This window comes from Macrobrachium rosenbergii, chromosome 12 (assembly GCF_040412425.1).
Source record: "Macrobrachium rosenbergii isolate ZJJX-2024 chromosome 12, ASM4041242v1, whole genome shotgun sequence".
NCBI lineage: Eukaryota > Metazoa > Arthropoda > Malacostraca > Decapoda > Palaemonidae > Macrobrachium > Macrobrachium rosenbergii.
Genome location: NC_089752.1, coordinates 28,053,887 through 28,125,975, shown reverse-complemented (window position 1 = coordinate 28,125,975; position 72,089 = coordinate 28,053,887). Strand labels below are relative to the sequence as shown.

At 38.9% G+C, this 72,089-nt stretch overlaps 2 protein-coding genes across 7 annotated transcripts in view; both read left to right on the top strand.

Moving 5' to 3' along the window:
- The window catches only part of LOC136844468 (uncharacterized), a 28,053-nt gene extending 23,097 nt beyond the window's left edge, over positions 1-4,956 (top strand). The window contains exon 2 of the mRNA XM_067113734.1: positions 1-4,956. This exon is cut by the window's left edge and continues 13,359 nt beyond it. Coding sequence (XP_066969835.1) covers positions 1-4,359 — 4,359 coding nt within the window. The 3' untranslated portion in view covers positions 4,360-4,956.
- A 23,771-nt stretch (positions 4,957-28,727) lies between these two features.
- LOC136844469 (uncharacterized) lies at positions 28,728-70,221 on the top strand. 6 transcript variants are annotated; one of them, XM_067113735.1, is made up of 6 exons: positions 28,728-29,043; positions 31,846-31,979; positions 42,431-42,659; positions 57,377-57,459; positions 60,038-60,211; positions 68,180-70,221. In XM_067113735.1, exons 2-6 carry the CDS (start codon positions 31,890-31,892, stop codon positions 68,552-68,554), a joined length of 951 nt encoding a protein of 316 aa, XP_066969836.1. In that variant the 5' UTR covers positions 28,728-29,043; positions 31,846-31,889; the 3' UTR covers positions 68,555-70,221. The 6 variants fall into 6 exon arrangements, with proteins under 6 accessions (XP_066969836.1, XP_066969840.1, XP_066969837.1 ...); XM_067113739.1 differs by having other exon boundaries at positions 28,953-29,012; XM_067113736.1 differs by lacking the exon at positions 28,728-29,043 and adding an exon at positions 30,482-30,702.
- The last annotated feature ends 1,868 nt before the right edge of the window (positions 70,222-72,089 follow it).

Here is a 72,089-nt window from a genome sequence, read left to right as displayed (position 1 = left end):
TTACCTAATATTCCTGGCTTTACACCAGCAAATATACCTGGCGTACAATTTCCCAGTATGTCCAACAGCAGTTCTTTTACTTTCCCACATTCATGGCTTTCCCAAATACCTCAATCAGAGTGGCATAAATATTTTAACGTAACTTTACCTGATATTCCTGGCTTTACACCAGCAAATTTAACTGGCTTACAATTTCCTAATATGTCCAACAACAGATCTTTTACTCTTCCACTTTCATGGATTTCCCAAATACCTCAAGCAGAATGGGATAAATATTTTAACTTAACTTTACCTAATATTCCTGGCTTTACACCATCAAATGTATCTGGCTTACAGTTTCCCAATATGTCCAACAACAGTTCTTTTACTTTTCCACTTTCATGGCTTTCCCAAATACCTCAATCAGAATGGCATAAATATTTTAACATAACTTTGCCTAATATTCCTGGCTTTACACCAGCAAATATACCTGTCTTACAATTTCCCAGTATATCCAACAACAGTTCTTTTACTTTCTCACATTCATGGCTTTCCCAAATACCTCAATCAGAATGGTATAAATATTTTAACGTAACTTTACCTAATATTCCTGGCTTTATACCACTAAATATACCTGGCTTACAGTTTCCAAATATATATAACGACAGTTCTTTTACTTTACCACATTCATGGCTTTCCCATATACCTCAATCAGAATGGTATAAATATCTTAACTTAACTTTACCTAATATTCCTGGCTTTACACTATCAAATGTATCTGGCTTACAGTTTCCCAATATGTCCAACAACAGTTCTTTTACTTTTCCACTTTCATGGCTTTCCCAAATACCTCAATCAGAATGGCATAAATATTTTAACCTAACTTTACCTGATATTCGTGGCTTTACACCAGCAAATATACCTGTCTTACAATTTCCCAGTATGTCCAACAACAGTTCTTTTACTTTCCCACATTCATGGCGTTCCCAAATACCTCAATCAGAATGGTATAAGTATTTTAACATAACTTTACCTAATATTCTTGGCTTTACACCACCAAATATGCCTGGCTTACAATTTCCCAATATGTCCAGCAACAGTCCTTTTACTTTTCCACATTCATGGCTTTCCCAAATACCTCAATCACAATGGTATAAATATTTTAACTTAACTTTACCTAATACTCCAGGCTTTACAACACCAAATATGCCTGGCTTACAATTTCCAAATATGTCCAACAACAGTTCTTTTACTTTCCCACCTTCATGGCTTTCTCAGATACCTCAATCAGAATGGTATAAATATTTTAACTTAACTTTACCTAATATTCCTGGCTTTATACCACCAAATTTACCTGGCTTACAATTTCCCAATATGTCCAACAACAGTTCTTTTATTTTACCATATTCATGGCTTTCCCAAATACCTCAATCACAATGGCATAAATATTTTAACTTAACTTTACCTAATATTTCTGGTTTTACACCACCAAATTTACCCATCTTACAATTTCCCAATATGTCCAACAACAGTTCTTTTACTTTACCACAATCATGGCTTTCCCAAATACCTCAATCAGAATGGTATAAATATTTTAACTTAACTTTACCTAATATTCCTGGCTTTACACCATCAAATATACCTGGCTTACAATTTCCCAATATGTCCAACAGCAGTTTTTTAAATTTCCCACATTCATGGCTTTCCCAAATACCTCAATCAGAATGGCATAAATATTTTAACTTAACTTTACCTAATATTCCTGGCTTTACACTACCAAATATACCTGGCTTACAATTTCCCAATCTGTCCAACAACAGCTCTTTTATTTTACCACATTCATGGCTTTCCCAAATACCTCAATCAGAATGGTATAAATATTTTAACTTAACTTTAACTAATATTCCTGGCTTTACACCACCAAATGTACCTACCTTACTATTTCCCAATATGTCCAACAGCAGTTTTTTAAATTTCCCACATTCATGGCTTTCCCAGATACCTCAATCAGAATGGCATAAATATTTTAATTTAACTTTACCTAATATTCCAGGCTTTACACTACCAAATATACCTGGCTTACAATTTCCCAATCTGTCCAACAACAGTTCTTTTACTTTACCACATTCATGGCTTTCCCAAATACCTCGATCAGAATGGTATAAATATTTTAACTTAACTTTAACTAATATTTCTGGCTTTACACCACCAAATATACCTGGCTTACAATTTAACAATATATCCAACAACAGTTCTTTTACTTTCCCATACTCATGGCTTTCCCAGATTCCTCAATCAGAATGGTATAAATATTTTAACTTAACTTTACCTAATATTCCTGGCTTTATACCATCAAATTTACCTGGCTTACAATTTCCCAATATGTCCAACAACAGTTCTTTTATTTTACCATATTCATGGCTTTCCCAAATGCCTCAATCAGAATGGCATAAATATTTTAACTTAACTTCACCTAATATTTCTGGTTTTGCACCACCAAATTTACCTATCTTACAATTTCCCAATCTGTCCAACGACAGTTCTTTTACTTTACCACAATCATGGCTTTCCCAAATACCTCAATCAGAATGGTATAAATATTTTAACCTAACTTTACCTAATATTCCTGGCTTTATACCATCAAATATACCTGGCTTACAATTTCCCAATCTGTCCAACAGCAGTTCTTTTACTTTCCCACATTCATGGCTATCCCAGATACCTCAATCAGAATGGTATAAATATTTTAACTTAACTTTAACTAATATTCCTGGCTTTGCACCACCAAATGTACCTACCTTACAATTTCCCACTATGTCCAACAACAGTTCTTTTACTTTACGACATTCATGGCTTTCCCAAATACCTCAAGCAGAATGGCATAGATATTTTAACTTAACTTTACCTAATATTCCTGGCTTTACACTGCCAAATATACCTGGCTTACAATCTCCCAATATGTCCAACAACAGTTCTTTTACTTTACCACATTCATGGCTTTCCCAAATACCTCAGTCAGAATGGTATAAATATTTTAACTTAACTTTAACTAACATTCCTGGCTTTACACCACCAAATATACCTGGCTTACAATTTAACAATATGTCCAACAACAGTTCTTTTACTTTCCCACATTCATGGCTTTCCCAAATTCCTCAATCAGAATGGTATAAATATTTTAACTCAACTTTACCTAATAATCCTGGCTTTACACCACCAAATTTACCTACCTTACAATTTCCAAATATGTCCAACAACAGTTCTTTTACTTTCCCATATTCATGGCTTTCTCAAATACCTCAATCAGAATGGTATAAATATTTTAACTCAACTTTACCTAATAATCCTGGCTTTACACCACCAAATTTACCTACCTTACAATTTCCCAATATGTCCAACAACAGTTCTTTTACTTTCCCACCTTCATGGCTTTCTCAGATACCTCAATCAGAATGGTATAAATATTTTAACTTAACTTTACCTAATATTCCTGGCTTTATACCACCAAATTTACCTGGCTTACAATTTCCCAATATGTCCAACGACAGTTCTTTTATTTTACCATATTCATGGCTTTCCCAAATACCTCAGTCAGAATGGCATAAATATTTTAACTTAACTTTACCTAATATTTCTGGTTTTACACCACCAAATTTACCTGGCTTACAATTTCCCAATATGTCCAACAACAGTTCTTTTACTTTCCCACATTCATGGCTTTCCCAAATACCTCAATCAGAATGGTATAAATATTTTAACTTAACTTTACCTAATATTCCTGGCTTTACACCACCAAATTTGCCTAGCTTACAATTTCCCAATATGTCCAACAACAGTTCTTTTACTTCACCACATTCATGGCTTTCCCAAATACCTCAATCAGAATGGTATAAGTATTTTAACTTAACTTTACCTAATATTCCTGGCTTGACACCACCAAATTTACATGGCTCACAATTTCTTGATACGTTACCACATTTATCGCTTTCCCAAATACCTCAATCAGAATGGTATAAATATTTTAACTTAACTTTACTTAAAAATCCTGGATTTGCACCACCAAATTTACAAGACTTGAAATTCCCTTATATGTATAACAACAGTCCGTCGTCTTTCCCATATTCATGGATATCTCAAATACCACAAGGAGACGCGTATAGAAATGTCCACATTACCTTTCCTAACATTAATGAATTTAGACAATCAAATTTGTCAGGCCTAGAAATTCCAAATATATCAGAATTTAGTCCATTGTCTTTTACAAATTCATCGCGTCCTCAGATACCTGCAGGTGAAAAGCACAAAAATTTTCCTACTAACCTTCCTGAACCTAAACCACTAAATTTAAGGCTTAGAAATTCCGAACGTATCAGGCTTTAGTTCATTATCTTATCCATATTCATCGCTTCCTCAAATGCCAAAAGGAGAAAGTTATAAACATTCCAATGCTAACCTTCCCAATCATCCCGAATTTAAACCAACAAATTTACCTGGTTTAAAATTTCCGAACATATCAGACTTCAGTTCATTATCTCTCCCTCACTGATGGCTTTTTCCGACACCAGAATCAGACAAGTATAAACATTTTAACATTAACTTTTCAAAAATTCCTGAATTCAGACCACGAAATTTACCAAATACTTTAACCTTTAGTGCAGCAACGTTTTCATATTAATGATTTCTTAAACACCAGAAACAAAATATGGAAACTAATAAACATTACTTTTCTTACCATTTTGTAAAATTAATCCCTCTTCATTTATCAGACATACAAATTCCTGACATAATATCAAGGCAGTTCTATTCCTTTCCCACATTCGTGGTTTTTAAATAAAAGAATCTACGAAATCTAAATACTAACATATTCTCCCTAAATATTCCTGAATTTAGGGAACCAAATTTATGAAGGAAACTTCCAAAATATATACATATGTATGTATATATATATATATATATATATATATATATATATATATATATATATATATATATATCATTCTAGACGCTATATCGCCAAATCGCCAAACTGACGAAGTTTAGGTATTTCTTATATATGCAATATCGGTGCTTGTCAGTTCCCTTATTCGTAGTTCATTACAAAAGGAGCTGCGTGTCAATTTAACTTTCCTTAACTTACCAGGATTTTGACCACCATTCTCAAAAAATTTAATTTATCAGTTTTAAATGATCATTCCTCCTCTCCTTCGTGGCTTTCTGAGTTACCGGAATCAGAAACAAATGAATGCTTTAACCTATATTTTCCTACTTTTCCAGAATTTAGACCAAATTCGCGACTCTGGATTTCCATACTCTCCAAATTTCACATCAAATTTTTGCCTCCTGAAATGAATGTTTAAATGCTAATCTTTTCTTCATACAGACACCCTAAGATTTTTTCCCCTTATGCAGAAAAAATAAGTTTTCCCTTCCACTCATGCGCTATCATCCAAGGTGCAAAACCATAAAAACCCTAATTTGACACTCAAATATTAATTTTATGTTTCCGAAACAATCAAATTTAGCATCTCTTGTATTCCGTCAGCAGCCAACCCTTACATGAAAATGGTGCCTGCTTTAAGTATCCCTATGCCATTTATATACATTTCTTAATCTAGTCTGACAAATCTTCCTGGTTTGTCAAGTAGATACTTTTAATTGCACTTCTGCTTCCGATAATTGAATTTTTATAACAATCGACAGCAATGCATTCTCATAACATCAAAAAATTTAGATCTTTACATGTTCTTATTTTTGTTTCCTAATACATCACATTCTCCAAAACATACTTCTTATCGACTTGCCTTTCGTAATCCAAGAATTTCCACACGTAATTCACCATGAAATATCTATTCCTAAAATTCTTTAACCCAGACATGATACAATAAATTCCTCATTTGTGCTTGGACACAGTTCACAGACCTGAAATTCCCTGATTCAATTCGTGAAATAATAAAAGTAGGACTTTTTAGCATGATTTTTCCAGGCACTATTGTTGAAGTAACTCCGCAATCACCTTTTATTCCAACTTGTTCTCATAAACTTCCTCTACCAGTGGGATCATCACACAATATATCAAAATTTACTAATCAGCAACGCCACAAACACTCGAAACTGCAGTTTACATCCCAATGTAAACTTCCAAGCCATTTCTGTTGGATAAATTGCAAACATACATTCCCTGCTGTACAAAGCATTATGAACCAAATACAGTGAAAAATATTACTGACAGATACAGAAACCTGTTGCAGCAACATTCTACCCACATACCCCAATGAAACTTCCACTGAAATTCCAATACTGAGGCAAGCTTGAAAATTTCATTTTTCTTTCAAGATGTTCAGACCAATTTGTAGCGTGATGTGGAAAAAAAGGTAGCCATATTTTAGTCGTCTACTCTTTACGGGAACCTTTATTAAACAGATTACACCTATTCTGTGTCTCTGACAACACCCACCGCGCCCCCCCCCCCCCAACTCATTATGAAATGTACGTTTACTATAACTTCAACGTCAATTTCAGAGTCCCTTTTATACAGAAGCAATCCTAATCCATTGCAAATTTTGTTAACATTATTTAGTAATAAAAGATATCCTGTGATGCCCGGATTTGTGGAACTTTCATTTATCAGTCCTTATCCTAACAGTCAAAACCTGATTTGAAAACGTTTCTACGGTTTCAGTTTTATACGGAAGTAAGGTAAGGTTCCTGCGTAGTTTTCCTAAAATCAATAACATTCACAAAATTCACAGACACTTCTTGACATCACCAGTTCTTGCCAGGACATCGTCTTTTCCTGTGATGTCAGTACATTATTAGTTGTAAACTAAAGCAACATGGCTTTTGCTGACCTTTATTTATGAAGCTTGGAACTACCAAAATCATTAAACGGCTGGTTTGGAACGTATTTGCTGTATCAAAGAAAAAAATGTAACACTCAGAACGGTAAGTGTAATTCGTTTCAGACAATCAATACTTTGGCAGATATCACCCAAGAGGATACGCCCAGTTTGCTCTTCCACGAGGACATCGACGGAAGGGAGACTTTTCATGTTGTTACCAAGGGCAGACCTCTCTCAGGAAAAAATACAAGGCCCTAAAGCAACTGATCATCCTTAATGGTGATGAATATATCATCAATGCGTAGGGCCGTGCACTGAAGGCATGTTTGGGATGGAGAGAATATCCACTGAGCTACAAATACAAATTTTCCAGCAGACAAAACACCAAGAGGTGATACCACTACTACTTCAACTTACATAAAAATTCAATTTGCTGCGACAGATCGAGTGCTTCTTCAGATCAAAAGAATGATGCATATTTAACCAAACTTTCATAGCTGTTAATGCGTTCAGCACCTCATCGACATACCTTTAGCAGATGCCTGTCAGTGGTACCAGTTACAGGGATGTTCGTTGATGAGCTCTCAACATCCATCCTTGAAACGCCGTGGATTCGTTGTCATCAGGATGCCGATGATCTGGGCGCAGGACCTGAGGGAATGAGTATTTTAATGTCATTTATATAAACATTATATAAGGAAATCAAACTAGGCTTAAATAGTTGGTCTCTGGAAAAGCATATGAATCAGGCAAGCAGGCAAACGACCTTGTGCTTATCAATACTGTTATTATTTGTAATCATCATTTAGTACTATAGAAAAACCAAAAGATCACAAAGCTACTCAGCATGCTTCCGCAGAATGAAATTTCCAAATAAGAAAAACTAATTTTAAATTGTGTTCATATCCATAAAGACTCCTTGATTTAATCATTATTATTATTATTATTATTATTATTATTATTATTATTATTATTATTATTATTATTATTATTATTATTATTATTATCCAAAGTGTCCATGCATTCAAGAACCGGCAAGAGAAGAGAGGTCAAGTCAAAATAACGATGAAAACAGCAAAAATATGGCGTCGACCGACCAACAAATCAATCTCACAGGGAGATCAGGACTCACTTTTTTGCCGTTGCAGGATTCTTCTTCTTCCGAGTTCTAGTGGTCAAGGAATTCCCCCCATGATATCTATATAGCCCTGGAATGCGCCAAGAGCTGGGCAGATGGTCGGATCTTCCATTTCTACCAAAATAATATGGATTGTGGGAGGAATACCTGAAATAGTTCCTTAACCCGACCTTTGAGTCATTCCTCTTTTTGTTCTTTTTTTTATTTCATCATTTTCCAATATTTTCGGGGAAAGGGAAAGGGCATATCTGCCTTCGTATGATGGCCTCTAACATTGGTAATTGTTTCCAATAGAATTCTTTTTGTTATAGGAAACGATGTCTTTTGCGGCTTTTCAAGAGCGTGCAAATGATTCATGAAGCAATGAGGAACGAAAAGAATTGCACGTTCTGGAAGTGACTGGTAGGAAACCCTGGTCAGAAAGTTTATCATTATTTTGTGTTTGTATCTAAAGTACACGTATTACATCCATAAATGAACAAAGAATACATGAATGCGCTCATATTTGCATACATTCATTTAAGCTAATGTGTTTGTACATATTACATTTTAAACATGTATGTATACGTGCATATAATTTGTCACTGCAGAGCTGAGTTGTTTGTTGATATAAAACCTTGAGTACTGTAAGCTACGACCCTTTGTTGAACTAAGATTAATGAAGATGAAAAACGATGTTATTTTCTCTTTGTCCAACGCTCCATCTCCAAGGCTCCTATAAAGAAACTTGTTTACATCCTTAATAATCTTTCAATATCTCCCTTCTGCTGTTCAACCGCGATAAGTGCTGATAAGACATTCCTTTATCTTATCACTGATGACGATTCATTGAAAAGTACGAAATAAAATACGAATAAATCGACTCAAAAAAACTGAACTGTCAGTTATCTCGACAAAAATAGAAGCCCTTGAAATACTCTTCAGCCTTCCAGACACCAGCCTAGTCGGACACTGTTTCACAGGGTTAACAAGAACTGCCGAGGGAGGCTGGGCGTTAGTGGGTAGGGGGATTTGGGTGCTCCTGCCTTCCATAAGGGTAAGGGGGGAATGGGACAGAGGGTAGATACTGAGAATTTGAAAAGGGAGGAGGAACATGAGGAAGGAATGCGGACAGAGCGAGAAGGACAGTCAGTCCTCTTTAGCTTATCTTGGAGATCCTTCTACTCACCCTCCTAGTTCCAATTAAGAAGTGTCTAGGCACAAATATGGGGATGGCGCGACCTTACGCTTCATCATATCCATTTCGTAAATGTGGCAGTTTAATTATTCGTTGCTTTAGATTATGTTAAATGGAAGTATTGTATGCACTTTTGGGAACTATATATTTATATACCTCTATAATATATATATGTGTGCGTGTGTGTGTGATTATCCGCTAAGTAAGTACAAAAAGACTAAAATCTAGTTCTGACAAAGATTTATGAAACATATCGCTTGGATTTCAATCTCCAGCCATTTACCGTCCTATTTATTATTAACTACTGCTTAAGAGTTTTGCCCTAATAGTAGATTTTTTCAAGTTCTTCTACAAAGGACAAGCAGGCACAATTATACACTGTTACCTACTTCCAATTTTGTGAATTGTCGGAGGGTTTAGCAACTGGTGACCACTAATTTAGTATCGTCTAATGGTAAACAGTTCAACTGCTGTGGGTGTCATACGGAAGAGCAATTGACTGATACCCACTTCCCTAAACATGGGTGGTGGAACCATTATTGGCCGTTTAATGAAAACAAATAATGATGTCCATTCCCCTTTAAGGGAGAGGTTAAGAGAACGGGTAGGGTTTGGACAAAAATCACGCCCAGCTCCCTAATTGTAGGTTGATGATATAGCAATTAGCGTCTGAAAATCATGTTTTTAAATCCTCAAAAACACCGTAAGTGATGACTTCTCCAGCAAACGTCGCCAACCCATCCGAAAAAAAAAAAAAAAAACAGTAAGTAATTTTTGAAAGTACCCTAAGAGAATATACCTTCAACGTAACATCAGTCATTTACATAAATAAATTAATAAATAAAACTCGATTGCGCCGAGAAAAATAAGTCTCAAAAGAGCCCAAACAGAATAAAAACTAGGAACATCTCGAATCCTTAAATAAATATATATACTTAAAACACACACACACACACACACACACACACACACACATATATATATATATATATATATATATATATATATATATATATATATATATATATATATATATATATATATATAAATGTGTGTGTGTGTGTATATGTATGTGTAATATATATATATATATATATATATATATATATATATATATATATATATATATATATATATATATATATATATATATATATATATATATATTTATATATATATACTGTATATATATAAAGTTTAAAAAATGTAAAGCCACCAGAGAGAATATACTCCATCAACATCTCCAGTTCTCCAAAACTAAGTAATTTCTTTAATCTAGACAGAACCCAAAGAGAATGTATTTCCTGCAATGCCTTCACCCCTTAAAAAGAATCAAGAATAAAATCCAGGAAGCATCAGTATAGAATGTGCCTCCAAACCTTCCCAAAAATAAATAACAGAAAATATTCGATATCCCAAATTTCTCCCAAGTAACATCTCAAATACCTAGAATTCCATAGCTTAACCTCCCGGATACATGTGTCCCTCGATTCAAAACTGAAACCTCTTAAATTATCTGAACCCAAAAAAATAAAGTAAATGGGAAAAAAGATTAAAAACCACACGAACGGTTTCCATTCCCTAGATTCCCTAGAACGTCTTACAACACCCACCCCACAGTATATATATATATATATATATATATATATATATATATATATATATATATATATATATATATATATATATATATATATCAAAAGCAGTTTCTAACTCCTTGAGCATTCCTTATACCAGCAAAAAAGGATTAAAAATTATTTTTTTTTTAAATACAGAGGTCCCACCTAAAACGTTCCTTACGCCTGATATTAAGAATCCATTACACCACAAACATTATCTCAGAGAAAATGTTTCTAATTCACAGAATGTCCCCTTCGTCAAAAACTTTTCTCTAAACCTGAAATAAGCAGACAATAAGTCCACCACTACAAACCGCACCAAAAATAAAAAATTAAAATAAAATAAAAAGTTGGTGTGAATAGCAAAGAGATTTTCTACCTCATGCAACGTTTACCGCAGGCTCCCCATCCCCACAAAATAAATGTGTATATATATATATATATATATATATATATATATATATATATATATATATATATATATATATATATATATATATATATATATATATATATACATATATATATATACTGAATAAATCTGAAAAAATCTCATACATCATCCAGAGAATCTACCTCCTGGAAGGACCATTATACCCAAAAAATTAATATTACATAAAAAATTCCAGCAATCAAATGGTTTCTCCCTCTAGAAAGATGGAGAAAATAAAAGACTAACATATAAAAACAACGATCCGAGATATTCTACTTTCAACAAAAAAAGGACAAATTTTTACAAATCCAAGTATCCTACAACGTCCCAATCGCCTCGGAAAATAGATAAAAACAAAATGGAAAAAGCCCAGAAAATTCTCACAGAGGATATACCTCCACAAGCCACTCTTTTTAAAATATTCAAGAAAATACCCTGAGAGAATATACTTCCGGCAAGGTTCAAAAACCACTACAAATAAAGTAAAATAAAAAAATATGCAAAGTCACAGAAATGTTATGCCTCTCGAAGAATTTTACAAAAATAATAATAAAAATACAGACAGCTGCTGATGAGAACATCACTTAAAAATATATACAAACATAAAAGAGTGAAAAAAGGCAGCCAATATATAGGCTACCTCCAGCAACATATTCAACCGCTCCAAAAATCATGCAAAAGAAAAAAAAAAAGAATGATACTAGAACACATAGATTGCACAGGAATAGAAAGGAAAATATCAAACAAACATACAAGCAGATGTAAAAAAAAATATGGAATAAGTGGAATAGGAAGTCTTTAGAATAATGGAGAATTTCAATGACTACTTGGGATTCTTGTGATACCAAGAAGAAATGAAAATTGAAGGAAGGAATTAGAACTGGCAGATAATAGATACTTAACATTATTACATAATAATGAAAAGCGTAAAGGCACATAGACCTGGAAGAGATGGAATAAATCCCATTCACTTAGGCTTACAAAATGGAGATATGTATAAACGCTTTGTATACTATGAGGGCCCTGGGAAGAACATAATTTTATCCCATAAAACAAATGGGGAACCACAGCAAAACACAGAGAACAGATAAAAAAAAATATTAAGTGGCAGAGGTTGAACTATTTAGCGATGCTGAAGAAAGCGAGGCAAAAGGGAAGTTCTAAACAAAATACGGAACAGCGAATAAATGTCAGACAAATAGGGAGCCAGAAGGGATGATAAAATCAAAGAATTCAAAGGTGAAAATTCGCAACAAGTCAAAACGATACATACAGACGGAAAAAAATTAAAAGCCGTTCCAACTATACCTAAAGTAAAAAGCTTTGGCAACAATAATAGATGTAATGTAAGAACGTGAATTGAAGAAGACGGTAACGGAACAGAAACAAATTGTTTTCGAGTCAAGATAAATTAAGGCTAAAGACGAAAGAAATACGATTATTCAATGACAACAGTGAAGATGAAACAAAGGGACGCGGGAAAGCAAAACGAAAAATTCTAGGGGAAATATATACAAAAGCATGGGAATAAGATGAAACTAGTATGAAATAATAGAAAAAACATAAACTTCAGGAGAAGAGAAAAGGAGAGCAAGAACGACAAGGTCTGGGAAATGGACAATAAAGGATGAAAGGAAGAGACAATAGAAAACCGAAGCTTACAAGCACATGCTGAAGAGAACGGAGATAAAATATGAAGCATTTGATGATAATACAGCAGCGTCCACAATAATGCACACGACAAGGACCAATCGTCTTGTGCTAAATGGCAGAAATGATCATCGAGGAGGGGAAGGGGGGATAAGTTAAGTATATCTTAGTTGAACCAGACCACTGAGCTGATTAACAACTCTCCTAGAGAGGGCTGGCCCGAAGGATTAGATTCATTTTACATGGCTAAGAACCAACTGGTTACCCAGCAACGGGACCTACAGCTTATTGTGGAATCCGAACCACATTATGACGAGAAATGAATTTCTATCGCCAGAAATAAATTCCTCTAATTCTTCATTGGCCGGTCGGAGAGTCGAACGCTGGGCCAACAGCGTGCTAGCTGAGAGCTCTACCCATCCCTCCAATGAAGAACTAGGGAAGGCCATGTGGTCCAGAGGTCGTCGACCATTATACCCCATTTCCCCCGAGTCAGCAGTAAGTAAGAACATAAGAAAAATAAGAGAATTGCAGCAAGCATATGGAGAAATAAATAAATAATTGGGAGTGTTCACGGACGAGGATATAGAGACAAAAAAGAAAATTTTGTATCAGATTTGAAAGAAAAAAAGAAAGAAAATTACACTGTAAGAGATAATAAGCATAAGGAAGTGCTGCTGATAGGATAAAACCTCAGCCTATCAAATAAATTATCATCTGAGCTGAACCGAAGTATACAAAACACTGACATAACACACCTTGGACAACGTTCCCAACTATGAAAAAAAATCCATTTTCAAAAGCCTAGAAAACACAGTGTGAGAATAAATCCAGAACTTAGAAAACCATCTACAAAAAATAAAGAATTAATCAAGCAGCGTCTGCAACTCCTCCATTATATAAAATTGGGTAAAAACAAAAACTAATCGAGGAAGCAGACCAGAACGAGTGCCTTCAGAGACGTTTCAAACCTTACAAGTAAATAAAAGTAGATTTTAAAAAAAGCATTCGGAGATCTTATGCAACCATAACGGCCCCATCGCCTCCAAATCCAAAATAATTTTTTTTTAATATTAGAGAGCCACCAGAAAAACACTTTAAACAACGTCCCAAACTCCTCATATAATCCTGTAATTTATATAAATAAAGAAGCTAGAAAGCACCCATAATTATACCTGTAACAACATCCCTAACAGCTCAAAAAAATAAAAATGAATACAAAATGCTACGAAGATCCAACAGGTCATTCGCTCAGCAGCGTTCCCAACCCTACCCCACCCCCAGATAAAATCTATTTTTTTTTTTTTTGTAATCTAGAAAACACGCAGGGAGATTACACCTTTAGAGAGAATAATACCTTAGGCAATAATCCGGCCAACTACCCCTTACTAATTAAAAAAATAAAAAGTAAGCACTAAGAAAAATTCTATATAGGCCACAGTGAGAACATATGCAGTAAGTCCCGAACAACTTCTCTAGAAAATAATTTTAACAAATTTTAGAAAACACCCAGACAACACGTTCCTCGACCAACGTCCCAAACCGCTGAAACAAATAAATAAGAAAACGGAAATCACCCAGGAATTAAATGCATCATCCCAACCGCCCCTCGAAAAAGAAATAAAGTTGTAAGAAAAAAAAAAAAAAAACTCCTCGTGCCGCGTCGGACTTTATCTCCAAATCTAACAGGTTCCTACTTGACTCATACCGACCTTTTCCCTTCGCAACATTTCAGTGACATCCAACAATGACTTTCTGAGATTTCCTGCGTAAAAACTGAAAACAGTTGCAAACAAGTCTTGGGTGGTGCATGTAATAGAACTACACTTCTGTAGCAAGAGCATGCGCCTTCGAATCCTCGACGAGAAGAAGGCAAACTGAACAATATCCATCGACTCATTGTTTTCCTGCTGACATAAGCCATATATCATGCCCCTGGTAGTCAGGGGACTGTAATGGGTCGCAGCCAGGAGTAGAGAGAGGCAGTGAAAGAGAAAGGCATAACAGACGTGGGTGGTCAGTGTATTGTTAATATATATACTATATCTGATTCATCCCACAGGTGAGCTATCAGTCACCAGTTTATTAGAGTGTGACACACCAGTATGAACTGTCCAGTGAAGGTTACCTCTTAAACCGGCATTAGTTCATATTTCTATCTCCTTTAAATGTTTTTCTTATCGGTAGTTTGACATAATTTTTTTATAATTAATAGCCAAAACTTTCTCCTTCATCATTTTTGTGTGACTCATCCATTAAAATCTATTGGCTTGGTTCTTCCTAACTGAAAAATTCTAGAAATAAGAAACTACCTATATATATATATATATATATATATATATATATATATATATATATATATATATATATATATATATATATATATATAAATAAATTTCTCACTCACGTCGGGATCGAACCCAGGTCTCTCAGGTGGAAAGCAAGGGCGTTATCCACTGGGCCACACAAGTCTAAAAGAAGTTGGAACCTGAGAGCAACTGCACCCAAGGAATTACCTGGGCAAGCTAACTGCTTGCATACCAGCGAGTTTTCCCCAACTTCCCGGCTCAGCAATGACCCAATAGACAACATTTCATTCGAATTATCCCTTCTGAGTGAATAAGATAGAAATCATCAACACACAATCACGTGTGGAACAGAAATAAATTTCTGACTCACGTCGGGATCGAACCCAGGTCTCTCAGGTGGAAAGCAAGGGCGTTATCCACTGGGCCACACAAGTCTAAAAGAAGTTGGAACCTGAGAGCAACTGCACCCAAGGAATTACCTGGGCAAGCTAACTGCTTGCATACCAGCGAGTTTTCCCCAACTTCCCGAATCAGCAATGACCCAGTAGACAACATTTCATTCGAATTATCCCTTCTGAGTGAATAAGATAGAAATCATCAACACACAATCATGTGTGGAACAGAAATAAATTTCTGACTCACGTCGGGATCGAACCCAGGTCTCTCAGGTGGAAAGCAAGGGCGTTATCCACTGGGCCACACAAGTCTAAAAGAAGTTGGAACCTGAGAGCAACTGCACCCAAGGAATTACCTGGGCAAGCTAACTGCTTGCATACCAGCGAAGTTTTCCCCAACTTCCCGACTCAGCAATGACCCAATAGACAACATTTCATTCGAATTATCCCTTCTGAGTGAATAAGATAGAAATCATCAACACACAATCATGTGTGGAACAGAAATAAATTTCTGACTCACGTCGGGATCGAACCCAGGTCTCTCAGGTGGAAAGCAAGGGCATTATCCACTGGGCCACACAAGTCTAAAAGAAGTTGGAACCTGAGAGCAACTGCACCCAAGGAATTACCTGGGCAAGCTAACTGCTTGCATACCAGCGAGTTTTCCCCAACTTCCCGACTCAGCAATGACCCAATAGACAACATTTCATTCGAATTATCCCTTCTGAGTGAATAAGATAGAAATCATCAACACACAATCACATGTGGAACAGAAATAAATTTCTGACTCACGTCGGGATCGAACCCAGGTCTCTCAGGTGGAAAGCAAGGGCGTTATCCACTGGGCCACACAAGTCTAAAAGAAGTTGGAACCTGAGAGCAACTGCACCCAAGGAATTACCTGGGCAAGCTAACTGCTTGCATACCAGCGAGTTTTCCCCAACTTCCCGACTCAGCAATGACCCAATAGACAACATTTCATTCGAATTATCCCTTCTGAGTGAATAAGATAGAAATCATCAACACACAATCACGTGTGGAACAGAAATAAATTTCTGACTCACGTCGGGATCGAACCCAGGTCTCTCAGGTGGAAAGCAAGGGCGTTATCCACTGGGCCACACAAGTCTAAAAGAAGTTGGAACCTGAGAGCAACTGCACCCAGGAATTACCTGGGCAAGCTAACTGCTTGCATACCAGCGAGTTTTCCCCAACTTCCCGACTCAGCAATGACCCAATAGACAACATTTCATTCGAATTATCCCTTCTGAGTGAATAAGATAGAAATCATCAACACACAATCACGTGTGGAACAGAAATAAATTTCTGACTCACGTCGGGATCGAACCCAGGTCTCTCAGGTAGAAAGCAAGGGCGTTATCCACTGGGCCACACAAGTCTAAAAGTTGGAACCTGAGCAACTGCACCCGAGGAATTACCTGGGCAAGCTAACTGCTTGCATATCAGCGAAGTTTTCCCCAACTTCCCGACTCAGCAATGACCCAATAAACAACATTTCATTCGAATTATCCCTTCTGAGTGAATAAGATAGAAATCATCAACACACAATCACGTGTGGAACAGAAATAAATTTCTGACTCACGTCGGGATCGAACCCAGGTCTCTCAGGTGGAAAGCAAGGGTGTTATCCACTGGGCCACACAAGTCTAAAGAAGTTGGAACCTGAGAGCAACTGCACCCAAGGAATTACCTGGGCAAGCTAACTGCTTGCATACCAGCGAGTTTTCCCCAACTTCCCGACTCAGCAATGACCCAATAGACAACATTTCCAACTTCTTTTAGACTTGTGTGGCCCAGTGGATAACGCCCTTGCTTTCCACCTGAGAGACCTGGGTTCGATCCCGACGTGAGTCAGAAATTTATTTCTGTTCCACACGTGATTGTGTGTTGATGATTTCTATCTTATTCACTCCAGAAGGGATAATTCGAATGAAATGTTGTCTATTGGGTCATTGCTGAGTCGGGAAGTTGGGGAAAACTCGCTGGTATGCAAGCAGTTAGCTTGCCCAGGTAATTCCTTGGTGCAGTTGCTCTCAGGTTCCAACTTCTCTTAGACTTGTGTGGCCCAGTGGATAACGCCCTTGCTTTCCACCTGAGAGACCTGGGTTCGATCCCGACGTGAGTCAGAAATTTATTTCTGTTCCACACGTGATTGTGTGTTGATGATTTCTATCTTATTCACTCAGAAGGGATAATTCGAATGAAATGTTGTCTATTGGGTCATTGCAGAGTCGGGAAGTTGGGAAAACTCGCTGGTATGCAAGCAGTTAGCTTGCCCAGGTAATTCCTTGGGTGCAGTTGCTCTCAGGTTCCAACTTCTTTTAGACTTTGTGGCCCAGTGGATAATGCCCTTGCTTTCCACCTGAGAGACCTGGGTTCGATCCCGACGTGAGTCAGAAATTTATTTCTGTTCCACACGTGATTGTGTGTTGATGATTTCTATCTTATTCACTCCAGAAGGGATAATTCGAATGAAATGTTGTCTATTGGGTCATTGCTGAGTCGGGAAGTTGGGGAAAACTCGCTGGTATGCAAGCAGTTAGCTTGCCCAGGTAATTCCTTGGGTGCAGTTGCTCTCAGGTTCCAACTTCTTTTAGACTTGTGTGGCCCAGTGGATAACGCCCTTGCTTTCCACCTGAGAGACCTGGGTTCGATCCCGACGTGAGTCAGAAATTTATTTCTGTTCCACACGTGATTGTGTGTTGATGATTTCTATATATATATATATATATATATATATATATATATATATATATATATATATATATATATATATATATATATATATATATATATATATATATATATATATATATATATATATATATATATATATATATATCACACATATATAGTGTATATATATATATATATATGTTAAGTATATCTTAGTTTAACCAGACCACTGAGCTGATTAGCAGCTCTCTTAGGGCTGGCCTGAAGGATTAGACTTAATTTACGTGGCTAAGAACCAATTGGTTACCTAGCAACGGGACCTATAGCTTATTGTGGAATTCGAGCCACATTATAGCAAGAAATGAATTTCTATCACCAGAAACAAATTCCTCTTATTCTTCATTGGCCGGTCGGAGATTCGAACTCGCATGGCCAACAGAGTGGTAGCTGAGAACGGAACCCGCTCTCCCAACGAAGAACTTATATATATATATATATATATATATATATATATATATATATATATATATATATATATATATATATTCAGTATATATATATATATATATATATGTTATATATATATATATATATATATATATATATATATATATGTTATATATATACATACATATATATATATATATATATATATATATATATATATATATATATATATATAGTGGGTGAGTGCAATGACAGGCATGAGTTACTGAAAAGACGAAAATATGATCAGACCGCTGACAAATATATGGCCTCATTATCCCACATCAGACTCTTCCACAAAAAAAAAAAAGTTCGATATCTTCAATCTTAAAAAGAGGCGTCCTAAAGAACTAACCACCTGACCCTTACTCCATCCGCTCCTCTCAAAAAAAAAAAAAAAAAAATTAAGCGCCTAACATTTGTAGTGAAGTCTAAGTACGTTTGCATTATCATTTTCGCTGCCAAAGCTTCTGAGAAGGGGATATCACCGCTCCCGCATATCCCACAATTAATCAATCAATCAGAGGGTTATTTGGAAGATGTGTGTTCTCAGGTATACAACCTGTAACTGTTCGGCTTCATTTAGGCTTTAAAACAAATTCTGCAAAGCAAAACAGTTTTTAATATAATCGCTCCAGCTGAACAGCGAGTTATTCAGATGCTCAAAACTGGCGTTATAAAAACTACGGTCACCAAACGCTGGAATGATGTTAATTGTGGCTTAATATTCACTTCGTTTATAAGAAATTATTATGATTATTCACCATCAACAGTATCTTCCTTAGCAACCCTCCATGAAAAGATTTTCTATGCGCCAGAAAAATAGAAAAAAATTCCCAAATTAAAGCTAAACAAACAACACATCAAAAGAAGACGGATATAAATATACATAAAATTGCTGACCAGGCAATGGTGTACGGTATTTAAAATGGAATTAGAGTCTACGGCATCACTTTAATTGTTGAAGTACCGTATCAAGTTCAAAATAATGATGAAAGGAGGTAAACAATAACAAAACCGACCCACAATGCAAGAAAGGCTGAGATGCTTCCAAGAAAAAGAGATTCTCGATAACCTGTACAGTGTCAGATTGATTAAAAGTATAGAAAAGGGTTCCCTTTCTCTATATACAAATATTTTTTTCAGCGACTCAGCGTTAACCCGTTTCCCTTAAAGGAGAAGGGCTTGAAATAAAAGAAAAGACAATAAGTTAAGTATATCTTAGTAGCCCCACCCCTTCACTGTCCTAGGTGCGACCCACCAAAGTGACCAACTACCAAGTAAATAATTCATCATTTGTAGATAGCAGAGCAGGAATATAAGATTTTGGCCAAAGACCAACCGCTGGGACCTATGAGGTCATTCAGCGCTGAAACGGAAATTGAGAGTAAAGGTTTTGAAGGCGTAACAGAAGGAAAACCTCGTAGTTGCACAATGAAATAATTGTTAGGAAAGGGTGGAAGGTAAGATGGAAAAAGAGAATATGAACGGATGTACGGCAAAAGAAATGTAATGTGTTGCAGCAAGGGGACGAACTGGTGCTGCAAAGAACCTTAAGTAATGCCTACAGTGCACTGCGTGAGGTGCAGTGACTGCACTACCTCCCTACGGCACTTATGGATAACGATATTTAACAGAACGTAACAACGAAGCCCTGATATCAAGCTTACTTCGTCACAGCAGCAATGCATTCTTGAAAGCCACGTTTAACATCAAGTGGCTGATAATGAATATGTGCCTTCTACGTATTAATGCGTCTAATACACAATACTATTACACACTTAGCATGTACTAGATATCTACTCTACATATACAGTACATCCACGCGTTGGTATTGGACGCGATCTTACATACAAAGTGTTTTTAAACTTCATATATCCAGTCCTAGACCTAATTTTATTTACTTCCTTGCTATTAAACATGCAATTTTTGTTAACTCTAAGCATTACTATATATACATAAACATAATTACTTTCATATGGCAAAGAACCTTACGTACATAGATATTTACACAGTTTTATATAAACAATTTTAAACATTCTTATTTTCCTTTACACATCTAGTACTTACATATTCAGCGCCATATAATCCATACACACGCACGAAAACTTCGGTTCTATAAAGAAATTCTAACTCTAATTCCTCTATCAATCAGATACTGTCTACTCAGGTATGAAGGTCACACCTTAGACAACACATTTCGGTCCCCAAAATGACTTGACAATCTGATAGTGGCGAACTGGCTGTCGTGACAAGAACAATAAATGAAGGAAAGAACTCGGCCTATTTTTTTTCACCAGAAACTGCAACTAGAGAATCTGGAAAAAATCTGATGCTAAGAAGATTCCTACAATAAGCTTGTAGATGGGTGCCACTAAAGGTCCCCATGGACCTTACGATCGCCGGATCCGGTCGTCTGAGCCGGAAGTAAACCTCACTGTCTATGGAGTTCTCCGACCAAAAGTGGGCAGTCCGTCGGCCTCTCCAACCAGCCTTTCAACCTGCCGTTGCCAGGTTCGTGGCTTCCGTTTTAGTTCAGGTGGCCGGAAGCCTGCACGTCTATGGCGTGATCTTAAAATTTACTTCAGTTTCAACTAGACGCTGAGAGGGTAACATGGCAGCTACGTCGGCAGAAGAGTTCTTGGAGGAGTTTATTGAACGTCGTAGGAAAGTAAGTTTGAAAATCACAGGAGAAGGATGAAATATATATATATATATATATATATGGTTGGAAAAGAGACATGAATGATCCCACGCTTATTTATTTAATGAGTTGAAACTTTACCCTTGTGACTGGTTTAATTATCCGAGAATGGACGAGCAAGACCGACATGGAATTATATATGGTCTCAGGCCCGTACCCAGTTTTTTATTGGGGGGGGTGGTCGTTTTTCCCAGAACTGGACCTTTTCTTCCATATATGTCATTGCATGTATAGGTATGTACAAGATGAAATACTTGAAAATGTTATTTTAGTTATATTAAGAAAAAAATTGGGCATGCGGTCTATGTCCTTCTACCCGATTAGATGTTATTCAAAGTACTGACTTTGGTTAACAGAATTTTATTTATAATGTTGAAAGTTTGCACTGAAATTAATTTTTTTTTTCAGTTTTACTGATTGATTCATTTAATATGTTAACAATAACAAATAACATGCATATTACTTTATTTATTGTTATGTTATATATAGTACAGTATATATAATTATATGTATATAATTAATAAATATTCTAAAGAGTACGTATATGATGCAATAAAAAAACAAACAAAATTTAGAAATAAAAAGGAGAAACTGCAATTACTATGTATAGTTATATATGAACATTTTCAAACGCACACTACAAGTGAAAATATAAAATGTATGCATACTTCAAATATTTGTACCAATAATAAACTACAAACACAAATAATATGTAGCAATCTCTCTTGTATTTCCTACTATTAAAGAATGATGTTAATGTTTAATAACATTATTTATAAAAGAAGACTTGCCAAAAAAACAAAAGATTGTTATTTATTACTTTTTAAGTACAGTTCAATATATGGACTTCCAGAAATTTTGGCCCTCGGTACAGGCCTGGGTCTCCCCTCCTCTAGAAACAAAAAGCACACTTGTACGAGACAACCAATATCACTGTGCTAGAGGTTGCTGGCCACACTTCGCTTCGGCGCCACTAGTCGTTCCTTGGGGCATATAATCCCAGAGACATGTAAAGCAATTATTCAAGATATGCAACACAAGTTTACAAAGGTAAAAAGTAACTATGTTGCATACACAGCATCCTGCATAGTCTAGTGGTATAGTCTAGTATACAGTAGGTCTACTGTATGATCCGTTAAAGCAGAGTAGGATCTTAAACCTACGTTTCTGTAGCCAAGTAAGAGTAAAATTTTCGACTTTTTTGTACACAAAACTTTTAATTTGTTCAAGGAAAATGAAATATTATTGAAAATATTATCATAAACTTTTATTTTGTGTAAGGAAAATAACAATGTAATTTAAACAATAGTGTTAATACACACACACACACACACACACACACACACACACACACACACATATATATATATATATATATATATATATATACTGTATGTGTTAGTGCTATTGTTTAAATTACATTGGCGCCGAAGCGAAGTGTGTCCAGCAACCTCTCCTACAGTGATATTGGTTGTCTCGTACAAGTGTCCGTTTTATTTCTAGAAGAGGGAGACCTTTTATATAATAATTCCATGTCGGTCTGCTCGTCCATTCCCAGATAATTAAACCAGTCACAAGGGTAAAGTTTCAATTCATTAATAAACAATCGTGAGATAATCCATTTCTCTTCTTCAACCATAGTTTAATCCAGGGTTCTCCTCGTTCGCAGGGGTTTTCCAATTTCTGCTGCAAGAGCGCAGTCTATAGCGTCATCACTGAGCGGAGCTGGCACGTCTTCACTCTACCAGGTTTCGGCAAACTGAAGTGAATCCGAACGTCTATGGGCAACGCGGATACCGGAGTTAGAACGGAATCTGATCCGCCGGTCGTATCGTCTAATCATCTAATGGGGCCCTTAAGACAATTGTCTTCATACATACAAACATTATATATATATATATACATATATACATACATATTACTACAGTTGCTGTTTTGAACTGGCTTATTAATGGCAGCAGCACAGCGGCATGAAAGGGAACGAACCGACAGCAAACTGTCGAAGACATAACAATAGGAGGGTGTAGGACAAGTACTATAAGATAAACAAGACAGCTAGTTGAAGAGGTATTAAAATTAGTCTTTACGGCAGAAGTCAAGCATTGTTGCAAAAAGTGTCACGTCACAATAATTATCTGTCAAGTATCTTTACATATGATACGATAAGTCAGAAAAATGTCAGGTTAATACATAAGATACGATAAGTCAGAGAAATTTCAGGTTAGTAAATGTAAGAGCAAAATTGTGGCGTAAGAACTTGAGTCATCAATGGAGACCGGAAAGGTTGAGGTTTTCAGCCAGTACAGTGCTGACTGGGAAGAGTGAAAAACTGTATTAACTTGGGAAAGAGTTGAAGTGTTAAAAAAAAAAAGGCGACTATATGGTACCCAGGAAGACTGAACAATGAATGTTAAAAGGGAATTGTGGAAAAATGGAAGTGGTAGATTTGCATGGGTATTAGGAGTAAATATACTGGATGACGGTAGGATGAGTGAGGTGGTCACAAAATAAGTGAAGCAAGAACAAAATGTGCGCAAACGATTGGGAAGGGACCTGATGTATCCATGCGAACAAAGTGAGAATATATAAATAGCAGGTGATTCATCTCGATTGTTAGGGAGAGGAGCGTGGATGTTATAAGTTAACTGAAATCAAAAGTCAAAGCTGTTGAGATGAACTATCTGGAGAGTATATATGGTGTAAAAAGAAACAAAAGGGTGAGAAATGTGAAGATGCGTAGTCGTAATAAGGCTAATGTAGGTGAAGGGATGAATCCAATTGTTTTCAGGTTTTTGGTGGTATGAAAAGAACGGATAACGATAGGTTGGTAAAAGCATTAACATTCGTAAGAATTAAGAGGGAAGAGAAGATACAACAAGAGCTGGGTAGATGATATGAAAGAGTAAGATATTTAGAGGCAAATGCCACAATACCCAGGAGGCGATAGTTTATGCCGAAGAGCTGATTGGCGCAATGTTGGGGAAGTCTTCACACGGATTCATCGATGAATCATCAGTTAATGTGTGAACAAGGCAATGACCGTTGTGGGTTTCTTCCAGTCAGCGTTATTTGAAGAAACGGCTCGGCATTTATACTGTGTGTGTATATATATATATATATATATATATATATATATATATATATATATATATATATATATGTGTGTGTGTGTGTGTGTGTGTGTGTGTGTGTAAATGATCTTGCTAAATGTATCCAGTACCTTTCCTTATTGACAATACAGTGAGTCAACCTCAGTATTATACTGTATAACATTCTGCATGGCTGGATAAATGAATGAAATTTAGAAGTGGCCCAAGAACGGCAACCGTAGTGTTACTTAGCAAATAAAATATAACATTCCAGGGACAAGACTTTCTTTTCATCAGTGAATTTAATCAGTCTGAGAAACAACCAAGGCTTAAACAATGTAGGCTACCGCATCATAGGCCTAAGACTAGCCACATCTACAGACAGTTCATTAATTCCCTTTTCAAACATACAATGTTTAAAATTATGAATACATCCACGATACGGTTGGCATCAAATGTATAACACAGCTAAATACAAATAGATAATCCCCTTGAAGGAAGACAAATTCCCATTTATATTGGGAAGTCTGCGAGTGACACCTTGGCGTTTAAGTTGCTGGTAAAAAATCATGTGACCACAAGAAATCATCCGTGTGACGCCACCTCACGAAAATATGCCATGAGACTACTTACTACTTGCAAAACCTAGAATACTGTATTCTTGCATTATCCATTTTAATATGTAGCATACAAGTTACCACTGCCACCCTAGGTCTATGACAAATTCAGGTCAATTTTCATTTTAACATTTAGTTCCTCACAACTGCATCAATAATTCCATTACATGAAAATGGTTGTAACTGTACCCTAATATTTTAATTTCTAATAGATACATTCATAGGTCCTACCTTTCGCGGTAAGATAACAAGAACTTGGTTCTGTACTTGGACAACGAATGTTGGACGGTGGTTGGATGATTCGAACTTTAGATTACGATATGGGTAGCCATCTGTGAAGCACGGTGTGAAAGAGAAAAAAGGTCTGGTGTGGTCCTCCGAATTCTTTCGACCAACAGAGATAGTACCAAACTTCAGAACTCTGTAGTACGTTGCCTGTTTCGCCAAGATTTTCAGTTTCAACGCGTCGACGTTTTCCCGTGACGCCGGAGAGTGAAACTGCTGCCACCGTAAGTCCTAAAGCCACGCCTCCAGGTCGTAACGTTTTTACCCGCGAAATTTGAAATATTAGGGCACCAAAATTTGCATTCTTACTTAAATCACTACCCACTTTCATATTATTAAGTTTCATGACGAGTTTAAAAAAGCATTTTTGTCAACATTACAAATTCATTTTTTTATTAATTATATATTCAACATCCGTCACACGGATTAATTGACAAACGTACGTGTTTGCTATGTATAAACAGAACTGCATAATGTTGTGCATGCATACATCGTAGAGGGTAAATAATATCTGCTCTGTGACATACATACATACATACAATATATGCATCCATATCTTCTTTGTATAACACATATGCATGCAATGAGCGCGTGCTTAAAGCTATTAGACTCATTTAAGAACTACAGACATGGAAAGCGTTATCACGAAGGATGATTGAACAGAAGCTAGGGAAACGCGAACATGTTATACCTGTTCGCTGTCGGCTTGCCTTGGATTGTTTCGGTTCCATTGTAATAAATGTTATGACCTTCAAAAATAAGCCTCTCACGCAATGTGTGACTTCTCACTCTTTGTCATAAACCTATCAATGATCACTAGGCCTATTTTGTTGATTTCGAAGCCAGCAGAGAGACAGAAATATGAAACGTGCTCTTTCTACTAACTGGCGATAAGTGGGAAGCAGAATCACTGCACATTGTAACCTAAATAACCTCGTTCCGTACAAGGGTCAGAGCAACTGGATGACGATTCACATTCCCCTTGAGGGTCGACAGTCACGTTATAGGTTTCCACTTTCCATTATGTGGCTTTCTGTCATCCAGTACGGTACGGCACACTAAAGTAGAATGTCAGGTAATTGTTAATATAATGACATATCAATATTGTTGATAAAGTAGAGATTTTAGGGCCAATAGATCGCACCCTCACCTTAGCTTCCAGAGGTATTGAATAATGTGTTTTCATGCCTTGAAATTTAGAAATATAATTTCATCTGTTCCTTCCCCACCCTTTCCACCATGATGCATTCTTAAGATAAATTCATGTTTTTCAGACTGCGATGATTGATTGCAGGTGCTCTTTATCTACAATTATTTAATTTACTTTATCTTCAGCTTCAACAACGGGCCTAATTGCGGTGGCAAACTGGCAGTAAAGTCTACGTTACCATTTAACCACTACAGTAAACGGTGAAGAAAAGAACTACCGTAGGTAAATATAACTAATATAGATGAAGAGCATGTGTCGTATCATCGGTCTTCTGAAAGATTTTAGTTTATGTGGTGTATGAGTGAAGGGGAGGAGTTATAGTTCTTCAAATCAATTGATACAGTACCACGAATTATTTTAATTCTGAAAGGTAAGGTGAAACTTACCTTTCTGATACTGTGAGGGTGGGATCTACTGGTCATGAAATCTGTATTTTATTGATAAAGGATGTCCAAATAATTATCCACTTTATATTTGAGTGCGTATTCCTTCTACGCGTCATAATACGAGAGAATACTTGTTATTCCACACATGTGTACCGGACTGGCTGACGAAATGGAAAAACTACAGTGATATGCCAAACTACGAAAGAACGCGCCACAATAGCACCAGACTGAGAGCTGCCTGATCAGATAGGCCTAACAAAAACTTTCACTAGTTCAAGTTTTCACGTACAATAAGTGCCTCTTCCCAAAAGTCAGATTAAGATGCAAGATTAATTCACGTCACTATTGGTTGCCCAGCATCTGCAGGTCTACACCAGGCCTCCTACTCTGACGTTTTACTCTATTTGGGACTAGAGCCCCCACTGTCATAAGCAAGCTCAATCAAAACTCACTAACCGTCGGGATTAAAACTGCCGAAAAGAAGCCCAGAAGAGTGTAATTATTAATATTTCATCATTAACTTGAGCTTAGTGTGGTGTTATTTTTATATATATATATATATATATATATATATATATATATATATATATATATATATATATATATATATATATATATAGACATATATATATAGACATATATATATATATATATATATATATATATATATATATATATATATATATATTCTAGGAACAGAGAGGAAAGGTTATGCACTGCAACACTTAAAAAATGGGTCTAATGTTAAACACACTGAAGATTTCCTAAGAAAATTATAATGGTTTATAAAATGTTATTAACACTATCGTTACTATCACTTTGATGACGCGGTGATTTCGATTCTAGGTACAAAACATGAATTCAACAGGAATACGTAGCCTACAGCTGAATCGAAACTAACCTTTATGCACTGACTGGCGAGAGGATCAGTTCACTATCACCCAAGTTTTAGCTCAAAAAAGGATATTAAAAAGTTATTTTATGAATAGAAAAAATTTGCCCTGCTAGATTCTCACCTCCCAGGAGCCATTGGCTTACAACATATCCTCCAATATACATGACAGGAAGATTGGGCAAAGAAGAGAAAATCGACAGTTTCGAAATTGGGTACCAAATTTGACATTATCAACTAATTTTGGGCTTGAGACCACTCAGACGGACGAAAGGAAAGGGAGAGACGGGGAGTGAGAGAGATGGAGGGAGAAGGAGGAGGAAATAATGGGTCACTGAAAATAAAAAGAAAAGAAAGGCCAGCCGCTCTAATAATCAAATTATCCAATTTTTTGGCCCCGTGGTCTCTCCAGGCTTGGAATTCGAACGATGTTGGCATTTTTGAAAGGTTAAGTTCTGGCCTTATAGACCGATTTTGAAACTGGAATCCAACTTCGGCCTTGCAATAATAAATCTGAAAATAAAACTGATATTCTATGTCATCTGACGATGAGTTGTATGAGTGATTTTCTGTGAACAGCTCTGTAACAGAATGAGGAAGTATTTTGTTGACCCTCTAAGCAAGTCATTGCAGACATCAGTAAGGCGTCCCATTGTTTCTTAAGAAACGTTCGTCTATAAGAATTGGACGTTAAAGCTATAGCAATGGAAGCGTAACAACATGAATTTAGTTTCGCGAGGACAAAAGGCATACCTCCTTACAATCAAACTGCCATTGCACAAAGCTTTCGTAATTTCTTTTCACTGTCAGCTGCGCCCACTCAGATCCTTCTTGATATTGTACTAGATACAAGAGTTCATGTACTGTGCAAGGGACGACTGGTGATTCCTAAGGAATAACTAGATCTTCAATTTGTTTAAGCGATCTAAGGAACAATCACATGAATATGTCTTTGTTAAGTTGTATATTTTATCGAATTTATCTGCGTATCTACACAGGCATCGATAAGAAGCTGGAGACCTTGCACTGAGAGATATATCACAACCACGTCATCTGCATACCTGAGATTGTTGACTGTAACTCCATCGACAGCTCATCTATTAGAAAGTGCGTTCAGCTTAAGGTTTAATGTCTCCATGTGAGTACTGAAAAGACATCGAGAGCATGTCACTTTGCCGGTTATTATACATTGTCCCATTTGGCAGAGAAATGTTGTGTGGAGACTATAAGAGTATCATTTGAACGTGAACCATTTTTAAACATTGCTCAAGAAGGAGACATGAGTCTATGCCAAGTCTTTCCACTTGAGCGCATTAAGAACGTTACTTTGATGATGTTTTAATGTGCCTTCATGAATGCCTCAGTTTTAAAATCGTAAAGAATTTAGTTAGGTCCATCTCATCCATCTCATGTTGATGAGCTGAACTTCTGAGTGCTGGTTGGTCTGGGCTACGTTACTGCAGGTGGAAGGTGTTTAATAAGGTACCAGGGAACAAGAGGTCCCTTGGGTGTGTGTATGTGTGTGTGTGCGCGCGCGCGCTCGCAACGGGGTTGGGGAAGGGTTAGATGGATGTTTAATAAGATCTTCACATACTTCAAGTAAAATCACTGAGAACACAGTGATATTGCTACTGCACTTGAAATCTTACAGTTATTGATAGGACTTAAGTAAGCAGTAGGGATGATACATCACATGACAGTGCGTGCTGTAGCAAAAACAAAAACAAATTGAATCTAGAAGAAAAGTGATGATTTAATAATGTTTATAGTAAGTGGGACGATGCGTTTGATGCATTAATTGATAGAAACCGCTATCTTCCGTCAATCTGATGAAACGGAATATAAGTCAGTTACTCAAAAATACTACCGCCGGTGGGAATGCCCACAACATTCTCAAATTTGATCCTGAAATTCGAAGGCTAGTCATAAAATGGCGATGAAGTTGTGTTTCAAAGATTCATATGACATAGGCTACGTGATGGACACCATGTGCTGAACTAATTTAGATTTTAGAGATCTGGTCATATTGAGAATAATGTAAGTTCAAACATGCTGGTAGTTTATGATAATTGTAGCCATGCAAAAGAAGAGATAAAGAAGACTAGATACTGATCACTAGAGGAATTCGAGAAGTTGCAAAGCTTTAGATGTGGAAATGCAGGAAGTATCCGCAAATATTGATCACTGATACAAAAGTTTTCTTGAATTGTGTCAATCAGAAAGAAAACACTGCAAACTAGAGTTGGGAAATGAGAAATCTTCTGATATTGACATTCTATGTAGGTGCGAAACAGCATTCTTTCCTAGGAGGTGTTGATATCAAGGTTTAGACAAGGTATATGGAATATGCATTCGGTGAATGTCGTTACACATAAATGAATGTGAAAATAAGTGAAGAAAGAGAACCTTCGCCGAAGACAGCCAGATAAAGAAGCCTAAATAGCAAAAATTTTGATAGATGCATGCTGATTCATTTCAGAATTATCAGGAGATATGACTATTAAAGTTTCAAATGAAGAACATAAATCATATCAGGCTCTCCCGTGAAAATTCCAGAATTCTTACAAAAATCCGAGAAAAAGAAGAATCTTGCCGCTTTGTCGTCTGCTTGCAATCCTACTGGAAACATCTAGATCCTATTTTGTGGTATCCGAGTATATTATAGAGGATTAAACTCTGTAAGTCCTTCGATTTACAACCAAACACTCGTTGTTTGATAGATGACATCTGATAAACAAGTCTCCCGTGTCAAAGCTGCTTGATTTTGGAACCAGGGTCTTCGTAACACCTTGAAACAGTAATGACACATGTGGTTTGTACTGTTTAATGGTTTTTGTGAGACTGATATCCTTTTCTGCAACGTCCTAACATTCATTATTGAAGTTAGTAGCGGTAGGTGAAGCCTATATCAAGCGTACCCTTGTTTGCTTGCTTGCGTTGGTTTCAGTTCTCCACCAGAGCTGTTGGGTTAAGCTATCCTAGGTAAGACTGGTGTAAGCGAGTTAGACTACAATGGGAAAAATGTCGTTGGCTTGTATCTAATGTATGCCCGTCCACTTATGCTTAGGCTATAGCATAGCACAGGCTAGCATCCATTGTTATGGTGGTTATCCTGGAGTGTATAAAGCGCATCTTTATCAGCATTTGAGAAATCTTCATTTAGTCTTGAAACTAGTTATCCATCACTATGATAATGTATCAACTTTTTACCAGAATTTTTATTTAATTCAAGGTAATAATATAGTACTAAATGGCCTTGTTTGGCCCAGTCTTCTCACACTAAACACTGTACATCCATCCTAGCCGCAATTTTACCCTGTGATATTTGCATGAAAGCTAGACAGTAATGTCCTCAGTCTCTATAACGGGTCCAATGACACAGGGGAGTCTGTTACAGATAGTACATGCTTGTAAAATGACTACCATTCTTGGGGAATTCTGATATGACATAGGATGTAAGATGCTATGCTGATGTAAGGAAAATTATGATATGGGTAAAACTGATGACTATTACTGTAGCTTGGTTCCCACCAGTTGGTGACCGTAATATTTACTTCCTTTTGCTTATTTTCTTGTTTATGTTTAGCCTATTCCTTTTGTTTGTGTGTGTTTATGTTTTCATGTTCATTCCCAAGGGGCTAGTACTAAGTACAGCACCCATTTTGTATGTAAACTGATAGTCACCAAACCAGAGGGGCATAGTAGTAGTCTTAGGTTTTACCATAAAATGTTCCTCTTAGATGACAGTCAGTGTTGAAAATATGCTTATAGGTTTTAGACCCATTGCAGGCTAGCCACTGTCAAAGTAAAGTCAACCCTGATCCATATTTTCATTTCTCATTCTTTGATATTGGCGTCATTGCCAACTGCAGTATTGTCAACAGAAAAGACAGTTGCTTTGTATGAAATATTGAAACTTTTTTCTCTTTTTTTCTTTCAGGTGCAATTTCCTTCAAAATAAAGGACTGAACCTGATTTTAAACTATGAGCTGCCTTAATTTCTTACGATTAAGATGCTTCTTGTGTTGCATTCCCTTGCAGAAGGGGTGCATCATTGTTGGATTCTTCCATATGGTAAGTACAGTATTTTCATCTGAGGTATCATATAATGTGGTATTGCATATTGTCAACCATTGTTTTATAAAGCCAGGCTCTGTACAATAGCATTAGAGAGTCAGTTTCTAAAAACTACAGTTATAAGTAAAGCTGTCTTGTGACATTGTCTGTTGTAAGGCAGATTCTGGCAAATGTAAAGGAGATGGCCACATGGAGATATTCTTTATTGATGTAATTTTTTCACTGGAGAATATAGAAAAGGGTGTATACAATGCCGTATAGGTGAGATCATTTGAGAAATTTGTTGAGAGAATGAGAAATATACCATTATTTGTTTATATTTTTATTTTCATCCCCAAGGGGCTGGTACTAAAAATGGCACCCCAACGAGCTTCCTCCATGTTTAATACCAGCCCCTTTGGGATGTACGTAAAAACATGCTCAAAAGACAGCAAATTTCCTGATATCTCAGTGCATTTCCCAGAATATTTCACCTGTACTGCATTATATGTACAGTAAACCCCCCGTATTTGCATTCTCACAATTTGCGGACTCACTGATTCACAGATTTCTCTATGGAACATATATATTCATTGTTCATGGAAAATTCGCCTATTCATGGTATTTTCACTGAGAAATATTCACTAACTACTGTATTATCATATCATTTTCATGACTAAGTGGACTTTTTGTGATAAAACTATTAAAACACTCAGGTATAAGCATTTTTAGAGGGTTTTTTGTGTTTGAATTATCAAAATAGGCAGTTCTAAGTGTTTTTAGAGGGGGTTTTAAGTATTCGCGGATTTTAGCTATTCGCGGGGTGGGGGGTGTGGTACGCATCCCCTGCGAATACAGGGGGTTTACTGTAAACTTTTTTATATTGTTTAGCCAAAAAATTATGTTAATAAACGATATCGTCTTGCGGATGTCTCCTTTACAATAACCCAGATTCCAACTAGTTTGTAAAGAAAATTTACTCTCAAAGTACCCCACCACCTAAATATGTATTTATCATTTCCAAAGGGATAGTTTGTGCTTTTGCATAGACACTGGAGAGATGTTAAAAACAGTTTTTATATAAGTACCTTACCAAGTAATTACATTGCTATAGTTTCTATAATTGTAACTGGCAGCTAAAAATTTTGAAATTCGCAGATCACGCTACTTTGTTTGGCTAGGTGACTAACTCCGCCCACTTTCGGGGTAAGAGAGGAACAACTAGCAAAAGTATTCAGTTTGTTTCTGCCGGCTAATGGCTGTACACTAGCTTTTAGCAGTAGCTCTAATTTTGGAATTCATCTTTCCTGTTGATTTTTCATCATATTTGGTGAAGTATTCTTGCTTTGATAACCTTTTGGTATTATTAGATAGAGTTAGTTTATTTACCGATTGTGTCTTTAGTTGGCTTTTTTTCCAAATGTCAGGCTCAAGTTTGACTAGCTTTAGGTGTTGCAGCAAGGGCTGCAATACGCGTTTGACTAAGAAATCTTACAATTCACATTCTATCTGCACGGATTGTAGGGGACAAATTTGTTCAGAAGACTTACGATGTAATGAATGTGTAGACTGGGACAGTAAGAAGTGGAAGACTTTAAGATCTCATTTAAATAAACTTGCTAGGGATAAAAAGAGAAAAGCAACAGCCAGACGGATTACTAAGTCTTCAGCTAGTCAGGGATCTCCTGCTGATCATGATGTTGGTAATGCTAATCTCGAGATTGACGTTCCTGTTATTTCTGTTGATCCCGCACCCAGTTCTCCTGCTATGCAACCCACTCCTTTACCTGGCTCTCTCACTTCCGAACCAAACACCATTGCCAGCCTTGAGTGTAAAATTGATACAAGGTTTGAATTGATTGTTGAATCTATTGTGCAATTAGCCTCTTCGGTTAAGGTCCTTATGGACAATACAGTAAGAGTGATTCGGAGCACCCTGTTGCTCCTAATCCCAGTGTAGTGTCAGTGGGGCGCCTGATTGCACCTAGTGTCAGTGATGTGTTGGTGGAAGAGGTGGCTGCCCATCCCACCGATTCTCCTAGGCAGAGGTCAATGTCATACTCCCCTAAACCTGGGAGGAGTCAAACTGATAGCCTAAGGGAGGTCGGTGGGGTCTGCCCACGGGAAGTCACCTCCTCGGTTGAACCTGTTTTTGAATCCCGGGTTACAACCAAACGCCGCTGGAAAGGCATATCCCTGGATGTGTATCATCTTTCATCTAGCTCAGATGATTCTTCTCCCAGACGCCATTGGTGTTTTGTGGATGAATCACGCCCTTTGAAAAGGCATGCGGGTGATGTGTCTCATTCTCCTCCAGTACTGTGTAAGAAATTCAAGGAACCTGTTTGCAGTCCTCTCCCGTCTTGCAGTCTTTGGGATAGTCCAGAACATTTTCCTTCTGTTCCTCCCTTGGTAGAGAGTCAGAGAGTGGCTTCCAAGTATCCTGCTTCTCATAAGCGCTCTTCGTCTAAGGCTTCTTCTTTTGAGCGTCCTCTTGCACCCAAGTCTCCTGTAGCTCCCGAGCGCCCTGCATTGTTGGAAGCTCCCTTGACTGCCAAACGCCCAATTTCTTCTGAGTGCCCAAAATCTTCTCAGCACTCATTGGTTCCTTCTCGTGCTGCTGTGTCAGAGCGCCCTTCTTCTCTAGAGCGCCACAGAGCATCCGAGCGCCTATCTTCGCCCGTCCAGTCTATGATTCATGGATCGCCAACTAAGATGAAGCCCCCAGTGGCACCCGAGCTTCCTTTGGTACCCGACCTTCCGTTGTTGCCAGAGTGCCTGCTCTCTTCCGCTCACTGTGCTTCTTCCGACAACGCTTTGACTCCTTCGGCTGTTATTGTTCCTTGGGTAGTTGGACATTCATCTGTGTCTCAAACTTCCGCACCTCAGGCTTTACCCTCTTCTAGCAAGCAAGCTCCCTCCATGGTAGACCCGATTCAGAGAAAGCTCAACATTATTTTGAGCCTGTTGAAGAAGGCACCGTTAACCCCCCAACCTACGGACTTGGCTTTGTCTCCTGTATCTGATATCCTCAGACGAGGAAGAATTTATTGCTCAAGATGCTCGCCCTTCAGCTTATGCATCGCTGCTAAGGTATCTTCTTGCTACCTTCCCAAATTGCTTTTCGCCTGCAGCTCCTTCTTCGCCCGCATCAACTTTTCTTGAGGAGTCACAGTCTTCCGAGTCTTCGAGACTACCCAAGGTAGTGCTTTCTTCTTCTGCCAAGAAAGCCTTTGATGTTATTGAGGGATGGCTAGTGGAGAAGAGGGAACAAGGTAGAGCCATTTTCAGCTTCCTTGCTTCTAGATTGTCTAAGAGGAGACAGCTGTCTTATGCCACAGGGGGAGCTCCTTCTCTGGGGGTTTCTGCCTCCTCCCAGGGGGACTTCTCTGGGTTAATCGATTCCTCTCGTAGATCTGCCTTTGCTTCAGCGAAGATCGTGTTCAGTTCGACGGAGCTCTCACACCTTAAAAACTTGTTTAAAGTATTCGAAGTGTTAAATTTTCTCGATTGGGCAGTGGCTCTCTTGCCTGTAAGACTAAGGACTGCGCTACTACAGGCAGTCTCCAGTTTACAACGGGTCCGGCTTACAATGTTCCGAGGTTACGACGCTTTTCAAATATATTCATCAGAAATTATTTCCCGGTTTACGACGCATGTTCTGGGATTACGATGCTTATGATGCCAATCCGACGGAAGAAATGTGGCTCCAAAATGGCAGAATAATAAAAATTTTGAGGTTTTTTTGATGAAAAACTCAATAAAAATGCAGTTTACATAATTTTCAATGCACCAAAAGCATTAAAAATAAGGTTTTCTTTGGATTTTTTACAATTTTCGACAATTTTTCTGTTTACAACGATTTTCAGTTTACGACGCGGCGTAGGAATGGAACCCCCATCGTCAACTGGGGACTGCCTGTATTCCCGAAGATAGGGCCTCCGACTTGCTGGGGGCCCTCTCATGTATCAATAAAGGAATCAGGGATGGTTCTCAGGAATTAGCTTCCCTTTACACAATGGGAGTTTTAAAGAAGAGAGAACTGTGGTGTTCCTACACCTCTAGGGGAGTAACCCTCCCAGAAGTCGGCCCTTCTGTTTTTCCCACTGGATCATCATCATCTGTTCCCGTAGGCTACAGTTCTGGAGATTTCTTCAGATCTTCAGAAGAAAAATGCGCAAGATCTTCTTGCCCAATCCTCTAGGCGACCTAAAGAGGTCCACTCATACCTCCAGAACAGTCTCCCCACTGCAGACTTGGCCCTTTCGTGGCAGCAGACAAAGATCCCTTTCTAGATCCCATTCGTCCAGCAGATTCATCTCCAGAGCCATTAAGAGATCCTCATCCTGTTCTGCCTCTTGCAAGTGAGAATTTCATCCTCTGAACTTCTGTAGAGCCAGGCTCCTTCTCTTCTGGGAGAAGTGGAGAGAGAGGTGGGGGGGGGCAGAGCTCTGGATTGTCAATGTTTTAGGGAAAGCTATGCTATCCCCTTCAAAGAAAAGCCACCTTCAAGCAGCTCTCCAATAACACTGTCAGCGAACTCCAAAGGCTCAAAGAAGTCTTTGGCCCTCTCAGAAGAAGTGTCATCCCTTCTCAAGAAGGGAGCAATAGAATTAGTAGAGAATGTGGGCTCCATGGGGTTCTACAATCATCTTTTTGTGGTGCCCAAAGCTTCAGGGGGCTGGAGGCCCATCCTGGACGTCAGTGCATTGAAAGTCTTCATTCAGAAGACAGAGTTCAAGATAGAGACAGATCGAACTGTCATATCATCCATTCGCCAGGGAGACTGGATGACATCTATAGACATGCGGGATGCGTACTTCCATGTCCCAATACATCGGGAATCAAGAAAGTTTCTGAGGTTCATGTTTGGCAGCAAAGTGTTCCAGTTCCGCACTCTATGTTTCGTGTTATCGACAGCGCCTAAGTGTTTACCAGAGTGCTCACTCCCTTAGTGAAATGGCTCCATCTAATGGGAATCAAGATCTCCCTTCACTTGGATGATTGGCCACTTCAGGCCCAGTCGAAAGAGAAATGTTGGGAGGACCTTCAAAAGACTCTTCTCCTAGCCCAGGAGCTGGAATTGATGATCAACGTTCAGAAGTCTTAGTTGATTCTGTCACAACGGATTCTTTCTTTAGGGATGATAATAGACTCTCGAGTTTTCAGGTTTTTCCCCCACCAACGAGAATACAGTTTGCCTCAAGATAGTGCACAGATTTCTTCTTTTGCACTAATGCTCCGCCAAAGAATGGATGAGTCTTCTCGGGACGTTATCGTCCATAGAACAATTTGTACTCCTTGGCAGACTTCATATGAGACCACTCCAATTCTTTTTAAGAATCAGCTGGATCAGGAAAAAATACCCAGACTCTTGCATGTTCCGAGTAACTCCAGAGCTTAGAAGGAAGGTTGTCGCAAGGGAAATCTCTCCTTCCTTGAACCCTCTCAGACGTGTCGAACCTAGGTTGGGGAGCTCTGATGGGAGGCAAGGAAACTTCAGGGACCTGGCCTCTGGAACAAAGAAATTGGCAAATAAATGTAAAGGAGCTGAAGGCAGTTCATCTGGGCTTACAATTTTTCAAAGAAGAAGTGTACAACAAGACAATCACAGTGCACTTTGACAGTATGACTGCCCTGGCGTATATCAAAACCAAGGGGGGACACACTCTTTCTCCCTTTACAAGACGTCAAGGGATCCTCTGCTTTGGGCATAGCAATTTCAAGTTAAGCTTCTTACTCGCTCCATTCAAGGGAAGCTTAGCGTTCTGACGGATGAGCTAAGTCGCTGAAGACAGGTGTTACCCACAGAGTGGACTCTAGATCCTCATGTTTGCTCGGATCTTTGGAAGTTGTGGGGGACTCTGGCCATAGACCTGTTCACGACTTCCAGAAATTATCGTCTCCCTCTGTTTTGCCGGCCAGTTCCGGATTCTTTAGCGTGGGCAACCGATGCCATGCTTCAGGACTGGTCAAACAGTCACCTTTATGCATTTCCCCTCTTCAGCATGATAATAGAGGTGATCAACAAATTCCAGACTGACCAAAATCTGTCAGTGACCCTAGTGGCCCCTTTTGGATAACAAAGGAATGGTTTCCGGATCTTCTCAACTTCCTCACAGACTTTCCGAGGCTGCTACCTCAAAAACCTCATCTGCTAAAACAACCCCACGTCTGGCATTTTCATCAGGGGTTGTCTACTCTGGCCCTGACAGGATACAGACTGTCAGGAAACTTCTTAGAAAGAAGGGGTTTTCAAAATCGGCTTCGCAAGCTATTGCCAGATGCAGGCAACAGTCCTCTGATAGAGTATGTCAGGCTAAGTGGACAGTTTTTAGAGAATGGTGCAGAAAGCAGAGTGTCATCTTCTGAGACATCTGTAGCAGACTTTCTACTATATCTTAAGACCGACAGGAACCTGTTATCCTCGACGATCAAGGGTTATAGGGCCATGTTAAGCTCTGTCTTCAGACACAGGGGAGTGGCCCTTTCCTCTAATCAGGATATATCTGATCTAATTAGATCAGTTGACACCATGAGACAGAAAGAGGTAGCAGTAGTACCAAGGAACCTGGACTTGGTCCTTAAATGGTTGTCTGGTCCCCGATTTGAGCCTATGCATTCGATTTCCCTGAGAGATCTAACTAGAAAGACCCTCTTTCTAGTATTGAGGTCCATGCAATAGACAAAAGAGTGGGTTTTTCCCAAGAGAATGCTTTCTATTCCTTCTCTTTGGGATTTCTAGCCAAGAACGAGTCCAGTTCCAATCCATGACCTCGTTCCTTTGCAGTTAAAAGCCTGTCTGAGATTGTAGGCCCAAATGAGGAAGAGAGGGTATTGTGTCCTGTAAGAGCTCTAAGGTTTTATCTTCACAGAACAAGAAGATCGGAGGTCCTTCAAACACCTTATGGTGTTCTGTTAAGAACCCTTCTCGGCCACTTTCAAAGAATGCCCTGGCATTCTGCCTTAGCGACCTCATCTCAGAAGCCCATTCTTCTGTTGAAGATGAGTTTTCCATTGTGTAAAGTGAGAGCTCATGAAATTAGGGCTGTAGCCACCTCGTTGGCGTTCAAGCGTAATTTGTCTCTCTCCTCGGTATTGCAAGCGACTTTTTGGAAATGTAAGTCTGTCTTTGCTGCACATTATTTGAAGGAAATTGAAACAGTTTACAATAATTACTGCACTTTGGGTCCATTTTTGGTGGCTGGCATGGTGTTTGGGTAAGAAGCGTAGGAAGCAATGCTTCCTTCCTTTCTTTGCCTTGATTTGAGATTGTTGAGTTTTTTAAGGGAGCTTGGGGGTACAGCGTAATGGAGTGCCCTCCAGTCCTTCGTAGTTGGGCAGTGGTTTTTAACTTTTTATGGTATCAGGTGACATTTATTTCATTGTCGTTTTTTCTGTACCGCACCCTGGGCAGGGGCAACATTATTACCTTTGTCGGCAATTGGAATCATCCTTGCTACAAGGTACCACCCGCTAATATAGTAGGCGAGCCCCGGCTGTACCGCCGCGCCACTATGCAATAAGGAGAGCACCAGTGGAGGCAGTACCTTCCCGCAGCAGCTCCCTTATCAGGTAAGGAGACAACAGGTATTTTTTAATCTAAGCAATCCTTTCTATTCTCAAATTCATTACCATTGCTGTATTAATATTTTGGGGTAGATTTGTTGATGCATCCCACCTCCTGTCAGTGTGGGAATCAGCAATGTAATTACTGTACTGTACTTGGTAAGTTACTTATATAAAAATGACATTTTTATAATAAAATAAAGTTTTATATATACTTACCAAGTAATTACATGATTGGAGCCCTCCCTCCTCCCCTCACATGAACATTATGGCACAAACAAATTGAATACTTTTGCTAGTTTCTCTCTTACCCCGAAAGTGGGCAGAGTTAGTCACCTAGCCAAACAAAATAGCCAACCTGCAAATTTCAAAATTTTTAGCTGCTGGATAATAGAAACTATAGGAATGTAACTGTACTTGGTAAATATATACAAAACTTTATTTTATCATAAAAATGTCATTTTGTCATAAACAACCATCACTTCATGATACCTTAACCCTTTGAGGGTAGGGGACATCAAATCTGTCTGTGCCAGAACACTCTCCCATCCCTGACCAAGTGAAGAGACTTAGCAATAATTTTCTTTGATCCCTCTGTTTAACATTATACTGCATGCTGTGTTAATGAATATGGTGTCATTTTACAGCTAAAGAGCTGAACTTTATTATATGCTTAAAAATTCCAAATACTAAAATAAAAAACATCAATATTGTGAGTAAAAGCTAGCCATAATGAAAATATTTTTGTTATTCTTAATAAATTCACAATCAGTCAGAGAAAAAGAGATATCCCATTTCTGTTTAAACAGTGTAACAGTACAAATTGCATCACCGGTGATATGAAATTCATTACTATTTAAGCTATGTATGATACCACAAAGTGCATTCAAACATTTTCAAATGCTGTACATTTGAGTGGTGTAAGTTTGCTGAGTGGAGCAACAGTTTATGTCACTTTAAAAAATTTCCCGTAAATCAGAATATATATCAGTCTCCCTGACAATAAGCACCTATACATTCTATATTCACTTTCTGTTGTTATGCCACTTTTTTACAATTTATGGCAAGTTTATTAAAAAAATATGAGGTTGAAGTGGATGACAGTTATAATTGTCATCAGAATCTAGGGTTAATTTATATCAGCACACTTTTCCAGAAGAAGAATTCACACTAGCTGTCTTTACATCTGAGCTCCAAAATACACCTTTTGGCATGCCAGCTTAAGTAGACCTGTCATTGTTTGCTCCCTAGGATTTTTCCACTTCGTGCTTTCTTTTCAGTAATTTTGCATTTTCTCTTGCTACTGTAATTCAGATTGTTTTTTGTCTTTTTGGCTTTTAGGTAATGTTATATCTGTAACTATTACATTTTTTCTGAATTATAAGCATTTTTGGGTTAAATAAGTGTGAAGAGTGTTACCTTTTTTCTAACAAGAATACAAACCTGCATATTTCATATAGGAATATTCCTGGTGCAAGCTGAAACTGGTATGTTGATATAGGAATATTCCTGATGCCAGTTGAAATTGGTTGTTGAAGCTTGGTAACAAATATACTGTAGTTAATTGGTGGAATGTAGGTGATTGACAGGATAGCATCCACTTGTTGACAATCCTTCACTTTTTCGTTGGCCATTGTGTTAGGCAGATGTCTTCCCTCTGTTAGTGCTGTACACTTTTGGTGACTTTTTGTGTTTGAGATTATGGTTTAGGTTGCACATGTATACATATGGATGTTGTTTAAGAAAATGTGAAAGCTGTGCCTGAATAGCATGGATATCGTGGGCATGATAGTGTGTGGTTGCCCTTTGCTGTGCGCCCCACCAGTTAGTTGTTTTTGCAATGGTTGGGTTTGCAGTAGGGACCTTTCATGTGAGGATTGTGCTACAGTATTTACTTCACAGTGGAAGAGGTGTTGGATAAAGTGAAAGAAAGCCAAAAAGCAGTTGCACTTGTGCTCCTAAGGTAATTCACATCCTTTGATATCTGTCTCTTTGTGGCTCTTTTGGTGGAGAAAAGCCCTCCTTCTTCTGCTACTTTGTTCATTCTCTACAGGTTTGCCCATCCATGGGGCATTATGCATGTTAAGGAGTTGCCCCAGAACATATCACCACTCGTAGTAGGACAGGTGCTCAGCCATTGATCTTCCACAGTGTGGTCTTTGACTGTGCACATGTACCTTCCATTCCTGTCCTCCAATTCCAGCAACTCCAAGGTTTCCATTGAGGGTCCATGGAGTACCTAAAGGTGATTTCACCTCCCACGGACATTCCTGGAGATCTGTCTTTCTCTATCATTCACAAATAATTCATAAATAATTTCACTCTCTTAACGTAAGGACATACCCATCTCTCTCTCTCTCTCTCTCTCTCTCTCTCTCTCTCTCTCTCTCTCTCTCTCTCTTTTGATTAATTGATTGATTGAATTTTACCCTACTACCCTCAAACATTACGTACGTTTTCTTTATTTTAGTGAATTGTACCTTCATTATGACTGTAATGAATGAAGTTTACAAGAAAATGGCATCCCATGAATTAGGGGTAGCATTAGTACACGTTACGCACGTAGTAGTAGTGCTCAGTTTTTAGTCAACCATTTATTTCTTTTTTTAAGGGTAATGTATTAAGCTAACTTTTAAACGAAGTTACAGTAACTTTAATTTCATTTAAAAGTAAGCGTAATAGTTTGGGAACATGATTAGGGTCATGTTTACTGTAGTGTTTAAACTCTAGAAATAAGCATTTATTAGCATTTTTAGTGACCATACCAAAATTACTCAAATCTTCAACTTGCACGAGGGGTTCAAAGTATTACTGTATACTGTATACTGCAATTATAATCATTGAATAAAAAACCAAATGAAAATGGCCTTTATCCTGATATTTTTTCTATTCTCTTCCAGATTTCATCCATGTTTGGTATAGGGAAGACAGTTCAGCAAATTGTTGATTTTGAGTTATCTGTCATACAGTGTCGAAGGAAAGATGATTTTAACACCGAACCTTTTATTAGTAATAAGAGTGCAGAGTCAGACGAGGATGATGAGAACGATAACATTTTACATGAGACAGATAACAAAGCACAAAGCCCAAGGCATGATGCGTGTGCATCGGATTTTCTAGTGTCCTTTGGTTCGTATGTTGGTGAACAATATCACCCCTTTTGTTCCTATCATTGTCTTTTGGAATTCATTTAACAATTATAATCCCTGATGTTTATGTATTTGTAACAACTTACTAAATGGTTAGTAGAACATTTAAGATTTTAAATTGCAGGTCTTGTCAGATAGTTTCGTAGCATTACATGGCAACAAGTTTGTAAGAGCCAGATTCAAGTTATTAACCAAATTCTGCTGCAAGTACTGGCAGTGATAGTTTCACAAAGCTTTCCTTTATATTATTTTTTACTTACTTCATTTTATAAATTTGGGGAGTTTTAAGATGCTGTAAATGCTAGAGTATAAGGCAGAAATGATGCCTGTAAGGGTAGAATATAATTATTATTAAGAAGCATAACCAGACCATTGGTATGGGTAGGATGTAACTCAGTGTATTCAAATATCCAATGTCGATCATCAAAGGATAAGTCTTTCACTTATCTGATATCACTTAACAAATAAAAGAAAACTAATTATATTGATTCTTTAATAAGTTGAAATTTCACAAGTCAGAAATTTGACTAGCCACACTAATGGACAGGAACTGAAGCAGGCTGCCATAATGTGCATCAGTCATCATCAAGTGAGAATGTGCTACTCTTGTGCTGTGACTACTTTTACTATGAAAAGTTCTTCCTTTTCATTTTTGCTTTTAAAATAAAGGTAACGAGCATAAATTAAGTGTTGAATCCACTTTCAGCTTTCAGAAAAACATAATTTTTTTTATCCTAAACTTAAAGAGAAGCTTCCAAGCACTTGGTGAGTGAACAATTTCATATAAAAAAAGACTGCTTTCTATAATATAAAAAGGTTAAGAATACAATATGTGAATGTACCTGGAGCATGGCGTATTTGAAGGATGAAAATTTTCCCACTAAGAATGACTTCCTTAAAATTTGAAGACCTGGTTAAAACTATTTTAAAATAATATAAATTCAAGTGATTTCTCAGAGTAGCAGGGAATTGCAAACATAAACAATGTACAGCCTCACCACACAGAATAAATAACTAAGACTAGTGAATGGTGGTTGTTACATTTTCGGTCTTGTTACTGCCTTGTTAAAAAGTTGAAGAAAGCTGAACTGCTGATTTAAGTAATTACTTATTTGTGGATGAAAATTGTAAACTTTATAATTAAAAAGAATCCTTGACTATGTACTTTGAAAATTAGTAATTTACCAATTCATTACACTAGAAATTAAAAAAATAGAAAAATGATATTGACTGAATACTTTATGGTGTTAGAACGGCTGTTTAGTTACTTTTAGGATAAGTGATATGTGAAAATTCATCTGTTTATAATGAAGGTTGCCATAAGTAGGTTAGCTGTACAATAGAGTAACTCATTCAACAAAAGTTTCTTAAGAGTATCATTTATCGCAAAGTAACTCCTTATAGGGGATGTTGCTAAGTGTTCATCGTACACCACAGTGTTGGCATTAGTTATGATTTTTTCACCATTCCTTAGGCCCTCAGCTACATTGATTTCTTTCTTTTTACTTTGTATCTGTTCTATTTGGCCTCCTCCCACCTAGCTGTCCAATCGTCTGGTTAAAATACTTTTTGTGCTAATTTAGCTACCTAACAAGATGGTCAGATACACTGCAATGAGATCTTTTTTTAAATTTTTACTTCTATTATTTTCCTTAGGAATGTCAATGTTGTTATTGTGTAACAACAAACCCAGTACTTACAATTAGCCCATATTCACGTTCTTCATAAATCCTAGGCACTTCATTCCTGATCCAAAAGAAAATTTTTTCAATGAATCTTACCATTCTATTAAGATAGCTGTATTTCCTGTGTCAGGGGGGAGGATGATAAGGTGTGAAAACTACAAAATTAATAGGATCATTTAGTTTGAACCATCTATTGACCCATCCATGTGGGTGGTTTGAGCATTTATAGTTTTCAATTCAGATTTTCTCTGTCGATGGCCCCCGAGGACACATTGGAAAGTGTTATTTTACTTGGTTTTGTTGACAGTTAGACCATTTTCTGGATATGGTTTGGCTTTTCTTGGTTTTTGTCATTATAGGCAGTCCCTGGTTATTGACGGCCTCAGTTATCAGCGATCCGGTTTTATGGGACTTGTCTAGCGATGACGATAAATGGATTTTCGGCGCTGATATGTGCCAGTCTCCAGTTATTGGCGCTGATAAGCAGGGATTTCAGCACTATTACAGCCAATTTTTGGTTATTGCCGATTTTATGTTATCGTCACACTGTCAGGAATGGAACCCCCGCCAATAACCGGGGACTGCCTGTATACAGGATATCATCCAAAGTAGATAAACACAAGTTGTTTCGAGTATGTAAGGTAAGAGGGTGTAATACCCAGCTTATTCTTCAGTTTACAATGGTCACAACTTATGTGTTAAATGTAGGAACAAAGATTGTTCCTTTAACAGTCGCTGTGATCAGTGTGTTGGTTGGTCAGATGATGCAATGAAGGTTCATTTAAAGTATAAGGAGGTGCAAGAAGCACACGCTGTGACACACCTACTATTGGAGGTACAGGGAAGTGGAGATATGTCTGGGAGTGGAAGTGGTTTGTGCCCATTGTCATCTTCTGGCCAACCTTGTGCATGTCATGTACAGGGTGGTGCTAGGTCACCAAAAGATATTTGCGACAAGATCAAGCAAAGTTTGTGTAGGCAGGAGGTAGATATGCTAGGTAATGGTAAGTGCACTCACTCGATATTTGATTCTGAATCCCCTAGGCCTTGCTGGAGGCTGTGTACTCTTAGCGATCCTTATCTAGGATCTTCCTGTAGTCTTCCTTTGCAGGAGGATTCGGTATTCTCTGAGAAGCGTTCTCCTGATGCCAGGTGCTTGCCTGCTTCTGGGTGCTCACCTGACAACATCAGACACTTGCTTGACACCAGGCATTCACCTGACACCGGACACTCACTTGACACCAGGAGCTCGCAAACACCAAGCACTCTCCTACCGCAGGACTCACCTGGCACCAGGCACTTACGCTCTTCTCTTCATTCTCCCAGGCAGTCTGGCTGTGCCAGTTCGTGGAATTGAATATGAAATTTAGGCTTGAAGCCAAGCACTGGAATCCGAGGGATTATTCAGCACTATTGTGAATTTGATTTGAGATGGATAGGTATGGCAATGAAGTTATAAATTAAATTAAATAAAAAAGATTTTAAAACTATGGTAACAGTTGATATTTGGAAAAAACTGTATTCCCCATAAAAAAATTATAACTTTGTAGTTAGGATACTCATATAACCCTGACAGCATAAAGAAAGTAAAAAATAAAAAATATATATAAACATGCTTATATACACAACTGCAAGTGTATATACTACACTTGGCAACATGCCAAGAGGTCAGTACAGTATTAGATTTTATTTTAGAGGTTAATGTCTCTAAGGAATGCAACAATGTTATCAACAACTACATCAGGACCAATCAGTTCTGCTATGTCCCTGCCCACTAACCCATGTCTTTGCCATGCTGCAGCATACCTATGGCAGTGTAATAACATGTTCCACAGTAAGAGGAGAGTCACACTGTATACAGACTGGTGCAGTTCCCCCCCTCTAAAAGGAAATTGTGGTTCAATTGAGTATGGCCAATTCTCAGATGACATAATACAATTTTTATATATGTAACTTACCCATTAATTACTTAGCTAAGTTTCTAACTCAACGGCAGCTTCGATTTTGAAATTCGCGGTAGTGATAGTTTTTTGTTTTTGTAGGTGACTACCCCACCCACTTTCGGGGTGAAAGAGAGAAACAACTAAGCCAAGATCTTCACTTTGTTTCTGCCAGTGTTAAGAAGCAGCTTGATTTTGGTTTTTGGCTTGAAAGTCTTACCTTTTGGTGATGTATTTTCAGCTCGGTAGCCTTCGGATTTGTATTGCTTGACTGATTTATATGTACTGTAGTACTTTTCCTGATTTTGACTATTGTTCTCTTAGGAGATTGACTCATTTTTATTTCGACTCTGTTAGCTAGTAATTATGTCAGATTCTAGCATATCGAGTATTAGGTGTTGTAGCAGGGGTTGCAATACTCGTTTGACTAAGGCATGTTACGATTCACAAACCCTTTGTACGACATGCAGAGGACAAATTTGTTCAGTTGACTTGACTTGTGAGGAATGCTCTGGATGGGATGAAAGAAAGTGGTAGACATTAACTTCTCACCTAGCAAAATTAGAAAGGGATCATAAGAGAAAAGCAGCTGCTAGAGCTGTGGTTAAATTAGCTACTCTAGACATGACTCAGGAATCTAGTGAGGTTAATATTCCTTCTCTCCCTTCTCCTCCTAAAGTAATTCCTCCTACTTTCAGCCCTCCTCCTGCACCACCGATCTCCGCTCTTGGTTCCCTCGTGGCACAGTTGGGTGATTCAATGCGTGTCCTCGTGGACAAATTTAGTGCAAAGTGTTCTAGTGATGTGTTTGTGGAGGAGGTGGCTACCCGTCCCACTGATGCTCCTAGGCAAAGGTCACTGCCATACTCTCCCAGCCCCGGGAGGAGGCATACTGGAGGCCCAAAGGAGGTCGGTGGGGGTCTGCCCACGGGTAGTCACCCCCTCAGTCGCCCCTGTGTCACCTCGGGTGTCGACCAAAGGCAGCCGTTGGAAAGGTGTGCCTAGTGTTCATAATCTCTCGTCCAGTTTGGAAGATTCTAGCCGTTCTCACAGGTGCCAGTGGAGATTCTTGGATGAATCTCGCCCGTTGAAAAGGCAAGCACCTCCCAGGGACATGCCCCCTGAGTTTTACAGCAAGAGGTTCAGGGAATGATCAGGTAGTCTGCAGCTGTCGTACAGCAAATGGGAGTAGCTACCAGACCATCATCTGTGTCCAGCAAGAGGACAAGTTTTTCAGCCAATAGGGAACCTTCTCATGATAGTTCACGCTCATCTTTCGAGCGCCCGTCTGGGATCGAGGACACCTCTTTAGCAACTGAGCGCTCTTTAGCAGCTGAGCGTTCACTAGTAGCTGAGCACCCAGAAGATATGAAGCGCCGAGTAGTGCACCCGCATCGCTTGGCGCCAGAAAACCTTTCGGCACCAACTCACTCTCCTTCGGTCGAGAGCCAGGATTGTTTGACGCCCACTCCTGTTTTACGGACTTCCTCATCGAAACCCCAGTTTTCTTCACCTACTTATTCGATTACTTCTTCGTCTACTCCCAGATTGAACCCCTCCATGGCACTGCTGCAGAAGCAGTTAGACAATATTTTGGGTATTCTTGAGAAGTTGACTTCTGCTTCAGTAGCGCCTGAAGACCCCTCATTGTCCCTGGTCTCATTGGAGGAGGAAGATTTAGGACAGGACTCCACCCCATCGGCTTATGCTGCCTCACTGAGTTATTTACTGGATAATTTTTCAGATTTCTTCACTCCGACAGCCCCTTCTTCTCCACCTTCCTCATTTATGATGAGAGACTTACCCAGGGATTTGTTGAGACTTCCCAAAGTGGTTCTATCTTCTTCATCTAAGAAGGCTATGAGAGAAGTGGATCTCTGGCTCTCGGAGAAGAGACGCCAGGGCAGGGCATGCTTTAGTATTCTGCCTTCCCGCCTTTCAGCCAGGAGTTATAGGTCATATGCAACTGGATAGGCCCCCCTCCCTGGGAGTGGCTGTCTCCTCCCAGGGGGACTTCTCTGGCCTCATTGATTCGGCCCGTAGGTCGACTTTTGCTTCAGCAAAGACCATGTTCTCTGTGTTGGAGATTGATCATTTGCTTAAGAACATGTTCAAGGTGTTTGAAGTGTTTAGTTTTCTATATTGGGCCGTAGGGGGCCTTGGCAAAGAAGATCAGAGATTCGGATCTGCCTCAGGATATTGCTGCTGATTGGAGGAGTGTTCTCTCCTGTGCTGTTAAAGCAATTCAAGATGGTTCTTTTGAGATTTGCTCCCTTTATGCTATGGGGATTTTGAAGAAGAGAGAACTCTGGATTTCATTTGTATCTAAGGGCATCACTCTATCACATAAATCAGCTCTCTTCTTCTCGCCCTTGGATAATACACACCTTTTTCCGCAAGCAACGGTAGAAGTGGCGGCTTCTCACCTTCTTAAGAAGTCTACACAAGACCTTCTCTTCAGCCCCAACCCTTTCAAGGAGGCAGACAGAGAGCACAGTCAAGACCGCGGACTTCTGTATGTTTCGCCTTGCATGCGGCCAAGAGACCCTCCACCAGACCTGCAACCCGCAAGTGAGTCTTCAGTCCTTCATGCACCCTTGGGAGCCAGACTCCAACTTTTTTAGGGAAGTTGGAGAATGAGAGGAGCCGATCAATGGGTGATAGAAGTATTAAGGGAAGGGTATTCTATCCTCTTCAAAGAGAAACCTCCTTTATCCAGCTCTCCCGTCAAATTGACAGCATACTCCATACGATCAGTGAGGTATTTAGCCCTCTTGGAAGATGAGTCATCTCTCCTCAAGAAGAAGGTAATAGAAGTGGTAGAGAATACCGAGTCCAGCGGTTTTTACAACAGGCTTTTTGTAGTACCAAAAGCCACAGGAGGATGGAGACCGGTACTCAATGTGAGCGTTCTGAACATTTAGAAAACAAAGTTTCATAGGAAACAGTCCAGTCTGTCCTATCATCCATTCATCGAGGGGACTGGATGATTTCTCTTGATATGAAAGACGCTTACTTCCACATTCCCATCCAACAAGACTCAAGGAAGTACCTGAGATTCGTTCGTGGAAATCAAGTTTTCCAGTTTCGAGTGCTATGCTTCGGCCTGTCAACAGCACCACAAGTGTTCACCTGAGTTCTTGCCCCATTGGCCAGTTGGCTTCATTTCCTGGGAGTGAACATTTCCCTATATTTGGACGATTGGTTAATATGCTCGCCCACAAGAGAGAGGGATGCATGGAGGACCTTCAAAGGACATTGCTTTTGACTCAGGATCTAGGTTTGCTGTTGAACCTTCAAAAATCCCAACTGACCCCTCAATAGATTCTATATATATATGGGATGATGAAGATCAACTCTCAGAATTTTCAGTCTTCTCCCTCCCCAAAAAGGATAGAAGCCTGCCTCAAGAAAGTCAACCCTTGCCTTTCCCCACAGAAGTGTTCAGCCACTCAGTGGATGAGTCTCCTGGGCACTCTATCGTCGATCAAACAGTTTGTGAGGTTGGGAAGCCTGCATATGAGACCCCCCACAGTTCTTTTTAAGAGTCAATTGGGATTGCAGGATAAATCAGGACTTATGCATTTTCCCAACAATGCAAGAGATAAAATAGGACCTGCGCTGGTGGAACAATGCAAGCAGACTTTCGGAGGGAAAGTGGTAGTGAACCCTGACCTAGACTTCTTCTCCAACGTGTCGGACATAGGTTGGGGAGCTCTCCTGGAGGGAAAAGAAGTTTGGGGAGTGTGGTCCCAACAAGAGAAGGCTCTGCATATAAACATCAAAGAACTGAAAGCCATCCATTTGGGACTGCAACATTTTGCAAAGGAAGTACACGACAAAGTAATTACGGTGCATGCGGACAACTCAACAGCCTTGGCTTATGTAAGACTCCAAGGGGGGACTCACTCATTCTCCGTTTGCGAGACTGCCAGGAGTCTCCTTCTTTGGGCATAGCAGAACCGAACCCAACTGTTAACTCAGTTCCTTCAGAAGTGCAACGTATTGGCAGATGAACTCAGTCGTCGTAAACAAATTATCCCAACAGAGTGGACCCTGGACTGTCGAGTATGCTCCGACCTGTGGAAGTTGTGGGGAGAACCAATGGTGGATCGAAAAACCACCATCTTCCTCTGTTCTGCTCACCATTTCCGGATCCATGAGCCTGGGTGACAGATGCAATGATGCAATGATGCAAAATTGGTTGGGACTGGATGTGTCTGCCTTCCCTCCGTTTGGGATGGTGAGGGAGGTTCTGAAGAAGCTCCAATCACATCAGAGCACCAGGATGACTTTGATAGCTCCCTTCTGGCCGAGAAAAGAGTGGTTCCCGGAGCTTCTCAAACTACTAGTAGACTTCCCACGCCTTCTTCCAACAATCCCAAGTCTACTCAGACAACCCCATTACAGGAAATTTTATCGGGACACATCCACTCTGGCCCTGACAGGGTTTCGACTGTGCAAACTTTTGTGAGCAAAAGGTTTTTCAAGAGCTGCGGCAGAAGCTATTTCTAAATGTAGACGACATTCTACTAGCAAAATCTACCAGGCAAAGTGGGCAGTATTTAGACTTTGGTGTAAGAAGAATAACATCTCTTCTTCTAAAACCACTATAACTCAAGTGGCTGACTTTCTTTTTTACTTGAGATCCACCAGGGGCCTTTCTTCGTCTACGCTAAAAGTATATAGAGCTATGCTTAGCTCAGTCTTTAGACAAAGTGGTTTAGACATTTCTTCCAGCCAGGATATCTCAGATCTTATTAAGTATTTCGACACGTCCGAGGTTGACAAGGAGGAGGTATGCTCTTGGTCATTAGATGTAGTCCTCAAGTGGCTGTCTGACTCAAGATTCGATCCTGGTTGCACTAGCCACTGCGAGAAGAGTGAGCGAACTGCATATAATAGACAAAAGGATAGGTTTTTCTCAAGGTGATGTGGTCTGTTCCCTTACCCTTGGCTTCTTGGCAAAAAACGAGAATTCTTCACAGCCATGGCCTCGTTTCTTTGGTATTAAAGGTTTATTGAACATCCTGGGTCCAGAGGAAGAGGAGAGAGTCTGTGCCCAGTAAGAGCGCTTAGACATTACATCAAGAGGACAGAGAAGATTAGAGGCCTAGCAAGGAATCTTTGGTGTTCGGTTAAGAACCCAGCCAGACCTATGTCTAAAAATTCTTTATCTTTTTTCTTAAGGAACCTGATCCTCAAAGCACACACTCAAATCGGAGAGAACGTTCTGCCTGGACTTAAGGTTAGAGTGCACGACATGAGAGCAGTGTCTACATCAATTGTTTTTAAGCATAATCTCTCTCTCACTTTGATCTTACAGACTACTTCTGGAAATGTAGAACTGTTTTTGCTATGCATTATTTGTGAGACGTGGAGGCAACATACAAAGATTGCAGTACACTTGGACCATTGTCCATGGCTGGCGTAGTGTTCGGGAAGGGAACTTAGGAAGCAACACTTCCTACTTTTTTTTCACCTTGTGGAGGTGTTGAGTTCATGGGGAGCCTGGAGGGTACATGGTACCTAGAGTGCCCAACAGTTTTTTCTGTGTAAGGTGGTAGTTATTTATTTATATATGCTTTTTATATGTGGTGTAGGTGACTATTTCTCTGGTTTTGTTTTTATTGTACTGCACCCTAGGCAGGAGCATTTTATTGTTGACTTTGTTAATGATCGGAGATTCCTTCGTTGCAAAGTTTACTTCATACTTTGTTAGCAATCGGAGTACTCCTCCGCTACGAAGTTACTCACTTTGTCTGATCTTCCTTTACTTTTTATTGTTGGCCAGAAGGGGAGAAGACCAATGCACTTTCAATTTATTTTTGATGTATGAGCAAATAGTCCATTTCATATCAGTAGCGGGAATGTGGTGGAATAGAATGTCATCTTTAGTAATGACATCCCTTGCTACATGGTCAGCAAGTTCTTTATCTACAATGCCTACATGGGCAAGGACCCAGCAAAAATGGACTAATTTGAATTTGGAAGCAAGCCTATACAACCATTCTTGAATATATTGACTAATTGGATGTTTAAGGTTATATTGCTTAATGGTCCTGAGTGCACTATAGGAATCTGAGTATATGGCGGGAGTATTACCCTGTAGAGTAGAAACAATCTCAAAGAGAATTGGCTAATACAGTTAGTTCAGCTGTAAAAATAGGGGCATTATTAGATAGTCTGCCCACATATGAGCTATTACCATGAACAACAGCACAACCAACGCCACTTGATGCCTTTGATCCATCAGTGAATAGTTTAACAGAACCCGAATGTATTTGGTCATGATCAAGAAAACGAGCCTTCACTTCCTGGACTTTAATTGATGTTTTTAACAGCAGCTTTTTGACAGACCGATGGCTCTGGGGTCAACCAGGGAGGCAACTTAGGGCAATGTACTCTATTGCCTTAATTTTTTGGTTTTTAATAGACACATTGTCAACTGCAGCATTAATTCTTACATAAAAAGTCTTGGATGTGGATCATTTTGGTTAAGAATGGATGCTGCAGGGTTTTCAGGGGAACCTCATAATTTGATCATTTACCACAGTCCCAGTTCCTCTCTTCAGTGTCAGTATATAAGCTTTCAACTGGTGATGTCTTAAATGCACCAGAGCATATTCTTAGACCAGCGCGATGAGCTACATCCAACTCCTTAAGTTTGCTTGCACTTGCTATAAAACTTGAGGAAACTTAAAATATTAAAGGATTTCTTTACCTTAATTTTCAAGCAGTCAGTATGACTATCCCATGTTAGCTTCGTATCAAAAATCATCCCTAAAAACTTCACCTTCTCCTCATATGGTATTAGAGTGTCCTTCAGCTTAATATTTGGAATGGTTTCCTCTCGAGTACTTCTAATAAAACGAACTGCCCCAGTTTTGGAAGGGGAAAAGCAGAAACCAGTGTCATCAGCCCAATTGCTGATTACATTAACTGACTTTTGCAAGAAATTACAAGCTGCAATAGCATCATAATTAGTGACATATATAGCAAGGTCATATACAAACAAAGATGCCTTTACTGGAGGTGAGACACATTCAACAGTGCTCTTTGTAGCCACAGCAAATAAGGTGACACTCAATACACTGCCTTGTGGGATGCCTTCCTCCAGCTCAAAAGCATTAGACAAGGTACAGTATTTCCAATTCTGACTTTGATATACCTATTGCCTAGATATGAGCTGATGAAATTTAACATATTACCTTGTATTCCCATGTCATGAAGCTGCTTAATAATACCAAAATGCCAAGTGGTGTCATAGGCTTTTTCAAGACTGAAGAAGACTCAAATAGTCTGACTGCATTTTGAGAAAACTTGCTGAATTCAGGATGATAATCTTAGTAGTGGATCCAGAGTGGAACGATTTCTCCTGACGCCAAATTGGATAGATGATAACAAACTATTTTTCTCTAGATGCCATATTAGCATAGAACTCACCATTTTCTCAAACAATTTGGACACATTGTAAGAGATATTGGTCGATAGCTTGTAGGAAGATGTGGATCTTTCAATGGTTTCTTAATGGGGACAACAACTGCAATCTTCCAAGAAGGGGGAAGAATACCAGTGTCCCATATTTTGTTAAAGATTTTAAGAAGATAAGATTTAGCTGAATCTGGAAGATTTTTAAGCATGCTATAAGGAATGTTATCATTCCCGGGATATGTCAATTCAGATGTTGATAGAGCATCCATTAATTCCCTTGAAGTTGACTTGGCATTATAAGATTCACCATTTCCAGAATTTAAATTAAGGGAAATGGTTGAATTCCTAATATTCTGGAACCAAGTTGAATAGTTCCTAGAACTTGATACTTCAGAGAAATGCTCATCCAGTTTTTCAGCAACTTCATCAGGCTTGGTGTCAGGGTCTCCATTGATTTTCAGATAAGACATTGGCAATGGAATGTATTTGCCACTTAGTTTTCTTATCTTTTTCCAGATTAACCTGGATGTGGTCTTAGAATTTATGCCATTTATATAAAAAAGGCAGGATTCTCTTTTTACTTTTTAAAAATGTTTTCTCTGTTTTGCCATAGCTAGTTGGTAAGTAAATTTTGCTGTTGCAGATTGACTGGATTTATAACACCTGTAACATTTCCTGGTAATTTTCCTCAAATTACCACAAGTTTTATCCCACCATGGAACAGCAGGTCTGCATGGTTTGTTTCCCTTTGGTCTTAGGTATTGAGTTTTCAGCGCTATTCAACATTTCAGAGGCAAAGTACTCATAAGTCTTTATATGGGACTTGAAGGACTCAAATTCTTGGGATAGGTTAATACAGTACCTTCTAGAAATTTGACCCAATCTGCTTCCTTTTCCTTCCATTTAACAGGAAAATTCGAGGGGACATTTCTCACAAACTTCAGATGAATAGGAAAGTGATCACTGTCATGAAGAAACTCATCTACAGACCAGTTAAAATCCAGATAGAGAGAAGAAGAGCAAATACTTAAGAATATAGCAGATGAATCACCTGTATAGATATTATATGTCATAGTACCATCATTAAAAAGTGTAAGATCATTATTATTAACAACAATGTCATCAATGATCCTACCTCTTTGTCTGAAAAATTACCACCCCATAATGGATTGTGAGAATTAAAATCACCAAGTAGTCAAAAAGGAGAAGGAAATTGATTAATTGAACCTTGAATGTCACTAAGAGTGAACCTACATCTCAGGGGACGGTAAAGAGAGCAGATTGTGATTTTACAGTCAAAAGTAGCCCAGATAGCAATTGCTTGAAGCTGCGTGTTCAGGGGAACAATAAAATGTTGCAATGTTTTAGAAATAATTATTGCAACACCTCCATGGGCACAGTCCCCATCAGTGGGGCTATCTTATAGATCTCATAGATTAGACCCAGATTGTATACTGCATCCCCTGATTTAGTTTCATGGGGACATACAACCCCTGGATTATGCTCATGCAGTAATACTTTTAGAATTTCTGAACAAGTCCTGAGTTCGTTACAGTTCCATTGTAAAATGTCCAGATTGAATTTTTAGTGCTAGGATCTGCCAAGGATAATTCCACTGTAATCTATACTATTTCTTTGATTTATTTTCCTTATGGGACTTTATAGGAGCTTCTTTGGATTGTCTTAAGATATGTTGCTTATGATTAGCTCCATTATATTTTTGTATTAGCTTTTTGATACGGAGCAGAGTGGACTTCAGCTACTATTTTCTTACTATCCAATGAACTTGATTCCTTGACTGTTACTGAGGCAGGAGCACCCTCATTGTTGGCCTCACTCTTGTTACACTTTTTATGGGTTTGGGGAATCTCCATACTTTGTTGGCCGAGTCGGTTGAGCTTCAGACTGTCATTCGATGGGCTGGAGTTCAATTCCCGCGGCCGGCTGATGAAGAGTTAGAGGAATTTATTTCTGGTGATAGAAATTAATTTCTCGCTATAATGTGGTTCGGATTCCACAATAAGCTGTAGGTCCCGTTGCTAAGTAACCAATTGGTTCTTAGCCACGTAAAATAAGTCTAATCCTTCGGGCCAGCCCTAGGAGAGCTGTTAATCAGCTCAGTGGTCTGGTAAAACTAAGGTATACTTATTTATTTCCATACTTTGAGCAGGTGGCAAAGAGGATGAAGGAGTTCTTACTCTCTTTGGAACTTTAGTTTGTTCTTGTCCCATTTCTTTGGGAAGGGTTTCTTGTTGCATGAGAGATGGGAGAGACGGAGGGAAGGTCTCATCCATTGGAGATGATTTTGCTGTATAAGTAGGCACATCTTCCTTAAAGAGGGGTGCTTCAACTCTAGCAGGCTGAGCACCTAGACCAGATGACTGGGTCTTAGTCTCAGGAGTTCTTACTTTTACAGCAGGTAAAGGATCTACATTGCTGGGTTGAGTTTTTTTAGGGGCTACGGAATTCAGAGCCATAGCATAGGTCTTTGTCTGACCAATGAATTTTTTAGCATTACTAGTGCTTACAGTATACAGTATGTTCAGCATTAGCTTTACATACAGCTGCCTGGCACGAGGTGAACAAAATAGAGATTAACATACATTCAACTGTGTTTGTTTGAGAATGGAAAAATGGTACATAATTCTATATACAAGTTATGGACAGAGTTCTGATAAATATAGCTGGAAAGCTGACATTGTATTGCTTTCAGTAGGAATGATACATTTTACGTGACATGATTATGGACAATAGTATACATTAAAAAGAGTGTAGGCTGTTGGCTGCATTTCTTATACACGCGTGCCCGGCGTGCATGTCAGGAGATGTTCGCTGTGAGGAGTGGATACCCACAGGGTACAAGTTCGGGTGGCCAGGTAAGATGGACAATCATGTAGGTCCATGTGGGACCCTGCAATATCATCAACAACCACTTTTATATCTCTCTGATATTTCATTTGCAGCATTCTGCAGTTCTAAATAAAATTTAACTCATATTCCTTCAAGTTCTGTTTAGGGTTGTTGTAAGGAACACCACAATCATATTGCTCTGTTTTTATGTAAATCTGGTAAGCAGTGTCCTACTGTTTACTACTCTCCAGTCAGTCAGCACCTTATTTTTCACCTGAAGTTATGCTGCTACCAGTTCCAGTTGTGCTTCCTGGATAAATACGCATTTATCCTTGCAATCTTAATAACCATGAAGTTACTCAGCATACAAACAGCACTGAGCCTGCTGGCCTGGCTGAGTAATGGGTATTAGAAATTAAACTCTCTCTCTCTCTCTCTCTCTCTCTCTCTCTCTCTCTCTCTCTCTCTCTCTCTCTTTTATTTACTTTACCGCCACTTATTCACTAAGCAGCAAGGAAACAGGCTGGAGATAAATGAAAATAAGTACTGTTAGCAATTCAGTATTCTCTGAAGTTGAATAGTCTGAGACTTAGAAGATTGTATGCTGTAGATTTAAAAAAAAAAATAAAGATACTGTATACAGATAGAGGAGATTTTTGGGAACTGAATAATAGCTAGAATAATATTTTTCACCTAGGCAAATTTGGTCATACTTTAACAAGACCAAATATTAGACACTGTATATTGAATTGAGCATTTCAATTAATGTTTTGTGTGTTGTGTTTCAGTCCGTGTTAGACTCACAATAATTGCTCTGGTACTATCTGTCTTCTTTATGGTGACGGTCATGATGGTCCTGGGAGTGATAAGGGTAAGTAGTGTTGGATACATTTAATTTCCAGATTTCCAGATTTTTTAGAAATAAATATGTATCTGATATCATCTTTTAGTAATAGTGTTTGTGCTAATGCAAATGCAGACCTCTTCTTTTCACATACAGTATCCCTAATGCCTGGATAAGGAAGAATTTACTAAGTGCCATGTAGCTGTTGAATGGTGGATAACACCTCCCAATTGTGAATTCTTTATATTTTTTATCAAGTGTACTCATTTCCCCTTATATTTCAGTGAAATGTGGATGTGTACAAGTTCTCCAGCTTTGTGTACTTTTTTGTTCACAGTGGAGATTCGTATAACCACTGTTGTTTGACTAGCTAATACAGAGATTTCATAAAACAAAACTATATTTTTTGTGTACACCCTTTAAAAAATTACAAAATCATAAAATAAACAGAATTCTTTATGAGAAAATAGCCTACCCATTGACAGTGAAATATCATTAATTCCTTGAAGGAACACCCAGAAAAATTCATAGTAACAAAAAATAATACTGTAATATTATGGTGGGAATATAATCAACTTATCTTTCACTCATAGAGCAGGAAAGAAACTAATGATTATTATCTTTTACTCGCAGTGCAGTGAAGAAACTATACTCTAGCTATGAAGGGTTGAAACTCTTTTATAATTAGAAGCATTGCCATATTTTCCATCCTACCAAAGGAGGTATTTAATCCTAATCCAAAATGGTCCAAGGTCTGAGTTAAGGTTAATCCTGAGAATGGACATATTTGAGCATACTGCCCAGCTGTTTGTTTTTACATAAAAGTGACATCATTTTTAAGTATGTACTGTAACTCATGAATGACTTGATCTAATGGATACTCTGTAGCATGCATTTCCATTTCCAATTTAAAATTCCAGAGAAAGTTATAGGCTATTTCTTGATCTTGAGGAGTAAGGATGTGTTAAGGAGAGCCCTCCATTGTATTGTACAGCAGGGTCCAAGTATAATGTTTGATTTTTGTGTTTTGCTTTTGTACTAATAAATTGATAAATGGAGAGAGTTGATAAACAGTCCCCTTTTCATTGTGACATGCCATCACTTTACTTAATCATCTTTGTGTATTAATCATCTATACACAAAGAAATAGCAACACTTCCCCAAAAAAATGCTACATCCACCAGATTATTGCTCTTTTATTGAAAAATTTGAATGGGATTAAGGAAAATGGCAGCAATGCTAATCTTCAAGGCTCAACCTTTTGTAACTGGAGTATAGTGATGATTATCTTTAACTCACACTGTTGTAAAGAAACTAATGATGATGGTTAGCACAAATAATAACTGGCCTCTGAGCACTAACTAGTTAGCAGTAGGAACTTACCATCAAGAAACCATTGACAAAACTCAGGAAAAATTTAAGTGTGATATATGCAAAACACTTACAAAACACTGAAAAACACAATAGATTACAACCAATGAATGTAAAGAGGCTTAAGTCTCAGGATTTATGAATAATTGTGTAACTGCTTACTAATAACCATCACCATGAAGCCAGTGACTTGAAAGTAGACAGCAATTGAAAGCACTTATTATTAAAACACTAAGTTTTCTTTTTGAAGGAAATAAGTGAAAAAGGCTGGAAAATAATCATGGTATTAATTAGCTTGTGAATAATGAAAGATTTGTTAGATTAGCATGAGAAAATATTGATCCTATGGAGATGAAATGAACTGTGGAATTTTGTACAAAGCTGTTAACAATGCTGCAGATGCAAAAGTAAGGAAATATGATTGATGTTAACCATTTCACATACAAATAGACACAGTATAAGCATGGGAAGTTGATCCAAAGATTTTGAACATACAGGAGCAGCCACATATCTTCCCCATTCTTACTCATTCACGCAAGATGGACAGGAGAGAGGACAATCTGGATCATATTTCCATGATATGTACATAACCAATAGTGGAGGTGCCCTAGAGCAATGGTTCTCTACATTTTTTGGCCCATGCATCCTTTCACCATATATTATAATGTCATCCCCTCCCCTTTCCAAAATTGTCTACCTCAAAAGGTGCAGTCCAAATGATATGCAACAAAATACTAACACAAACACAAAAGCTAGTGGAGAGAAAGCCCAGTGTGACCTCTCAGTAGTGCGGACCGATGCACACTGCTTTTTGTGTGGTTCTAGAGCCAGTTTGACCCTGTCAATCTGTGATCACAATTCCCCCTGAAACACTGAAATTGCCCTCTAGGGGGAACTTCTGACATCACCAAGAGATCTAGAGGACAAAAAGTAGAAGTGACCTAATGCTGTACCTAGGTCCAGATAAGGACATGCTGTGCCACTGCTGAAACCCTACTATACTAATACCTGGATCCCACATATCAGCAACAGCTGAGGAAACAAGAGACTTGACCAAAGCCTCATTTAATTTTCTTTGGTTTAAGACAGCCCTAACATTACTGAGAATTGCTTTAGTAAATTAAGAAAATGCCATTCTTGGTTCATTAGCCCTTTGGCAAGTATATAGGTGTAAAGGTAAGAGGTTTGCAACCCTTGGAATATTAGAACTTATTTTAAATCTTCCATTTTTCAGAAAAAATCAAGGATGATGATCCCATGGATGGTTTGGGTCATTCCTGAGATATTCATGGACCTTGCAAATTTACTTGGCCTTGGATTTGCACCACCACGTTTGAATTTTGACACACTCTTCACTCTTGTAGCATTTATTTACTCTACCCAAGTTGTGACTTCTTACTATTGGGAGGTAAGGAATATATTGCATGGTAATCCTGTACAGTAAGTAATTCGTTTGGTGTTTGGCATATATTATTTAAATAGTTAACAGAAAATTATACATTTCCTTATGTAAATACAAAATACTTTGACACTCGTGTCTATAGGATTACTGTATGTTCATATGTAAAGAACAGCTTAACATAGTTGTCCCCATTACTGTATTAGTATTAACTTGGAAGGAAGCCAGCAACAGCGAAATGGAACTCAGAGCTATTGGATAATAAACTGGAAATGTAGCTCTAAGCTGCTGCTGTATACTCTTAAGAAATAAGAGGCATTATGAGTCCTGGTATGCCTTCACCTTAAAATGAGTTATTGCTTATTTGCATTCATCTGGTTGTAAGTAACTACAGTAGAGTTTTGAAATTAAGAACCCCCATAGTAATGGTTTTGGATAATTACTGGACTGACATGGAGAATAAGGTGTGCCTAAACATATTTATTGGTTTCAGAAATTTATGGAAAAAAAATGTTAACCCCGAGAACATAACTCTGTGTTCAAACAAGTTGGTGTCAGATGAGCATGACATATACTACTTTGACCCACCTTGTCTCGCTGCCCACACCAAATAGCTTCCTCATTGTTTGACCTGTGCTAATTGTGTCAACATATTTAACTCTGTGAATGATTGTCTGTATTTATGTATATATGTCAGTGTACCTTGTCTTGTGACCCCACCGTGGCACCATAAGGTGCCATGGACCCTTCATGATCATAATTATTTGATCATTTGCTGATACTTTCAGCGTTATGCCTCATGTGCCTCAGATTCAAGCTCCAACTAAATGTTGTTGAGCTGCCACTATACAACAAAATTTTATATAAGTAACTTACCAAGTAACTACATAGCTATTAGAGTCTAACCATCACAGCAGCTTAAAATTTGAAATTCATAGTAACACTTTTGTCTTGGTGTAGGTAACTAGACCCCGTCCACTTCTAGGGAAGAATGGGTACAATACAGCTGAAGAGCGCATTTCATTTCTGGTGGTCAATGATTGATCGTTGGTTGGTTGAGCAGCTCTTGTTTGAAATTTCACCGGATGGTTGTGCTTTTCGCCTTATTTGGTGAAGTATTTTGATTTGGTAGTGCACTAATCATTATCTTAGCTCGTTCTCGATTTAGACTTTATTTGACTGGTTGTGACTTATTATGTCTGATTATAGTTTGTCTAGTATCAGGTATTGCAGCAAAGGCTGTAATACCAGACTAACTTCTGCTAAATATGACTCACACACCATGTGTTGCCATTGTAGAGGGCAGATTTGTTCTTTTGACCTTAAATGTGAAGAATGTAAAGACTGGGATCAGGGGAAGTGGAAAGTTTTAGGTGCTCACCTTGACAAACTTCAGAGAGACAGGCAGAGAAAGGTGGCTGCTAGAGCTGAAGCTAGGGGTTTAGCCAGCCAGGTTTCTTCTCCAAAATAGGAAATTGTTAATTTACCTGTTCCTTCTACGTCTGTGACTACTTTTCTCCCATTACCAGCCGTCTGACTTTTCCAACTACTCCATTACCTGGCTCCCATTCTTCCAAACCCAATGCCATCGCCAGCCTCAAAGCCAGGATAGACCAAAAGTTTGGTCTTTTAGTGAATACCATAGCCCAAATTGGGTCTTCCGTTAAGGCCCTGATAGGCCAAATGAGTATAATTAGTGTCGGTGCAAGTGCAGTGTCAGTGGAGGAGTTGAGTACTCATCCCACTGATGCTCCTGGACAAAGGTCCCTGTCAAACTCCCCTAAACCAGGAAGAGGCAAACCGGAGGTCCAAGGGAGGTCGGTGGGATTTGCCCACAGGTAGTTGCCTCTCAACTGAGCCTGTTGTCTGTAAATCCCAGGACTCAGCAGACAGCTGTTGGAAAGGCATCCATAAGGATGTGCATGCTCTGTCGTTCAGTTACTTGGACTGTAGTGTGGACAGAGGGTGTAGGCGCTTTTCGACTGTTTCCAGGCTGCTGAAAAGGCATATTCCTTTTGCTGAGTGCACTTCCCTGCTTCCCTGTAAGCTGCCCAGGGAGCAAGAGCACAGTCTGCTTCCCTTCTGCAGTTTTTGGGATAGTCCCAATCGTGAATCTCACGAACCTTCAGTGACAGAGCGCCAATATTTGGCACTGAAGCGGTCTTCCTCCTCGAAGAAGCAGTCCAAGCACCCAGCAGCTGAGTGCTGGTTTCCTAATGTCTAGTTTCTGAACACACAGTGCCCGAACGCCCAGTGGCCAAGCAATCAGTGTCCAAGCACCAAGTGTCCGAGCTCCCAGTTTGCGAGCGCCCAATTTCGGAGATCCCAGTGTCCAAGCACCCAGCTTATAAATGCCCAGTGTCTGAGCGCCCAGCTTATGAACACCCAGTGTCCAAGCGGCTAATGTTTGATCATGCAGCATCCAAACGCCCAGTCGTGTCTGAGCACCATTTGTCCAAGTGTTCACCTGTTTTTGAGTGCTCACCTGTGTACAATTGTTCCCCTACATCCTCGCACCCACCTGTGTCGTTGCACCCTCCTGTCCTCTCAGCGCCAGTAGCCAAGCATTCAGCACCACTCCCAGCTGTTACGGATCCTTCATTGGAACCTATCCAATGCTGTTTGGATAGCATTTTAGGACTTCTGCAGCAGCAGCCTTCAGTGACACAGGATCCTATGGCATTAACTCCTTCCTCTATTTCATCAGATGAAGAAGCCATCGAACAGGAGCAACCCATTTCTGCGTATGCGGCTCTCCTGAAATACTTCCTTTTCTGCTACCCAACTTTTTTCTCTCCAGCGGCCCTGACGTCTCCAGGTTCAGCCTTTATGATAAGACAGCCTGCAGAGTCTGCCAGGTTACCAAAGATGGTCCTTTCTTCATCTTCTAGGAAGGCTTTATCCAGTATTGATGGTTGGCTAGCAGAGAAGAGGGATCTTGGTAAGGCTGTGTTTAGCAGCTCTCCCTTTCGCCTGTCGCAAAGCCACTGGGGAAGCTCCTTCCTTGGGAGTTTCTGCCTCCTCCCAGGGGGACTTCCCCATTTTTACTGACTCTGTGCGGAGATTAGCGTTTAACCACACCAAGATTATGTTCACGTCTTCAGAACTTGATCGTTTAGTCAGGGACACGTTTAAGGTCTTCGAGGTCTTCAGTTTCTTAGACTGGACCGTGGGGGCCTTGGCTAAGAAAATTGAGGACTGTAACACTCTTCAAGAGAACTTCTCATCAGACTGGTTAGGAGTTCTCTCATGCGCAGATAAGGCAATCAGGGATGGTTCCCAAGAGCTGGCTGCTTTATTTTCCATGGGAGTTCTCAAAAAGAGAGAACTGTGGTACACATTCACCACAAAAGGCATCACTTCCTCCCAAAGGTCAGCTCTCCTGTTTGCATCTTTATATTGTTCTGCATTATTCTCTTGAGCTACAGTAGAACACATCGCATCAGACTTGCAGAAGAAGTCTACCCAAGATCTTGTAGCGTAATCTACAAAGCGTTCCAAGGAGCCAAGTACTTCAGTCTTATTCAGAGCGAGAACAGTCTCCCTGCTACAACAGCAGCAGCCCTTTTGAGGTAGAAGAGCTAAGTTTCAGCCCCGCCGGTGCAGGAACCTGCGGTCAGCCCAACCAACCAAGGAGTTTTCCTCTAAACCAGCCTCTCGCAAGTGAGGATTCTGTCCTCCGTGTCCCCGTAGGAGCCAGACTTTCATTTTTTGGGACAAGTGGGAAGCCAGGAATGCAGAACCCTGGTTAGTCAAAGTCCTCAAAGAGGGCTATTCCATCCCATTCAGGGAAAAACCTCCTTTAGTGTCCTCACCCATCAGCTTAACAGACTACTCATTAGGCTCAGAGAGGTTTTTGGCCTTGGCAGAAGAAGTCTCGTCCCTACTCAGGAAAAGAGCTGTAGAGGTAGTCAAAGACTTTACCACAGAAGGCTTTCACAACTGACTGTATGTCATCTCCAAGTCATCAGGAGGTTGGAGACCTGTCCTGGATGTCAGCGCACTGAACTTCTTGTTCAGACCACCAAGTTCAAGATGGAAACGAACCGGTCAGTCTTGTCAGCCATTCACCAGGGAGACTGGATGGTGACGATTGACATGCAAGATGCGTACTTCCTTGTTCCAGTACATCCGGACTCCAGGAAGTATCTGAGGTTTGTGTTCCAGGGCAGAGTCTTTCAGTTTCGGGCTCTGTGCTTCGGCCTCTCTACAGCTCCGCAAGTTTTCACCCGTGTTTTCGCCCCCATGGCAAAATGGCTCTGTATTTGGATTTGGATGACTGGCTTCTACGCTTCCCGTCAAGAGGAAGATGCACGGAGGACCTTCAGAAGACTCTTCTCCTATGCCAAGAATTGGGCCTCTTAATCAGCTTACAGAAGTTGCAGTTAGCTCCGACTCAATTGATTCTTTATTTGGGGATGAGGATCGATTCTCTGAATTTTCAGGCTTTTCCATTCCACAAGAGGATCCAAGCCTAACCCCAGAGAGTAAGAAACTTCCCATCTCACCCTTCCTGCTTGGCCAATGAATGGATGAGTCTGCTGAGCACTCTGTCATCCATCAAGAAGTTCATACCTTTAGGAAGACTACACACAAGAGTCCTGCAATTCTTCCTAAAGGCCAGTTGGCACAGGAAGACTCTTCCAGACTCCTTCATTTTCCACATCACTCCCGAGATCAAGGAGGACCTTCGGTGGTGGCTTGCAGAAGAAAGATTTCTAATAGGGAAATGACTGCATCCTCTGAGCCCCAGCCTAACCTTCTACTCAGATGCATCGGGTCTGGGTTTGGGGGACTCTTTTAGACAACATGGAAGTTTCCAGGACATGGTGATGTGACAGCAACATTTGACAAGACAGTAACAGTCTATTCAGACAACATGACTGCATTGGACTATCCCAAGAATCGGGGAGGGACTCACTCCCTTTACGAAGTGGCCAAGGATCTTCAACGCTGGGCAAAGAACATTCGCACCAGAATCGTGATTCTTTTATCCAGGGCAAATTAAACGTTTCTACGGATGAGTTAAGTCGCTGCAGACAGGTTCTACCTATGGAATACAGTAGGCACTGAATTCGCAGGTCTGCACCAACCTGTGGAAATGGTGGGGGCCATCGATAGACCTGTTTGCAACATCAAGGAACCATCACCTCCCCATATACTGTTCCCAAGCCCCGGACCCTCTGGCATGGGCAAAGGATGCCATGCTCCAGGACTGGGCGAACCTGGATGTGTATGCCTTCCCGCCGTTCAGTATGGTGAGAGAAGTATTAACCAAGTTCGTATCCCACAGCAACACATCGATGACTCTTGCAGCTCCGTTTTGACTGCAGAAGGAGTGGTTCCCAAACCTTCTCAGCCTCCTGATAGACTTCCCCAGACTTCTGCTTCAGAATCGAAGCCTTCTAAAGCAGCCTCACTTCCATTGGTTCCACCAAAGCTTATCTGCTCTCGCTCTGACAGGCTTCAGACTGTCAGGAAACTTGCCAGAGCGAAGGGCTTTTCAAAAGAAGCTTCAGAAGTAGTCATTAAGTGCTTATGTCAGTCCTCTAATATTTACCAGGTGGAGTGGACAGTCTTTCGCAGCTTGTGCTGAAGACATGACGTCTCTTCTACTAAAACCTCTGTAGCCCAAATTGCTGATTTTTTATGTTCCTGAGGTCTTCTCAAGGCTTAGCTACCTCCACCATAAGAGGTTATAGAGCTATGCTAAACTCTGTGTTTAGACACGGAGGGTTGGATTTTTCCACAAATCAAGATACTGTATAAGTGACCTAATTAAATCTCTGGACACTTCAAAGCAAGAGAAGTCAACATCTGTCACCTGGAACCTGGACATGGTTCTCAAATGGCTCTCGGGCCCTCCATTTGAGCCCCTTCACTCCTCATCTCTGAGAGACTTAACTAGGAAAACCCTCTTTTTGGTTGCCTTGGCTATGGCAAAGAGGATCAGCGAATTGCAGGCCTTTGATAGAACAGTTGGCTTTTCACAGGGAGACGTGGTCTGCTCATCCACTCTCGGATTCCTGGCCACATTCGTTCACTATCAAGAACTTAGTGGATATCCTTGGGCCAGCAGACTAAGAGAGAGCTCTTTGCCCGGTAAGAGCATTGAAGCATTATATCAAAAGGACCAAAAGGATCAGAGGCCCCTCTCATAACTTACGGTGTTCGGTCAAGAACCCCCCACGTCCATTGTCCAAGAATGGCTTGGCCTTCTTTTTGAGGAGCATGATATCCGAGTCGCACTCAGAAATTCAAGAGGATGTCTTTCCTAGTTTCAAGGTTAAAGCTCATGAAATATGAGCAGTTGCCACTTCATTGGCTTTTCAGAGGAACTTATCACTCTCCACGATTCTTCAATCAACATATTGGAAGTGCAAATCAGTGTTCACTTCTCATTATTTAAGCAATGTGAAGAAAGTGAACAAGAATTGCAGTACTTTAGGGCCATTAGCCGTGGTTGGCATGGTACTGGGGGACAAAGGATGGGGGTATTCCTTCTATTCCTCTATCTACTCGCCTTATTAAAGGTTGTTGAGTTTTTGGGAAGCCTAGGGGTACTGTGTACCTGGAGTACCCACTAGTTGTGGTTTTTAATGGATGGATGATGGTTTTGTTTTTAGCAGTGCGTGGGTAACAGAAAATTTCTGGTTATTTTTGTTGTACTGCGCCCAGGGCAAGGGCACTTGTTTTATTTTGTAATGCTTCGTCAGCCTTCGGAGTATTCCTTGGCTGCAAGACTCCCCACTGAAGTAGAGACGACCCTCGGCTTTACTGCCGCATCACTACAGGCTGAGATGAGCTCCAACCAGAAGCAGTACAGGCAGTCCCTGGTTGTCGGTGGGGGTTCCATTCCGATGGCGTGACGATAAGCGGAAATCGCTGACAACTGAAAAATAGTGATTTTCTGGGCTTGTCAGTGCTGATAACCAGAGATTAGTGCCTCTATAAGGTATGTACAGTATTGGTGCCAATACACAATTATCAGCACCAATAAACAGAAATCGGCGCACATTGGCACCAGAAGTCACCAGTTTTCGTCGCTAGACAAGCGCTGTAAAACCGGATCGCCAATAACCAAGCCCACTGATAACTGGGGACTTCCTTTCTCTTCCTGCTGTAGCTCTCTCACCAGGTAAGGTTACAACAAGCATTCCACCAATGCTAGCTACGTTTCTACTTCAAATTCATCACCTTTACTGAGTGTTTTTGAGTACGGTACTATTATATATCCATGCATCCCACCTGTTATGTGGGATTACCTATGTAGTTACTTGATAAGTTACTAATGTAAAAATGACATTTTTATAATAAAATAAAGTTTTATATATACTTACCAAGTAACTGCATGATCAGAGCCCTCCCTTCTCCCATCTCATGGACATAGGGCACAAACGAATTGAGCTCTTCAGCTGTGTTGTACCTGTTCTTCCCTAAAAGTGGCCAGGGTCTAGTTACCTACACCCAAACAATAGAGCGTTACCGCAAGTTTCAAGTTTTAAGCTGCCGCAATAGTTAGAAACTAATAGCTATGTAGTTACTTGGTAAGTATATATAAAACTTTATTATAAAAATGTCATTTTTTAAACCACACCTTAAATCTCTGATAATGTTGGAAATGATATGAATACTATTGAATACCAAAGTCATCTCAGTAATTCTTTATGTGACTGTAAATGTCTTATTTCTGAGCTGAGTTTCTTTCATTGCTCAGTTAATGAATCAAGTTCTTAAAATGAAGGATAAGATTACGATAGACTGTGATTTGGTATAGCATGTGCTTGAAAGGGTATAGGTCATTTTTGAAAGTGTATTCTTTAGTGATTTGAAATACAATACATATTATATTTAGCTTATGGGTGTAAATAACATTGAAAATCAGATAATACAAAGTAAGTGAAATGGCATGTTTTATGTCCAATGCCTTTTAATTTTCTATGGTTCATTTTTTACATTCCAAACTTGTTTTAACAGCTTAAGGAAGCAGAAAGAAGAGAACTTGGTGTAACAGTTGTAGCAGTCTCACGTTCTCCGAATGAAATGATGGTGGTATTACCAACAGGACCCAAAGATGATCCTCCTCCTCCTTACCCCAGCTTCACATCTGCATGTAACCCTGCCTACAATCCCACTGGCATAGGGTATCCTGGGTGTGCAGCAATGCAGAGTGTTGACCTTTCACCACCACCTGAGTATACTCCGAATGACAGCATACAAAATGCTCAGAATGGCAATATTCCAGGTCAGGTGAGCGCTCCTGCTTATCCTGATTTGAACATGCCCCGCGACTCACTTAGATTTGGTGAAGCTGCCCCTTTGATGGAGAAACCACCTCTACCAAATAACTGAAAGGTTTGATACAGATACAGTATGAGTCAGTGATTACCAGAAATTCTGGTTCTCTTTAACAAATGCATTAAGGAAATATGGTTTCTAGTATACTGTGCAGTATAAACTAATGTATTTTAGTTTGCAGTTTGCAGGGATAGTAACTACTGTATTTTAGTTTGCAATTTGCAGGGATAGTGCAGTGCAGTAGTTTTGTTCCTTTGTGAACTAAATACTCTAACATATGGTATAAAGCATAGATTCTTCTCTTGGTATTAAGTCGATACATGAATGTTAGACATTTCTTATCTTAATGTACAGTTCTATCCAGTTTTATTCAACTTATCCTCCAGCTATTGATAGTTTGGTAGATAGGTGAAAATAGTGATGGGATGTAGGTTGTTTACTATATGATACAAACAGATATAATGCATTCCCGTAACAGAATAATGTTTTACATATCACATACAGTCAAATGTTCTATTATCTATCCATATTGCAGAATGACCTGTCAGTAGAATTAAGATTGTAATTTTTTAAATTATGTTTATAAGAGCAAGTTAATTTATTGAGTGACCTCTTTAGTAAGATGAAGACAGAATGATTATATTACCATTTTTATAAAAGTATTGCACTTTTGGTTATATACTTAAATAATTAAGTTTTAACATTTTATAAGATACTTCTTATAAATGATGGTTACATCCTTCTCTCTCTGGTTATTGTAATTTAATTTGTTCTTTTGTACTAGTTGTGATTTTATGCAATGTAACTAATCATATTAGATGTAGTGACATAAACGAAGAGAGATTAAAGACATTTCTCTTAGATTGACATCCATCTGCATGTGATTTACTGTAATAATAAAATCGTGTTATATCAGCTCGTGGATGATGCTAGTAGATTTAATCTTTTTACAAATTCTACTTACTTTAGAATGAAGTAGTACAGTACTGTTTAACACCAGTCAATAAATTCTCTGCATGCAAAATATATTGGCCGATACATTCTTTACAGTAATGTTTTGCTTTTGATTTCTCCTGTTCGGTGACTTACAGAAGAAACTATCTTACATTTATAGCATGGCATTACCTGTAATGACACATAATCTTGACTTACTTTAGAGGTATAGAAATTAACTAACAAGAGATTGACATGTTATCAAATAATGTGGCATTTTACTATAATTTAAGGAACTGATTATTGTGAAGATTATTGTCACATCTGATATAAAAAAAAAGCTGATTAACTTGAATATACTCCTAGTATGATAACTATAAAGTTATTGCAGTACATTTAAGCTAACATTTACAGTGAATTAGTCACTTTGAAAGGGAAAAGTCGATAGTTTTATGAAACAGAATATTTGTCTTCTTGTTCCTTTTCAGTAGATTATAAGTAGGTTAAGAGAGAATAGTGCAATATGTAAACAGATTTATGATTACTGTAATAAGAATACACATACAATATGTATACATGTGTATATCTTGGAGCTACATATTTTTCTCATATTCTTTGTAAAAATAATGCATTAAATGGAAGGGACATAGATTATAGCAAGGGGGCTATTTGTTCTGAAAAGAAATTCTGTTTTGAGGAAGATGCATACTGTTCTGTGAGTATTTTGTGACGACATGTGGTTAAGAAGTGTAAATACAAGTAAATGAATAAACATTAGATCCTGGAAAGAAGGATTTCATAGAGAGGTAGTTTAGAGTTTTTAGAAAGGTAAATAAGAGAGAATCTCTTATTACCAACAAAAAATGTCATTTCAGTTCATAAAAAAAGTTATTCGAGAAGGTAATATTTTCCTATTTATGAAAGACTTGTGGGAAATTTTCGTTTATGAAAAATGTTTTATCTCAAATTACCCAATTTTTTGCTTCTATTTAGAAAATTAGTGCATTGCAAAACAGGAAGATTTGTTCATTATTGTTAAAGAACATTCAATTTGCCATTTACTGAACCCATTAGCAGGTGGCAAACCAGGCTTATCAACCCTTTCAGTTGTCACATTGCAAGCATAACTTTAATGCTGCTCATGGTAACATAAAAACAAAGAACTGTGCTGTACGTTAAAAGGAGAATATCTTCAGTATTATTTGCCCGTCAAGTGTAAAAACTGTTTTAACCTCTGGGTACGTTTATTGATGAAACTTTCATATTTTCATGGTAAAAACTTGATCTATCACTGAACTATTGGCTTTATCACTTGTCAGACGAACAGTAAACTAGGTACATAATAGTACAATCTTAAAAGCTAGAATTTGGGCTAACATGTTTGTATAGAGCATTCACCTATAGCTCAGGAAACCTGAAATGAACCCATTCATTTTTCACAGGCTAAAGATTGGTAATTCAGGAACTAATGAAAGATGAAGCTATTGGCATGTACTTTGGTGCACAAACTCTTGTCTGATTCCCATTTGTTCGTTACAACCCCAGTGATCATTTATGGCCCTTCCTCTGTGCAACTGACCTCAGTTGTGCCAACTTGTACTGATTAAGATCCAAACTCCCTCACTGCACATGCCCAGTCCTCTTCTGATGCCTCAGCTACCAGTTATTCTTACATGCAACCCCATGGGGTGAACACTGTTGTGTCACTCCCGGGATTGAGCTTTGAGATGATTTATATTGACGGACCTTCCTTTTTTATCTTTTATTTTATTCTCTGTTTGCTTTTTCATTCTTTTGGGATGATTTTCATTGGTTTCTAGAAATTATTACATTATTCAGTAGTCTTTTTTAGCTGGGGGGAGGGGTGCTCTGTGCTCCCTGTGACTTTGGCATTACTTGAGTATCCCACTTTTCAGTGTTTTTGGGTGCTCATTTTTTTTTTGCTTTGTTTTGCTATATTTTTTTACTTGGGTGGGGGATTTTGTACTTAGCATGTCTATCATGTTTGGATTAATTAAACCATTATTCTGTTGCCCTCATTTTTCTTCATATGTATGAATGGCTCCATTTCATAATCCCCATTTCTGGAGTTACAGTATATTGTTATTTGTTTGTAAAATTATTTGTGTGTTTTTTTTTTTTGAGAATTCATAAATTTTTCTCATGCTAATAAACTTTATGCCAGGAGATGGTTTGGAAGACCTGTAACTAATTCATGTCCTACTTTGAAAAGGATTCCCACCTCTTGTGTCCATCCTGTAGAAGTCAGCAGTGCTTACCTCAGGAGACATACTGAATATATATGAAGATTGGTCAGTTGACCAGTGATTCATATTGGCCAGAAAAGGTTGTAGTACAAGTGCTAATTTAAGATGTGTCACCATCAGCATGAGTGAAGGATCAAGTCTTGTTGGATTGCACTGTGATGACTTGTGCTAGTACCACTGATGAAAATTGCAAATGCTCAGTGGACCCGACCATTCTCTTAGTTTACTCACCTTCAGAAGACTCGTCACTCTTGAAGGTTCACAAGCCAGATGATTTAAGCTTGGTGATTTTCCTGTGATTCCAGGGAGGGATATTCTGACATGATCTAAGATGAGATTGCAGATTTTGAAACTGCAGAAGCATATCCAGCAAAGATCCAGACCATCTT

Bases quoted from the DNA above. Each gene is read 5' to 3' on its own strand.
- LOC136844469 (XM_067113735.1), top strand. From the start codon at position 31,890: ATGAGCTGCCTTAATTTCTTACGATTAAGATGCTTCTTGTGTTGCATT. The intron at 31,980-42,430 runs GTAAGTACAGTA...ATTCTCTTCCAG, and splicing joins TTGTTGGATTCTTCCATATG to ATTTCATCCATGTTTGGTAT. The intron at 42,660-57,376 runs GTTCGTATGTTG...GTTGTGTTTCAG, and splicing joins GGATTTTCTAGTGTCCTTTG to TCCGTGTTAGACTCACAATA.